We start from the raw sequence: 72,089 nt of genomic DNA, 5'->3' as shown, positions 1-72,089 counted from the left end.
TTTCCCTTTAGAGCCCTTCATGTCTATTTGCCCGCCAGCTGCAAAACTCAAGACTTCTCCATTGCATGCTTCAGAATCACACACTTGTTTTCTCACTGGCTGGTGGATTCTACTTGGCAGCCAGTATCCACCAGTTACAGGGGCTCTCAGGGCATTCAAGCAAACATTTTCTAGTGGTTGCTACTCACCAAGGAAGCCTATTGAACTGTTAGATTGAACAGAAGCCCTCCCCCCCCCCCCCATGGCTGTAGGATTAGGCAGTGAGACATCATATAGACATCATTGGAGAAAGCAATATTGTTAATATTCACAACCGGGATCCAATGGTCTTGTTGTAGGTCTATCCCACACACTACACCAAAACACATTAAGAGTTCTAACACCTGTCCTTTGAAGATGCTGGCCACAGAGACTGATGAAACGTTAGGAAGAAAAACCTCAAGAACACAGCCAAACAGCCTGAAAAACCTACAACCACCACCAATACAGTGGTACCTCGCAAGATGGTTACCCCTCAAAACGACGAATCTGCATGACAATGACATTTTGCAGCAGCCATTTTGCTTCGCAAAACAGTGATTCCTATGGGGGAATTTCGCTGGATGCTGATTTGGTCCGTGCTGCGTGGACCATTTTTTCGCAACACGACGATTTAGAACAGCTGATCAGCGGTTCGCAAAATGGCTTCCCTAGGGGTGATCCTCACAAAATGGGTGTTTTTGGGCCCGTTTTTCGCAAGACGGCGATTAAAAACAGCTGATCGGCAGTTTGCAAAGTGGCTTTCCTATGGCCGATCTTCGCTAGACAACAACAATTCTTCCCCATTGGAACACATTAAACAGGTTTCAATGCATTCCAATGGGGAAATGCTTTTCACTAGATGATGATTTCGCTAAACAGCGATTTCGGTGGAACGGATTATCATCGTCTAGCGAGGCACCACTGTATTGTTCTCTTTAGAATACTGCTAGAGCATCACTAAGATCCAAAGTCCAAAGAAATATGAGGGTTTTATTTTTACATTGCTTACAATAGTTACTCTGATGCCCATCAGGTGCTAAATCAAGGAGAATATCTACATTACACAGTTAAAGCAGTTTGATACTACTGCAATTGCCATCCCAGGTAATCCTGGGATTTGCAGTTTGGTGAAGCCCTTCGTATACTGTATTAGAGAGGTTTAGTGTACACTAGAAATCTATGTATCACATTGAACTACAAATCTTAGGATTCTCTATAGATGGAGCCACAGCAATTGGCATCAAAGTTTTAACTTGTGTAGTGCAGATATGCTCGCAGAATCCCTGGCTATCACTGAGAGTTTCTGCAGCAATGCCATGGACTCATTTAAGTGTGAGTAATATATCAAATCCGTGAGCATTACAGCATTTTTGTTTTTGTTGCTCTGGTTTAACATAATTTGGTCAGTGTGTCTGTCAGCTCCTAAGAGAATGCACAATTGATGATGAGTGCAGACTGAAAAGCAACCATGAGAAGCGACTGGAATTTCTGGGACACACAATCAAGTAGCTGAATCTGGTAGACCTTTCCTTCTTATCCCCATGCTCTTAAATGTTAGTCATCTGATTTCATTATGTGCCTTTTATCATCATACTTAATTCACATTCCTCCATAGTCAACAGCTTGGCTAACTTTCACAAGCCATTTAGAATATCTTCCTGTCCACTTCCAGATCACTTTTCTTTGGGGTGAGGTTGGTTAAATAGGGTCGGAAAGCACCAGTGTACATAGAGGAATCTTTTTTGGGCTTAAGAAAAAACCCCAAACAATAATCTGTTCTTCTGTATCATCAGAAATCTGCTATATATTTATTTTTATGAGCTGTCGTTCACTCTATTCCAATTAAAATGGAAGGAACTTGGAATCTAGATTTAAAATAGAAATAGAAGTGCTTGGGGCTTTCCCCCCAATATGCTGCATTCATAAACTGGTCAGGAAGTGTTATGCAGTGGTTAGAGCACTGGGCTTGGCTGTAATAAGCCTACCTCTGAATCTCTCCTATGAAGCTTCCTGTCTAGCAGGTTTGCTGACTTCTTCCCTCCTGGCTATCCTCCATGGCTATGTGACAAGCAAATATAGAGCATATAATGCTTGCCCCATTGCTACATCTGCATGCTAGGAAAAGGTTTCTGTGCTCTGTGTTGACTTGTTTCCCAGCAAGTGAGGGCATCGATGCTAGCTGTTGGCTTCTCTTGAGCAAACCATTTTAGGTCACCCTAACCTACTGTCACAGAGTTTTTGTAAGCTTAAAACAGTCTTCCCTAATCTAGTGTCTTCCAAACATGCTAGAAGTTTCTGTATAACTTATCTTGAAATCTCCAGGTTGGGGAAGGCTGGGCAAATGTATTGCTCTTAGATCTTTGGGGGAAGTGGAAGGGACCCTATGGATTGTTGAGCCCAGCCCTTGTACATACCAGCTATTGAGACAGGAAAGCCGGAATGCTCTTTATATTATACAATGTATGATTATTTGGGATGCTTTCTCAAAAGAACTACCTAAGACAGGCATTCTGGCTTTCCTATCCATATAAGTGGATATGTACAGCTCTATGCACTGTGCACATTGTGCTATTTAAGAGGGAGCAAACAGACAGCTAGTAATAATGACCACACCAAGGTGAGCCAAATCTGGTCTTTAGATCCCTCAAGATGGACTCTCCCACCCAGGCATCTTCTTTTCTCAGCTGGCCATGCTCTGTTTCCCACGACTACACTTGCTCTCACTAGTACCACTTCAAAGTACTGAGATTATTTATTCCATCCCAAACTACCTGGCTCCTAGCCAGCAGGATATCTGCCTTCTGTTCAGTCAGACCTGAGCCAGTCTAAGCCAGCATTGTCCGCTCTGATTGGCAGCATCGGCTCCCCAGGGTTTCAAGGCAAGGTTATTTTCTTGCATTCCCTGCTCAGGTTCCACAAGTAGATGGGTTCAGGAGTATTTCAGGTGGTAAGGAGAACCAATTTGGGGGGGGGAAGGAGGGAGGAGGATGCTTGGATGCAAATCCTTGCTCCCCCCACCCCATGTGGAGTCACATCAATAAACATGCCCAGTTTGTAGCCGTGTCCATGGCTGGACTGCACACCCTGATAGGTTTCAACGAAAGTAATGCCGAGACTTCATTAGGTTAGCAAATTCCCCACCCTTGAGTTAGCATTAGAGACTTCAAATTTCCATTTAGAAAGAATGCTTAATAGTAATTTGGGGCTAGTCGTTTCCTCTTACCTTAGCCCAGTGGTTCCCAACCTTGGATAATCCAACTCCCAGATCCCCCAGTCAGCACCTCTGCTGCTGAAGGCTTCTAGAAATTGCAGTCTAAGAACAGCTGGGTCACCCAAGGTTGGGACCACTGCCTTAGCCAATCTAGCACAGATATTGTAATGATAAACGAGAAGGAGAGAATATATGTTTGTGCACAAATATATATTCTCTCCTTCTCGTTACACACACATACATATATATACTTACAGGTACACACACACTCTCTCTACTCCGAGCTCCTTGAAGGACAGGTAGGATGAAATTGTAGTTAGTTAGTTAGTTAGTTAGTTAGTTAGTTAGTTAGTTAGTTAGTTAGTTAGTTAGTTAGTTAGTTAGTTAGTTAGTTAGTTAGTTAGTTAGTTAGTTAGTTAGTTAGTTAGTTAGAATAGCTAAGCCACCAATATAACAGATTCTCTGGCCATTATATATAATTTTAAAACAGAACATGGCAAAACCAACAGCATAAAAATATAGAGCAGATGTCGAAGGAAGCCCTCATAATAAAAATACAATACTAAGAGAACTCAATAGGGTTTTTATTTTTATTTTTATTTCTTTAAAAAATGAACAGTTACAAGCAGCTAAGTAGACAAATGAGTTAAAATTCTGGAAGTAGTTAGGTCTCAACACATTAAGAAATCAGGCACTGTTTAGCCAAGCAATATTTGCATTTAATAGCAAGCTTAACTATGTAAAAAATATTTCAACATATTAATTTTGCAAACACTGTACTAAGTAATGAGAACAAAGAACTAAAAAAACACAACACTAGAAAGAATCAAGGATGGTGAATTACTTTTTAAAAAAATCTAAATTTCCAAACTCTGATACACCAAAGTCTGATACTTTAATAATAATTATCATGTGCCATCAAATTGATTCCAACTTAAGGCACCCCTTTTCAGGATTTTCCAGATAAAGAATACAGTACTCAGAGGTGGGAAAACGTGGAAATGGGATAATCCCCTCCTCTTTCCCCCTCCAACCTATGAGATAAAGAAGACTCTCAAGGTTACCAGCCTGCTGCTTTGATCCCCTCAATATTTCCATATGGGCCTGATCCTATCTCTGCCCTGAATGCAGTTTGAGGCCATCTCATACTTCCTAGTCTATGGAAGCCCTTGAGGTCTTGCCAGAAGAAAGGGTGTTCTGACATCAGCAAAGCTGACACAACATCAACAAAGCGCCAAACGTCTGTGGGTGGCGAGGAGTGAGCGCCACATGTTTGTCCTGCACCTGAGGGGGAGGCCAATGCTTTTGTGATTCATTGTTGAGGCACTCTGGCCTTGCCCTGCTGTTGCTGCTGTCCTCTACTGGGTGAAAGCTTCTTCCATAAGGCTGGACAGGAGCCTAAGAGTTGTTTATCCACTTTGGAGCCTGCTTAGCCAGACCTGGATTGGAAACAAGCAAGGGAAATGGGAATGTGGATGATGGTGAAGTCCATTTTTAAGAGTAGAACCACTGAGGCGTGAAGACAGGTGGGAAAATATGACCCCTGGACTGCGATTCTTGCTTCCTTCGGAGCCCTGATATGTAAAGAAGGTTGTTCAGCTACATTGAAACAGCTTAGGCACCTGCCTCTGGAGCCAAAGGTTGGGAGTTCAATTCCTCACTGTGGCTCTTTGACAGGGGCTGGATTTGATTATCCATAGGGTCCCTTCCAGTTCTGCAATTTAAAGATGAGAAGCCTGTGCTGCAGGGTCAGAAGACCAAGCAGTCGTAAGATCGAATCCACGCGACGGAGTGAGCCCGTCGCTTGTCCCAGCTCTTGTCAACCTAGCGGTTCGAAAGCATGCAAATGCAAGTAGATAAATAGGGACCACCTGTCTAAGTCGCACTGGCCACGTGACCACGGAAGATTGTCTTTGGACAAAACGCTGGCTCTATGGCTTGGAAATGGGGATGAGCACCACCCCCTAGAGTCGAACACGACTGGACAAAAATTGTCAAGGGGAACCTTTACCTTTACTATAATGATTATGATTACTATTCAGTATTGAGCAATGAGGGAACAGTGACTCTTACTATAGCCCCAAACACTGTTCTTCATAAGAACATGATCAAAAACTAAGCTTGGGCTCTCAAACAATTGCTGGAGTCAAGGAATATGTTGAAGAATTGAAAGTTGAACTACAGTCTTAAGTGATGCTGCAGCGGGCCACACAGAGGACTGTTTGCAGTGGATTCTTCATAGGTCCTCTCTCTCTCTCTCTCTCTCTCTCTCTCTCTCTCTCTCTCACACACACACACACACACACACACACACACACACACACACACACTTCTCCTAGCAAAGATATATTGTTGTGAGTTGGCCCAGTTGTGGTGTAAACATTTTGCAGTGGATTGGTCTTGAATGAACAATTAAGATCCATTAGCTCTACCAAAGATGCACAAAAGACATGTAATCCATCACATGGATCAACACCGCTGCCTGCCTTTTTAGACTCTCCTTGGTGACATTCTCCAAGCTGAGGTTGCCTCTTTATTTATCTGAGCTGTGACTCCCCTACCCACCTCCATGCAATCATTATTTTATAAATCACCTTTTTGTTCCCATTCCAGCAGGAAGGGAAAGTCTTGGATGACTAAAGAGTTAACCCTACCAACTATATATCCTTGCAGACACACACCCTGAGGTTCTGCAAGGCATTCTCCTTTTAGGGCTGCGTGCAAAGAGGATCCTTGTGCCGGCGGGTGGGCAGACAGTGTGGAGACAGCATGTATTTTACTACAGCTGCCAAATAAAAATGAGAAAAAGAGAGAGGGAGGGAGAGAAAAACAGGAAAGAAGAGGAGGGTTGACTGACATGTTTAAAATCATGCTGGAAGTTAATTTAAACTCCCTCCCTCCTTCGTTCCCTCCCTCCTTCTCTCTCTCTCTCTCTCTCTCTCTCTCTCTCTCTCTCTCTCTCTCTCTCTCTCTCACACACACACACACACACACACACACACACACACACACACACACACACACACACACACACACACACACACACACACACACACACATCTCTGGTTGATGTTGTTAAAGATACTTCAAAGAATGACAGTAGCAATGATAGAGCACATACATTTCGGGGAAGGAATTTCAGGTAGGATAATGTGAAATCTCACATTAGGCCTGAGGAGGCCAGGAGATCGCTGTCCAAAACATGGAGAATTACTATCCATAGAATAGGCAATGCTGATCTAGATAGATCAAAGTTCTATATGTTTTGCACACAAATTAAGCAGGCATCCTCTTAGAGACTTTGATAATGAGGAGTCTTAGATTGTAAAAAACAATCCCCCCAAACAATCCTCCCCAAATTTCAAGTTCTGTTTGGATAATACACATTTTTGGCAATGCTATGAGGCTTCCTCAGATTGACATATATTCTATAATATTATATAATATATATATATTCTATATTCTATATTCTACATATATTCTACATATATTTCTCCAGTTTACAATATATATTCTATATATATTCTGTATATATTCTGTATATATTCTATATATATTCTGAACATATACAGTATATATATATGTTCTCCAGTTTACACAATATATATATATATTTACAAAATTCATGTATTTTTTCCAGTTGGCAGAATATATATTTCAGAGAGCTTTTAAACACTATGCCTTATCTATTTATCTATCTATCTATCTATCTATTTATTTATTTATTTATTTATTTATTTATTTATTTATTTATTTATTTATTTATTTATTTATTTGCTGTATCCCAAGGTGTAGTCACATCCCTGTGCAATATGAACAGTAGTGTATTTCCACTTAAATTACAGTAATAATGTCTAAGTGTGCTTATATTTGCACATATTAGTGTAAACTAGCGTATGAAAATATAATGCAAAAATGTCCTTTTTGTGGGAAGTGCGCCTCTTTTTGTCTTTTTAAAGCAGTAGCTGGTTGCATTTAAAAAATACACAATCTCTGGTACTGTGTTTGTACATTTAGAGGCTCATAAGAAAAATAAATGAAGACAATAAGAGCACCTCCCCCCACTACAGACATAATAGAAGAGTATTTGCGAAGGCTTTCACAGTCGGGAACTAATGGGTGTTGTGGGTTTTTCAGGCTCTTTGGCTGGCATCTTCAGAGGACTGCACTCCCAAGCCAACTACACCAGAGCACAAAGTGCTGTCCTCTGAAGATGCCAGCCACAGAGACTGGTGAAACGTTAGGAAGAACAACCTTCACAACACGGCCAAAGAGCCTGAAAAACCCACAACAACCATAATAGAAGAGATTGAGAAAAAAATTATCTTTATAACAAGGGCCAAACATTTTAGTCACCTTGAATTTTAGGACTCTCTGTTACCAATGAATGCCTGCAGTAATCAAATCGGATCTGATTTACTGCATAAGTCATTGATTGTAATGACGCACAATATAACACAAACTGTTGGCTACACATTGTGTGAGCTAGTCACTTACTTAACATCAGAATTCACAGGAGAATATTAGCATAGTCTATGTCTTTTCAAATGGTATCAGGGGCATGAAATGGCTAAAATGGGGAGATGGGCAGAGCTTATGCAATTCGCGAATGGTTCCTTAGAGCTCTGAAAATGTATTTGTGATTGTGCGCATTATGAGACATCAAATCGGAAATTATTTACAGTGACCCTAATAGGGCTTTCAAGATATTTCAGGAGGATTTTTACCAGTTCTATCCCCTCCCCCATGAGTTTCCATGGCCAAATGGGGATTCAAACTTAGGGCTCTCAGTCCATCACTCTGTCCACTGCTGTACCACACTGGGGTCCATCTTTGTGGATCACAACTTCCCAAATCCTCCAGTCTCTAACAGTCAGCTTGCTGAGAGATACTGTCCCTAGCACAGAATTTATAGTGCTGTGATGTATGCATAGTTGATGCAAGGCTCTGCTGAAGCTGCAAAAAGCAAAGCCACTTTATGAGTTTCCATTGAAGTTATTTTTAGCAAAGTTACTTTCTTTTGGAAGATAATATATGCACCAGATGTCTAGCAAATAGAATAGCAGTGAGTACAGTAGCTTAAGAAATATTGTAAAGATACAACCATGGGAACACACAGTGTGGTTCAGTAGCTAGAATGATGGACTAGGACTTCAGAGACCTGAGTTCAAATCCCCACTCAGCCATGGAAACTCATGAGGGAGCTGGTGGAACTGGTAAAACTGCTCCTTAAATATCTTGAAAGCCCTGTCACCATAAATTCCTTCCAAATTGATGGCACATGAAACGCACACACACACACAACCATGGCATGTTGAAAGCTTTCCAGATTGTAATTTGGTAGACTAGGATTTAGGAGACCTGGATTCAGAGTCTCCACTTAGCCAAGAAGCTTGTACTGTGACCTTGGACCCACCAAACTCTCTCTGCCTGACCTACCTCAGAGGGTTATTGTGAGGATACAGTGGGGGGGGGGGAAGAAAACAGCCAGTTGATGAACATAAATATAAGTCATCTGCAAAGCAACAGATCTCTACAACGCAAGCATTACCGAGGCAAGAACGGTGGATGATGCAGAACGAACGAGAAACAGAGGCCCTTTGGTCTTGGGAGGTAACTTCTCCCACACAGGCCTGCCCAGCTGCTAATCCTTCTTGCCTTTCCCTCCTCCTCTTCATTCCCACTGACTCCCCACAACGTCCTGCTATGACAGGAAGCTGTTATGACAGAGGAAGGGAGGCATTCTGCCCGGGGGTGGGGGGTGGGGTGGGGGGGACAGCCCAAGCTCACCTCACCCGCACAAGAGCCACGTGCCAAAATAGAAGTTGCTCGGCTTGTTTTGCTGACGAGGCCGAACAGTGACTTCTGACTAAACCGGTGGGGCAGAGTGGGTGGTGGCTACAGCTCAAGGAGACAACCCAGGGTGCGGTGAGCAGCACCGTTTGGGACATTCCCTCACCAGTTGTCCCTGCTTTTTGGGTGTGTGGCTTGCCGACATGGAAGAGACGGGTTTCCCTGTAACACTCACCTGTACGCATTTCATAGGTATAGTCATCAGGACCAGGGGGGGTCGCTATAATACCTTGAAGGAGGTTTGAAAATGGATTAAGTTGTACCTGCTGAAGACAGCTTCCCATCATCGGCAGGGGACAGGTTATAGTTGTACATCTAAAGAAGTGGATAGTAATCCTCTAAACTTTATACTGAAATAAACATGTTAGACTATAACTAATATAATTAGAAAATTCAATAGCTAAGGATAGAGATAGGAAAATTTACATATTTTGGAGTGTAACTCCCAGTCAAGTCCAGCTGGCCACACATTTTCTATGAGACTCTGGGAGTGTCAGACTGCTAAAGTTCCCCATCTCTAGCTGAAGTGTAGCGTCCAAAATATGGCTCTCAGTATGCAGATGTTTATTTAGAGACTTGCTCCACATTCCATGTTAAATGCAAATTATACAGGAGAATCCCAACACTGGGCATTTGCATACAGAGATGCTTCAGGAGTAGGCTTGCTATATATATAAGAAGGAAGAAGCAGTAGGTTAAGGTGGAAAATCTCTGACTGGCCAGGAGATCTGCATCCCACCTCCCTTACTTAAAATTTCTCCAATCAGTGACTGGAGAGAAGGCCTTTTCCCTTCCTGCTTTAAAAGACACTGGTGCCAATGAGCACTATTTAAAAAGGCTGGTTGCCGTGAGGAAGGGTGTGAGTGCAGGTGTGTTAACATGAGCAAGCCTCTGTCCTGTCCGAGTGATGCACTTCCTCTTGCTTGGTGATGATTTAGACCAAGGTGTCCTTTAACAAAATTGATGTCCAGTCTAAATCTCATTTACCAATAAACAAACACGAAGAGGCAGATCAGGGACCCTGAAGTTAGGATTTATATATGGAATATTTATTACACATTACATGCAAATTATACAGGAGAATCCAAATGCAGTTCAGATGCCCAGCTGACAGAGATGCCATCATATGTAATACACACACACATATATAATACACACACTCACACACCCTTCCTTGCTGCAACCAGCCTTTCTAAACACAGCATCCATTGGCACCAATGGCAACTTCCACACAGATATCCTGACTTCAAAGTCTCAAAGTTATATGGCTATAGTGGCGATAGGACTGAAAAATAAATTGTTATATCTTACAGTGCCTGTAATATACTCCAACAAGAGGAAGTTGAAAAGTGCTTCCCTGTGTTATCACTTCATGCCCTCTCCCGACAGGAACATGGCCTCTGTCAGGGGGAAAACACATTCAGGCATTTTAAGATGGTCTAGCACAAATTAACTGCACGTTCCTATTTAGCTCCTGCCTTTTTTCCTCCCCCTTCCTCTTTATAGCTGGCTGGATAACTCAGTAGATTACGTATCTGGCTGTGGAGACAAAGGTTGGCAGTTTGATTCCCCACAGTGCCTTCTGCGAGTAAAGCCAACCTGTGTGGCCCTGGGCAAGCTGCACAGTCCCAGGATGCCCCCAGAAGAAAGGAATGGTAAACTACTTCTGAGTACTCTCTGTCTAGAAAACCCTGAAAAGAGTTGCAATAAGTCAGAATTGACTTGACGCTGCATGATTATTATTCCTCTTTATGTTCTGGGCTGAGCTATAGAATATCTCAGGACCTGCCTGTTTTGACACTTCAAAAGAAACACTCTGTATAGCTATACCTATTCAACAGCTGCAGCTGCTAGCTAATTATTTGCAAATGTAACACCTGATATGCTCATTAAAATTTGCATTTGCTGTTATATTCAGTTGCTTAATCAGATTTTTTTCTTCCTTTTTTAAAAAAATCATCTTGTGTCGGAGATAGAATACATCAAGAATACATGGCTAAACACAGATCTCTATCTCGGGTAAACAATCAGTCCAACAAAAAGACAAATTGATTTTATTCCAAATTACGGGGGGGGGGGGGGAGAGAGAGAGAGAGAGAGAGAGAGTTTTAAATGTTGCAAGCCTATGTCATTTAACAAACAACAGAGTTAAATAAAGATTATTTTAGTCCTATCAAAATGACACCTACCTTGTGGGAGATTGTGTCTGAATACACAACCACTGCCTGCCTTGTGTTTTAGTTAACGTTATGCCACCATAACAGCACAATGGCAGAAAATCCAGATCTGGTTTAACATTTAAAAACAGAGGAACAAAACTCTGGGCACAATCCAGGGTGGATCTTGGAAGAGTTGCTTTCTCTGGACTGTGATTTCCAGAATCACATGGCTACTAAACACATTATAGCCCCAGGCAGCCACTTCCCCCAGGATTTGTTGGGGGATGGAATTTTATAGAGAAGCAATGAAGGAAAAGCTGTATTTTGAAGCATTCCTGCTTTGGAACAAGGTGTGCAGAGAGTGTCCACCTAGTTTTAAAACAGATTTGCACTTCTCAGAGTTTTGAAATAGATGTACATCAAAGCATAGGCTTTTCTGCCATCGCTGCTGTACTACAGCATTCAGCAATGGCAAGAAGTGGGATGAAGAGAGGAGAAAAATAAGCAGGGTTGCCTCTGACCTTAGTGATTTTAGAAGAGAACAGAATACCTGTTTAAAGAACACTCATTGAAAGAAATGGGACTTTAGAGTAATTGACGTTGGTTGGAAATGTACTTTATCATTATAGAAAAATAGGCCAGACTTCCAAGTAAGGGTGAAAAAGAGGTCAAGGGGTAAAAAATATGATGGTACGTAATAGCAATATAACACTCCGTGTTTTGTTATATGCCATCAAGCCAGAACCAACTTATAATGACCATTGCAGGACTGACTGGATAGCTCAGTGAGTTAGGTATTTGGCTACAGAGCTAGAAGTTGAGCATTTGATTCCTCACTGTGCATTCCCATAGAAGAGCCAGCCTTTGTAGCCTTGGGCAAGCTACACAGCCCAGAGCACCCCCAGAAGAAAGGAATGTTAAGCAACATCTAATTACTCCACATACAGAAAACACTGGAAAGGGTAGTCGTAACTCAAAATTGATTTGCCACACCTAAATATTATTATTATTATTATTAACAGGGCTTCCAAGGTAAATGATACATTTAAAGAGTGGTTTTACAAATTCCCACCCTCCCCCATGAGTTTCATCAGCAAGCAGAGGTTTGAACCCAGGTCTCCTGAATCTTAGTCTGTCACACTATCCCCATTACTGTGAGTATTACATTACATAATCTAGGCTCTGCCATATTTAAGACTCCAGTCCTATGGCTGCTTACCTGGAAGACAGGACTACAAAATTTAGTACAACTTGATTTTGAGTAGACATGCATGAGCTCGTGATATAAAGCTGTGCTATCTCTGTGGATCAGTGGTGGTAGAGAAAAAGAGGAATACAGTAGTTAATCGGTATGAACAGAGTTCATTGCTAGACAAATTAAGTTAATTCATAAAGTTTACCATGTAGCAGAATTTTTAAAAGTTACTTTTTGGTTCTGCAATTGTCAATGACTGGCAGAGGATTTTAGGACTGGAAATCCAAAAAGTAGGTTTTCCCATCTCTGCAACATAGCTACTAAGTCATCCAAACTATGAGCAATGAAATGTAAGCTACCTACTATGATGTCTTCAAACAATGGTATAAATATAGTATCCTTACCAAGTGTCGTGCAAATCTAGAGAGAAGAGATGCATAAGAAGAATTCAATCACATCAAATTTAGGGGAATGTCTGTGACAGTGCTGTCTCGGTATCCAATTAGATCAACATTAGTGTTGTAGCTTTGAGTAGTGCTGTCCGAGAATGATGAGGTGCCACCATGGCCAAAGCAGTCATGGAGGCGAGGGCATTACAGGCAGGTAGGTACTTTTTCTGGTCCGGTTCAATGTTTGGAAGTACTGTATTGTTTGGGCACTCGATTTACTGACCTTGGAAGAATGGAAGGCTGAGTCAACCTTGAGCCAGCTACGTGAGCCTGTTGGAATCAAACTCAGATCATGAGCAGAGTTTTGACTGCAGTACTGCAGTTTAAGCACTGCTCTACAAGATTTCTCTCATCCAGACAGATTAAGAATAAAATAAAATCTTGCATTGAGTGGTTTATATTATTTTTCCTAAATCAGGGGCATTCCAGTGTCATGAGAGTTCACACAAGGGTGAGGGTTAAGAGGTTTTGTATTTCCTGAACCCCTTCAGAATTCCAGTGTCTACCCAAAATAAAGTTAACTTAAAGAGTATTAATTTGCTATCTCCCCAGAGATAGTGTCCATGCTTCAAAGAGGGTGTCTCTCCACTGTCTCCTTCAACATGTAGAAAGTTACAGATCTACATGTGAAACTGTTCTTGCTGACATGTAGGCCTTACATGCTAGCAAGAAGCCCAGAAAATAGGTTCTTCCTTGTGTGTTCAGTTTATATACTGTACAAGCATGAATGTCTCAAGTTGGTTCCCACAGGTAGAAAGTGAGGAGGAACAAGGAAGGGCCTAGGTACTCCCCTCCAAGTGTGGAGACTATATCCAAGGACATAGTGCCTGAGGTCCTGTTGCTTTGTTACACATGCAGAAGGCAAAAAGAATAATATTTAACCTTTCCTACCAGGAATTAACAAGTCACCACTGGGACTCTCGAGAGCATATGCACTCCTGGCTTGGTGTGTGCTCGAGAATCCCAGTGGAGACCTATTAATTGCCAGCTGGGAACGACCGAATGTTATGCTCTTTGTTTTCCTTGTGCCTAACAAAGCTACAGCATTTCGACCAAAGAGTGAATACCCCTCTATTGACAACCACAATATGCTGCATAATGCCAGGGGATTCTAGGAGCTATAACTTTTCCAGGCTTTGGATGTGCTATTGCATGTAAGCTGCTCAGTGTTTACCTATTTCATTGTACAACCCAAAGGCTCAAAATAAATCGCACAGCGATTTCATTACTTGATTTCATTACCTATTTGCTTTTATTCTGTATTTTTAAAGTTGGCTCAGACATGTTGGACATTGATTTAAATTTGTATTATGTATTGCTATGAGCAGCACAAATATAAAGCATGTTAGATGAAGTAGCTATTTTGTGTCTGATGGCTGTCCAGAATGGAGTTAAGAGTTACAAAATCAGTTTTCTTCATGTTTAACTTTCAAAAGAGGCCCAGGACAGAATTGAAGTCATCTGATGCCAGCTAGCCATTTACCTCCTCCTCCCCCTTTGCCCTGAACATTACGGGATGCTAAAGTAGATTGTATTTTGTTGTGGGAATAGTAGACATAATTGTAGACATTCCACCGCTTAACCAGACACCATTTATTCTTAACTGCCTGGAAATTCCAGGGAAAACTTAAACTGGTGCAGTAGATCAACAAAACATTTTACCTTAGCAGATCTTTTTGGCCTAGCCCACTCCTGACCTCACAGAGAAAGCTGTGTAGCAATGCAACTGATGCCTGAAAGCAGTTGTGAAGATGGTTTGAAAGTCCTGCCAAACTGTGTAAAGCCAGGGTAAAATTCAGTATCTGACACAGATGAAGAGCCTAGAGCAGTATTAGTGTTAGAAAATGCATTAAGATATAGTAACATGAAGAGCAGATAACAATCTGAAAAATGTAAGGTTTATGAAGTTGGTGAAACATGGTGAACAACAAATCAGGAATTCACTGAAGTCTCATTCTGAGCCTCCAATGTACAGCATAACCTTACAAGACTGTTGTAAGATGGAGGGGCAGAAAAGCTAGGAACATTCCAGCACTTTACAACTACTGAGTTTTATTCCTGAGGGCCAGTGTGGATACAGTGTTAGACTGGGCGTTGGGAGACCTGAGTTCAAATCCTGGTATGGTCCTATAAACACCCCAGGGTGTGGCAATGGTGAACCATTTGGATATTGCACATACCTTGAAAACCCTCTTGAACTCCCTATAAGTTGGAAGCAACATGTTGGTACATTACAACACAACCTTTTATTATTAAATAAATGCTAAAATGAAATATGTAAAAGAATTTTTTTAAGAATTCTGAAGATGAAGAAAGAAAGATGACCAAACCCACATTTCTACTTCGCAGCCCTTCCAAACACTTTTTCAGGATTCACCAAAAGCACTTCAGTCTTTGAACTAGCAGGTTATATAAGCTGAACACAATGCCCAGGTGCCTCCAATCAGCCTGTCTACCAACCATGCTTTTGGCTGAGGAATTGTGGGTGTTGCAATTTTAAAAAATAACTTCTCCAAGGTCAGTTTTCTGAAGCAAGTTTATATTTTCTCGAGCATAAAATGTATTATTTGTTTGTTTTCTACTTCGTTGGTTAATTTGGGACCAAGCGGGATGATTTATTTGATACAGTACTCTACTTCCTAAATTTCATAACTATCCTCTTTTAATTTGAAGCAATTTTGATGCTAGGTGACAATCATATGATAGAAAAAGTCCTAGAACTTGAACTTGGGGGAGATATGAATCACAAGAAAAGTATGGTCATTTTCATTTTCACTTGCTTTATACATTCCAACTTATGTGTCTTCATGGTTCCCATTTGGATCATTCAAAAAGCTTTTACATATATTTAACTGATGAGGGAGCCAGCGTGGCGGACTATGTTCTGGGGTCACGCTCTGTGATCCTCTACATGCAGTCTTTAGTAACTGATGACAGCCCTGAGTGATCTCAAAATTTCAGTAAAGACAATCTAGAGTTTTAACAGATCGTTAACTGCCAGGTCACATACAAGGAGAGACATGGCTTAAATGCTCTCTCAAAACTGACATCAATATAAGAGCTATGACAGCATGCTCTTAATAAGACTCAGAATATTTGTGAGACGGATCTGAATGGTTGTTTTTAGAGATGGCATGGCTGGGTTGTTGATAAACACCTCAATGAGCTATTAGAGCAATCTCTTTTTAAATTGAATTTAAAAAAAAAATTCTAGGAGGTATATTATACTGTAACCTTGCCTATTGGAGCTTTCCCCCTCCCTCTGTTTATGCACCTGCCCTGTTTTCACTGACTTTATTGTATTTAATATTCTTAATATTTTATCATCTGTAATTTTTACTAATTATTTTATCTTTTGTTATTACCGTTAACTTTCATGTTTACCGATCATGTGGGTGTTATTGGGGTTGTTTGTACTGTGTTATTATAATTTGTTTGCTGTTAGGGGTATCTGCTATTAGTTGGTGAGATTAAAATATAAATAAATGAAAAAAATTAAATAATACAGTAAATAATTATAAACTTGCTTATAAACAATAAAGTTATCATTGTTACTGTTATTGTAAACATTGCTCTTGCAACTCAAATATATATGATTAGTCATCCCATTAAGTAGGAGAAAAAATACTTTTTTAGAACCTGAAGCTTTCTTGTAGAACTTGAATCTTCAATAATTATAATTGGCACATAATTAATGATATTCCTTAAAAAGTTACAGTTGCAGAGGGAGAGGACTGAAAAGTGATGATGAAGAAAACCCTGACAGCTTCTTACAAACCTGATAAAGATACTTTTGTCAGATTTTTATTTGTTTGTCTGCTTTAACAATATTAATATCATAATTTAGAGCCAGTAAGTTTTGACTTATGGCAAGCCCTTTCAGATTTTTTTTTTCTAGACAGAAAGTACTCTGAAGTGGTTTTTCAATTCCCTTTTTTCTGGGGGTGCCCTGGGAGTATTCAGTTCGCCCAAGGCCACATGGGGTGGCTCTTCTCTTCCTAACTACCTAACTGACTGAGCTAGCTTTGAAAATACTACTAATTCTCAGAGCAAGCAAGTTGAAAGCAGACAGGCAAGCAGAAAGAAATAAAAAAGATTAAACACAAGTTAACCTTGCTTGTTTATTTAGCCCTCCGGGCACATTGAACACTTCAAATCACTAATAGACCTGTAAGAGTCAATAAGAGTTAATTGGGAATAAAGATTAGGATGCAGGCTTTACACCCCTGAAAAAGAGAGAGGGAAGAAATTCTTCACAAATAATTGATGTCAAGAGGCTTACTAAGAGATAAGATTAGATCTTTAAAAAGAATCATGCTTCCAAAGCAAGCTATAATTTGGCACAGGTATACAATGCCAAAAATGTGAAGACTTTTCCCCTCATGGTAACGCCAGTTTTTTTCCTGCAATCATTAAAAAAAAGTTACAGGTTTATAATAAAACATGAGCACGCCATATAAAGTTCAACCTTATATGTTTAATTTTGCACCCTCCTCTTTTTAAATAACTTTTCCCTCCCTTGTTATAATTAAATTCCACTCCAGGGAGACATTTCTGTTAGCTGTTACCTACTTGCAGCATCTTTTGTCTGCCTTTAAGAGGAAAAAAAAAGTTTAAAAAATCTTCTCTTGAAATTGCTTTGACATATGGGGGAAAGGAATACATGTTAGGAATTAAACTTTTTCCCTCCTTAGTGGCACAAATAAAGCCCAGATATGTGCTTGTGGTGCTGGGGATTTTTAAACTCTGGTTCATTTTGCTCTGCAAAAATGAAACTCTGGTTCATTTTAGGGTGAAATCCAAAGGTTAGTCCTAACTAAAGAGTCCAGGGCTTCTTTCAAAGAAGAAACAGGTTGATGAAATCCAAGCTGTTTCCCTAAACCCAGAGATGTCATGGAGCCAAAGATAATAACACCAGTAAGGCATACAGATCATTACCTGGTTTGCTTTGGTACAATAACCAAGAAGTTAGTATTGTTTTTTCTGTTGATTTTTGTGGGTTTTCTGGGCTCTCTGGCGTGTTCTGAAGGTTGTTCTTCCTGACGTTTCACCAGTCTCTATGGCCAGCATCTTCAGAGGACTGGAGTAAGAAGAGTCCTCTGAAGATGCCGGCCGCAGAGACTGGCGAAATGTCAGGAACAACAACCTTCAGAACACAGCGAAAGAGCCCAAAAAACCCACAACAACCATCAGATCCCGGCCATGAAAACCTTTGAGAATACATTGTTTTTTCTGTTGGAAACTGAGATTTGTTTTTGTTGGCCATGGAGAGATGTTATGTGTCTGTGATGCTGATTTCGTGCATTTCTGAAAAGGTTGGTTTATTAGGAAAAGTGGTATAAGTTTTACATAAAGTAAGCAACGGATAGTGTCTGTTTCTTGAGTATCTTTCCAATGACTCAGTGTGTCTTTTCATGTTTGATGAGCAAATGTGCAAAACTACTAGTTTTGCATATTTGCATTTTGCACAAAAATGTAGAAAATGTGGCAGGAAAAAAAAACCTTGTTGTCTTCCTCTTACACTGGAGTTTAGGACTCTGATAGAGGTTAGAAACCCCTCAGTACTTTATCTCCCATGTCAAGGTTGCCAATACAAGACATTGTTGAGGAAAACTCAAGACATTGTTGAGATTTCCTCTCATCCATAGGACCAATCTTACCATGACGCCTGGATAAAAGGAGACCATTTTGTCTTTTGCCTCAGGCAGAAAAATGTATTGAGTTAAGGCTGGTCATCATACTTGCTGACCTGAGATTCCAGAAATGTGGAAAGAGGACGTGTGACTCATTTTCCCCATTGTTTGTAATCACATCTGACACCACCCTTGGTCATGAGGCAAAGCTGTTTTTTGTATGTTCTTCTGAAGTCTGTGCTTGCAGTCTGTAGGGATGAATTGCGGGGCCAAGGCATAAAAGCAGGCCTGTAGGGATCTGTAGTTAAAGCCATGTGATTATGCTGAAGAGACAGATGTGGTAGCAGGTCATCCAGTTGATGATTTTTAATGAAGAATAGAAAGTACAAGTATTTAGATCAACACTGTAGCCCATTTTCACGAGTTGTGTTAATCTGTTCAGAGCATAGTCTGTTGCAGGGTCTTATGGGCATTCCTAACATTAAGCAGGATAAGTCTATCACCCCAAGCAGCAAATTTTGTGTGTCATGAAAGCTAAATAATAAACGTAAAGAATTAGTTATTTAGGTTGATGTTGTATATATAGTACAGTACTTCTTTTTAGGGAAGGGAAGAGGTACTTGGTTGATTTTCTGCCCAAGCTGCCTAAATAACTCAACCAGAAGTGATATAGCTCAGTGGATTGGACCACTTGGCTGCAGAGCCCGGGGCCAGGAATTCAAATCCCCATTGTGCCCCGCCCCAGAGGGAGGCCAGCTTAGATAATTCGGAGCAAGTGGGGCTATGTGTCCTGCCACCTTTGAGGGCTCGGGCAAACTGCATGGTTTTACAGCACCAGCATAAGGAAGAGCTGGCCCGCCAATTCTGAGCACTTTATAACTAGAAACTTTTAGGAAGATAAGCTTAGGATAGAATTGATTAGACGGCACATAAATATTAAATAGCTTTGGGTACTACGCCTCTCGTTTCAGAAGGATGCGGGTTGTTAAATATCTCAAGGGGAGAACTTCAAGGGAAGTGAGGGAAACCCAACCCACAGGACAGAAGCTATGAGAGGGGGGCTCTAAAGAGGGGCTTCTCAAATCTGGACCGAGCCCAGCTCTTGCATCTAAAACAGTAGAGAATGCTAAGCACCTGAGAGTGTCACAAGACACTTTATGACTCTAGCAGTTCTAAGGGCTTCTGTGCTCAAGTCTCAGTTTTATTCTCTTTTTTCTTAAACGGATTTCTTAAAATGTTCACTGCTGCACTCCACCATTTCTTACATGAAGAATGTGGGACCATCCAAAAGTAACTGAAGTACAATTACAGACATCCCTTATATTGTCCATATTAGCTGAGGACGATGAGAGAAGGAGCCCAGGGGCATTTGGGGGAATAAAACGTTCCCCCCCTCATGTTGTATGTGAACTCAGTATGCAGAAATTCAGGTGAAGAACTATTAATTATGTCTCAATTTTAACTGCTCAGATTTAGATATTACAAGAGGTATAAAGAAGGGGATTAACAACATTCATTTGTACAAAAAAATTTATAGTTCAAACATTCTGTTTAGAAAGAGAAAACAATACAATATACCAAAAAATTTATTTAATAAATTAAAAAATGTCATTATGCTTGGCAAAGTGTGGGGAGGAAAAATGTTAAATTAGTTTTTAATTTGTTTAATTAAATGGACTCATGAGATTTGGGCAGGGGGACTTCATGTATATTCTGAAACAAATATGAACAATATGTTTAAAAACAGGAAGAAAGGGGGACATGGGGCTTACATTCCACAAACTTTTTCATTAATTGTAAACATAATCCAGAATTTAACACATTTTTAAAAATATATGTTAGTGACATAGATGAAAGCAAATTTAGCTTTGTATAATAAAGCATTTGATTTTTTTAAAAAAATTATTTAGTTGCATTCACAATTTGGAGCTTCAAGTGGAAGTCACCTATTTTTCATAGATGGTAATTCATTGAACTCATTTAGATGAGTTAAAAAAAAGTTCTTGACAGTTTTAATCCCATGAGAAGGGATTGTATTGTCTCCAAACTAAGATATATTCTGGTCTCTAAATCATGAGGTTGCATCAATACACAAAGGTGGAGTATCTGGTGGTCTCCAAGCTCTCCTCATCCTTCACCATCAACCATAGTGATGCGTTTATGGAATTCCAGTCCAACAACAGATGAAGACCTATAGATTTCCCAATCCTGGTGTACATTATCTTTCTTTTACATCTATCCAGTTCAGCATTTGTTCCCTGCCCTGTATCTGTCTGATGCAGAGCTCTGTGTAGCTCCAGTAGCTTGCTGCACTCAATAGGGTTGCCACAGGGGGAAAAAAGACAGCAATACTTCTGTTTCTTTAACAGCATTGTGAAAGGCAGGTATATCAAACACAACGCTTTCCTATCACTGTTTGAACCTCCATGTTAGGAAAAAAAATAGCCTGTTTAGTTCCTGTCTAGCTTCAAAACTCTTAAAGACACAGCAACTGACCCCAGATACATGGCAACTAAGATCTTATCAACACAGCCAGAACAGACACAAGGCCATGTTATTAATGAACCCTATATTTTGGAGGGCTGGGGGAAGCCAAGCCCTGCTCTTGTAAAATCTTGATGAAGAGAAGCTACTATAAATGAGCTATTGATGTATGATCAAGTTGCATTGGGGTGGAGGAGGGAGTGCCTTGGCGTAAGCCGCCTTCCCACATTCTGCCACAGTGGCTAGTATTGGTCCTTGAGCAGGTCGGGAAGTCCACCTATGTCTTTGCAGTCATCTCCTGCCAGAGAACTTCCCATGAAGAGAAAAATGCTGGTGATCCCTTTGAAGAAGCCACTTCTTCCAGTCACATGACCTATTTCCCTGCTCCTGTAGTCCCAGACCAGAGCTTCCAAAGAAGAGGCGCAGCAGATGGGTTGGCCCTGCCTTTTGTCACATCACTGGAGGCCTCCCCATGGAGTCTTGGTGGTGTTGAGGTTGGTGGTACCAAGGTCCAAAACTGTTGATATAGCTGTTGGGGGGCAAGGGGGCTCCTTTACATGCCATGGGAATGTCCCAGAGTGGGGGGAGGTTGGGGGAACAGGGAGACAAAGAGGAGGAGCTGTGGAGATGATCTTCTTGGATGCTGGAGCCCTGCTTCATAATCTTTTTGAACTTAGACCGTTTGTTCTGAAACCAGATCTTGACCTGCAAAAGTGGTAGCCAGAGAGATATTAAAGAGCTGAAACAAATTTCAGAGGTATATGTGCAACTATGTTAAAAGCAAATTCTTAAAAATTGTATTTTCCTGCAAACATTATATTTTTTGGCTAAAAGGGTGGGGGGAAAAATCTAGAGATTGGATTCCATATGCTGGATGTCCTGCAGGTGCTTAGACTTCTGTCTATTTAACCATCGTACCGTACTAGTAGAAAAAGAAAAGATAAGAGATAGTACATAGCAATAATAAAAAGAGCATATGTGTCCATATATCATTATTACTATCTTAGAACTGCAGAGCTAGAAGCGACCCTGTGGATCATCAGGTCCAGCCTCTGTCAAGGAGGCACAGTGGAGAATCAAACTCCCAACATCTGGCTCCACCACCAGATACCTAAACCACTGAGTTGTTTCTATTAGGATTGCCACAGATGGAGACACAATTTGGGGTAGGCAGAACTGTAACCACCAAATCACAGGTGTGTTTTACAGCGCCTATGACATAGCCCCTATGTATTGTGCTCATGCTCAAATGAGTGAGTCTACAGTCCATAGTTTGGCTCACTTGCTAGAAACATCAGGAGCTATTTAGTGTGCATCGTCCTATTTCCAGTGATCTTGCCCCTTTCTTTTGGTTTAGATTTTAAGATCAACCTAGAAGAAGGCATCTAGGAGCACTCCGAGGATCAGTAAAAAGATACAGTATCTTTCCCCCCCCACACTTCATAATATTTCCCATAATTTCTTATTCTTTAAGTCTGGAACAATAGCATTGCATCTCCCAGACTACTGCAATAATGAAGGATGGGAATGGTTGTGGAGCGCTGGTGACTTGCTTTCAGGTGATCTGGCAACACACACTGGCAACCTGTCCTCACTTGCCTTTCTAATGGACTCTGTGGCTGCCTGACCCTAGCTAGCTCTTTCAGGAGGCTTGCCTTCTCTATCGCCTCTCCCTTCTCTCAAAAAGCTGATTGAGCAATGGCATTTGTAGAAAGATCAGAGCGGGCAAAGTGTAAACATTGGTCTCCAGGGCATTTCAAGGAGGTGGAAAACTACAAGAGAGAAAGAGAGGAGGAGGAGGAGGAGGAGGAAACAAAATCTGTGATTTACCCCTCCACCTTAGATAGTCTGCCCTTATAACCTCTAAGTTGTATCTTCTCCATCTGAACATCTCACAAATTTCAAGTCAAGGGAATGTTTCATGTATTACACAGTTCACATTGCAAGGGGGAGAAAAGCAGAGGTTGAAATGTCTAGACTCGAGAACACAAGACTGAGGATCGTTCAGTCCAAAACAAACAAGCAAACAAAGGGACAGGTGGACAGACAGACAGAACCACAAGGAAACTCCAGAATGTGCTGGTCATGAATCAGAGAACTTGGAATAGTTGCTATTGTGGACGACAATTCCCACAATCTTCCTGCCAGCATATAACTTTTCCAGGCTCTGCAAATCACCCAAGCAAAGGGTTCCTTGTAACCAAATGGAGAAGAACTCTGATGCTATTAATATCTCTCTGCTGCCTCCTCACCTTTGACTTTCATTGCTCCTTGGCAGTCTCCCTGTTGCCTTGTGCACCTCCCCTTTGTCTTTCCTCTCCTTCTGCCCTATTCCATTGCATCTCTTGTTTGCTTACTTATTTGAGAAACAAGAAGCATCAGGTCTGGTTCAAAAAACCAAACCAAAAAGCGGGGAAGGGGCTAAGGGTAGGAGGGGTCAAATATAGTCTGCACGTGGTCAGAGGCAGTTGTTTTGATTAATCCTTTACACTTTCAAAGTGGTAAGCATTTTAAAAAGTTTGTCTTTAAATGGCCAGCTAGCTTCTTCCACAGTCTTCTTTTTCATGGAGCCCCTCGTTTGAAGGTTTGTATCCAGGCAAGGATGAACAGGTGGGAGCTTTGAAACTGGGCTTCAACAGTGAGCATCTGAACAGGTGGACTGAGCAGACACACAGGTCACTGAGTCATAGGTCTTCCCTACTAAAGGTAGGTCCAAGTTTGCATTTAAGCCTATACACATCAGCATAAAGCAACATTTATGAAGTCCTTGGTTAATTTTTTTGGGAGTAGGGTAATGCACTATATCTCATTCCAGAGGCAAAGCAGTAGTTATTAATCCATGAAGGTTCCATGAAAAAGACCCCAGGTTTAACACCTGGCATATCCAGGTAAAAGGATGTCACAAGAGGATGTGAAAGGCCCTTTGATCTGAAGGGTCCTTGGATCACTGCTGCCAAATCAAAGTAGACAGTAGTGTCATAATGCAGAGTAACTAAAGCTACTTTTCAAGACTGTAATTTCCAGAATTCCCCAGCCTAGAAACAATCTGGGAACTCTACCCTGAAAATCCAACTTTTCTATCTTTTTGTCTACAATGAATTTTCCTTTAGGTCATCTTTACTATCTTCAGACTTTTGTAGATTTATAAGTTTCTGGGAAAAACAAGTGGGACCTGCAATGCAGTGTTGCAGTTTGGAGCACTGTTGTTAAGAATCCCAGCAACTGCATTCTACCCACCCCAACGTCACATACACCATCTTGATTTTATGTCACTTCCCTCTTCCAAGAGCCAGGCAGCAGTGAGGATCACCAATCATGCTCAGTCTTCCTTGGACTACATTATGGGTCCCCCCCCTCTTTTAATTTCGACAAACTAGGGTGTTCCCAAATGTACTGTCATGCCTCTCTCATGCACATGGATGATGTCATTCTGGCTAACCTAAGCAACATCATCCACAGCCTGACAATTGTAAATAGATGGTATGATTTCATTATTTATTGCATTATTTAAGCACTTGCACTCCAACCAGCTCCTTCCTTCTCTAATGCTCTCACATGCTCAAAAGATGGATTGCTACTCTGTGTGTGAACACTCATCTCACTTTCATCATTGGAAAACAGGCTTTGCAGGTCTTGGCACGGTTTCAGAAACCTATAAAACCTGTTTGTCAAGAAGGAAGGCTGGGACAAAAAAAAGTGTGTATGCATTAGGAGGAGCTAAGCTTCTCTGAAAGCACCTCCAGCTTTCTTTTTAAAAACACTGTGTATTGTTGTTTGTCATGGACCTTCCTTGAACAAATGTACAGTATTTAGACCACAAGACACAAATCTGAAAGCAGTTGAATTGCTTTTGTGTTGACAAACACTGTATTCATGCAAAATACACATATATGGAGTGGGGGTAATGTGAAGCTTGCCTAGAACATCAACATACAATTGGAAGTTTCCAAAGAATTTTCATTTATGTCACAAATTGCTGGTGCTCCACAGACTCTTTCAAGGTTTACAGTTAATATAACTGCTCCTGAGGGGAAAAAATAAAATGAGGGAAAAGCTGGTGATGCTTACACTGGTGCACCTAAGGGGGTTTTGTATTTCGTTTTCTTTCATTTTATTTTATGTGTATACCAATGTTCAGGGCAAAAGGCAAGAAAGCAAGAAAAAAAGGAGACAGAGAAAAGGATGAAAGACAAAAAGAAGACCAAGGTCACGTAAAACTATTTTTAAAACTCAACTCTGTTCCTGCGCAGATTCTACTTGTTTCAATGTGCCTCAAGCTGGGGAATGTCTTCCTGGATTATGACCAGAATTTGAAAAGATGTGGGAATTTTAGGGGAATCGGTACTGGCAAAAGTGGGTTCCTCCCACCTGGCAGCCTCTTTTACAGCTGGTTGAACAGCTTAAACAGATCACTACAGACAGACAGATGTCAGGGGTGAGTCCACAGCCAGGGGCGTAAAAAAGATTTATATATTTTTTAGACAGAGAAGAAGTAAGTCAAGTAAAAACCTGCCAAATCTGTACACTCTAGATCGGGGAGTGGAGGCATTCTAAGACTGTGAAGGGTTATAGAATCTGGTGGGGTTTTTTGTTTATTTGTTTATTTGTTTTGGGGTTTGTTTTCTTTTGGGGGGGGTTGAGGGGGAACTGCACCGAGTCAGGTTAAGATATAAACCAGAAAGGGGGCCTGTTGTTAATCTCATTTATTCTAATCAGCTGTCATCCATACACAGTCATCACAAAAATGTACGATTTGGGTCCAGGCTGTCTAACGGACCATATTTTTCTGTAACAACCTTCCTGGGCTTTGAGACCTTTGGGACACCCCTTTCCCTCAGTCCTCAGAGGCCACATTTAGCAATGATGCACAAGAGTATAACTGAACCTTCCAAAGACAGAGTTATGGTCTTATTTTTATTTTTCCTTTCTGCTATGGGGTCCATACGGACGGGATTTGGGTGTTTTCTGAACTACAGATACCCTACTTTTCCATTCTGGAAGTTCTACCTACCCTGCAGGGACCATTGAAACACCTCAGTGTGATGCACCAGGGAAAAAGGCTGAAATTACAAGGCTTTGAGGCTTAGCTAAGCCAAGCTCTGCCTAAATTTCCTTTTTGTGCCCCAGTGCTAGCTGGGAGGTTTCTTTCCAAGAAAGAAGCTTCGCTAGAGATTGAACTAACTAAGCCTCAAAGCCTTCTGATCTACGCCTTTCTCTCAGGTGCCTTATGTTGAAGTGTTTCAATGGTCTCTCCAAGGTAGGTGCAGAACTTCCAAAATGGAACATTTAACTATAGTCCAGAAAATCCAAAAAACTCATTCCTAATGTTCTGTAAAATATTATTTATTATTTAGTTTATTTAAAATATCTTTACCCCACCTTTCTACTTAAAAACGACCCAAAGCAGCTTACATCATTAAAAACACATTAAAAACTAAAATCAGTAAATTAGTCAAATATTTAAAAAGAAAAAATAACATTACATTTAAAATGTTAGATAAAGGCATTACTAAAAACGAATTTAAAAACAACAAAATATAAACCATCTCATTTATTGTCTCCTTCAGTCAAACACTAAGGAAAAGTCTGTCTGAAGAGAAAGGTCTTGGCATTCACCCCAAGAACACTTGAAACATTCTTGAACGCTAAACTGCACGAGTGTTTCTACTAGATTTAAATTGGCCGTTTCCTCTTCTTCCTCCATTAATACCAGCAGGTATACCTAACTCTGTTGGTGTTAGAATTTAGAAACCCTTAAGTTCCCATCTCACACTGATGGTCGTTCCCTTCCTTCTCCTCTTTTGCTTCCACTCTTCTTGTCTTTCCCACTCGTCTTTCTCTCCTTCCACCTGCTGCTCTTTCATCTTTCCCCCTGCTTATCTCCCCCACTCCTCCCCACTTACCAGGCAGCAGAACATCCCCCTCCTTTTTTAACTATTTGAATACTTTGGGGCTCCTGCAAAGGAAAACATCTCCTGGAACTGAGTAGAGGTTCTCTGAAAAAATCAATATTCAGGCATGATCACAGTTTCCTCTCTAGGGAAGGTTACAAAAGTTTCACACTTAATGGCTGAAGATAGTACTACATCACAGATTAACTATAATTAATCCATTAAAAAAAACAATAGCCTTTGGGCTATTTAGGCTTCATGGTCTTGGAACTATGATGAAGACAGACAGTTGAACATCTGCATAGCTTAGTGTTTTAGGTGAGCTGGGAGTTCGATTCCCCACTGTACCTCCTTGATAGGTGCAAGAGTCAAGATCCACAGGGTTCCTTCTGCAGTTCTAAGATGAGGGTGATGATATATGGATACACATGCTCTTGTATTTATTGTTATAAATTATTTCTCCATCTTATCTTTTCTTTCTCTACTAGTAAGGCACAATGTCTAAGTAGAAGTCTAACCACTTGTAGGACGTGGTGGTTAAAGGTATCCTATAGGGAAAGCTCACATTCAAATTCCCATGTGGTCACAAATCTTGTTGGAGAGCCGAAATCCGCAGCCTGGGTAGTACTAAATAATGACCTGCCTTAAAGGGCTCTAGATAAAGTGTGTGATGGATTTTAAATATTCTAGTGCACAGTGTAAACAATACAGGTACCCTCTCCTGATCTCCATAATGAAGCAGCCAGCTGGCATGGAAGAACGGTGAGGAAAGCCTAAGTCTGAACACCAGCCATATTCCTTCCACACCAGGCCTACCAGTTTTATCTTGGCTTTTACCCTGGGAGGCATGACTGGAGACCACACACCTGCCCAGGGCAGGCAGATTTGAACAGCACATTTTTGCACCCTGTAAACATTGTTGTGCTGGGTCAAAGCCCCTGTCGTTACCACTCTGGCCAAAGTTGCCCATCCTTGTTTTAAACCTTGAATTGCTGCTTCCTGGTTGCTTTTGGACCAATTGGCTCAAAGCAGGTTGCAAGTACAAACTGAAGGCAAGAAACTGACAGACAGGAAAAAAGATAAGATCACTCCTACACAGACAACCTATTCTAGATTCCCATTGGAGGTTGAAAGCTGAGCTGGTAGAGCAAGGATTGACACATGTGATGTAGCATCCTGTACACTCTGAGTAACCATGGTGCTCTCCGGGTCGCTTACTCAACTTGACTTACCTCACAAGAATGTTGCAAAGATAAACAGGATTATGGTTATGGATGCTCCTGGGAAGCAGGGGACAGGAAGATGTGGAAGAGCAATGGTTGGTTAACGCAGTAAATAAATTGCTGCTCACCTGTGTTTGGGTCAAGCCCAGTTGTGCTGCTAACTCTGCCCGCTCGGGTAACGCCAGGTACTGGGTTTGTTGGAAGCGCTGGTTGAGGGCCTGAAGCTGGAGGCTTGAGTAGATGGTGCGTGGCTTACGGATCTTCTTCCCTTTCCCATTGATGCGGATTTCTCCATTTTCAATTATGGTAGATTTCTCAAGCTCTTCAAAATGAAACCATTAAAAAAGAGAGATAAAAGAAAGAAAAAAGGGGGGGAAAGAGTGGGAAGTAAAAGTAAATATGGTATCACCCACATAATTGCAGTCAATTATCTCTTTGACTTTGGGGGACACAGACATCGCCTCCCCAAAGAATGTGATGGCTATGAATACATTTCGGTGTCCTTTGCCAATGGCAGCACTGTGTCAGCTGACCCCCCTGCTCAGAAAGCATCACTGGATTGATTTGAACATAAATGAAGAAGAAGACCTCTTTCATTGTTAATATGAAGCCAGACAGGGGCTGAAATCCTGTTGCACATCACCGCCTGCAGAGCAGGGAAGATTAAAAGCTTCCTTTTGTGATTTCAGAGTACATATGGCTCATGCAGAATGCCATGAAGCCACGTGCATCCGAAAATTGTAAAAGGAAGCCTTTCATCAGTAGCAGTCTGCTGCTGCCAATGACATCATCCCCACTTCACAGGCAGATTCCCCCAGCAGGATTGCGACCAATGTTGGGTTTTAAAGAACCTTTCAAAACTGCAGTTAGCAATTTTGGTGTGCAGGGCTTTGCTTCTTTATTGGCTAAGCTTGGGTCCTGTGAAATTGGTAATAGGTGGGGAGAGGATAGTGAAACACATGAATCTCAATATGAGGTGCCCATAATGACTCTGTGCTAAGCCTACCTGCTTTGTGTTCTGCCTGGGGAGGAGGTGCTGGAGGTGGTAAGCACTCAAGCTGGGGATGTTCATGCCCTTCTAACAGGCAGTCTTTGCAACCCCTGTGACAGAAATGTTTGCCTCTGGAAATTTCTGAGCAATATATACTACTTTTCTGCCCCTCCTTGAAATCTGTGTTCATTTCTTCTTTTCCTCCCTTAATTTAAATGTGGGGAAACAATGGCTTAAAATAGAGTTATAAAATAGAGAATCTAACTATAGGTTGGTGATATTCTTGCTTAAGGCACTTGTTATGTGACTGACACCCCACTGCAATTATGCAGTGAATTGAAGAAATCCCCCTGAACATATTCAGAAGTAATCTACATTCTCTCAGTCTGCAGATGAAACAACTAAAGGCTACTGCTCTTCTCTCGAATAGTGCTCAGTCCCTAAATGGGGGAGATGTCGATCATAACTTCCATCCTGGAAGCCAGTCCCTGAGATAGCAAACATGCCAGTTTTGACACTCAATTTTTTTAAACCTCGGGTTCTTTCCATCCCAGATTATAAAAACATTTGTGGATATTAGTAATTTCTTTAAAAACAAAAGCAAAGCAAAGTGTGCTACTTATATACCACCGCATAGCATTTAAAGCATTCTCTGGGAAGTTTACAATTTAATTATGCAGGCTACACTGCATGCTGGGTACTCAATTTGCCAACGTTGGAGGGATAAAAGGTTGAGTCAATCTTGAGCCAGCTACCTGAACCCATCGTGATTGAAATTAGATTGTGATCAGAATCTTGAGTGTAATACTGCAGTTTTAATCACTTCACCATGAGGCTCCTACACCCCTTGCCTAAATTGTAGAAGTCAAATTCAATAATTATTTTTTTAAAAAAAAACAACCCAGAAACAATGCCCTCTTGCCTAAATTGTAGACATCAATAGGAACAGTTAGTTTCCAATGTGATGTACCTGCTTCAGATCTTTAAATGAGGAGGCCACCAGGAAGCATGAGGAGGCACCTCAAAGCTGGGGGTCAAATTCAGAACTCTTAGAAGTAAAATATTCAAACTTCTAGGCTTTGACAGGTTAATCCATCAGTTTTAGTTTCTCCTGAGTCCATTTTTAGGTTTTGTTCCTTTTTAAAAATCAAGCTTTTTCTATTCTGGATATGGACCATTAGTGAATATTGGCAATGTTTCAATTAAATCAAGCAACATATTCACCGATTCCTAATCTCAGGCATGAGCGAGAGCCAGATACACCAGATATGTACTTGATGCATGCTCCTAGCTACCCCACTGAAGGGCCCATCTCTAGCCATACACACAGGTTTCAGAATACGTCCATGTTTGAGCACAGCTCCTAGCTTGTAGTCAGAAGTAAAACTGGATGTTCAGCAAGCTTACAGATCGCCTGGTAATCCTTCCAAGTGATCATGTGAACCAACTGTTCCACAAGAGACTAAGAGAGGGCCAGTTCAGACATGTCTTGGTTACTTGCAACAGACTGGGAGCACTACCTCCCTAACAAACTGTGAACATTATCTCAAATGGCTTCTTCAAGCCTGCAAATTATCACTGCACAAGTTAAGGCATGGGGAGCAAAGTGTTAACAACACAGAGCACATATACACATGGCGCCATGTTGATTTATAGAGGATGCATTACAGCTCAAACCAACGATGGCTTCGCATATCAAGGAACCCTGGGAATTTGAACAACTGCATGAAGAAATGTTAATAGGAACCAGTACGAAGAGAAAGGCACAGACAGGACCACAGGTGGGCAGTTTCAAAAGGTTTCAGTCCCAGATCTGTAGGATGTGAACCTGCAGAAAATTGGCAAACACTAATATAGAACTGGGGAAGTTTGAGGGCCCATTTCTCTCAGCTCTAGGAACCTCTGCGGCCACACCAGCCACCCCCTCCCCTCAAAGGAAATCAGAAATGACCAGAAGGCCACCTCTAGTTTTGGAAAAACCACTTATGGTTAGGTGCACAGGGAGGTTAAAGTTTGTTTCAGAGGAAATTTTTGCCCTTTGGAGCTGTGATTTCTGATACATTTTTTTGAAATCAGATTTTTAAAAATCAGTTTTTTTCAGGAAGTCCAAGAAGTGTGGAGGAGATCCAGAGGCTACAGAAATATACCTGGAGCTCACATATGAGTCCCCCCCCCGGAACCCTCCCATATGCATGTAGATCAAGGGTCATCAGAATTAAATGTGGGGCTACGTCCCCTTAGGTGGGGTGCTAGCTATTGAAAAACAGAGCCTCAAGTGTATACCTGCATGAGGTGTCCCTCCACCTGCTACTAGCTTCGAATGGTTATGGGTCAAGGAAAGCTTTGAGAACATTCCTTGTGCCCTCTGCCCAAGCTATACTTGTGGGACCTTTGACTCTTAGCCTACTTTAACTTTACAGTGCAGATATAGGCATCCAGTAGAATATAATGGCTCTTGGATAATATCTAGAACTACTTAATGGAGTGCACCATTTGAGTACTGTACTGGGATACTTAGCCCCAAACAAACCCCAATTTGGTAACATGAATGAATGTCTGATGGAGGGATGGGGGTGGATGGGGAATGAATGGTATGTGTTCCATAAACAAAGAAATCGGGTAAGGCCTAAAAAAGATTGGAAATATTTGCACCAAAGGGGAGGAAAGCATTGTCTCATTTAAGTTTTGTGAAACCACAAGTTGGCCAAAACTCCACAACTGAGCCCAATCAAACTGCAAAGATGCTTTAGCAAGTGCAGGTGAACAAAGGCCATAAATACTCAGCAGCTTAGAGTGAAGACGAGAAGCACAGCCATTGTTCTGAACAGACTTTTCAAGTCACAGAGCCAGATCTGATTGGTTATGTGACAGTTTGTGGCATTGTGACATAGCCATGATGCTAATTAAGCTATCCTTGATTTACTGGAATTACACCACCAGCAAGAAATAGGATCAAACAACATGAGAGTTGTTTGACCCTATGAACACCAGTTGTTTGACCCTGTGTGAACAACAGAAAACATATCAGTGTTGGGAGAACTGAGATGTTTAACTCCGTTGCAGTGTTTTTGAACTTTGGTTAAACTCCTCTAGCGGCACAGCAGAAGTGCAGGGATTCTGCGCACCTCCAAAAGGCATCATCTGAGAATGCAAAAAGTCCAGTGAGCTCTCTCCCTCCCAACACCCTAACATTTTTACACTCAAAATGCTTGTAAAGAATTGGTGAAGACTCAATGAAGGGAATGTTCTTCTTAAAGGAAGTTAAGTGTCTGTTTAAAGCCAACTCTAATGGCAAATTCAGCCCCCCACACTTCAATATCTGATGTCTTTCTCAATCGGTTCTTTTAAAAATCCTTTTTCGTGGGGAAGGAGTGGGTAGAATGAGACATAACCTCTGCCAAGATAAAAAGTTAAAGGCATTAATGAGTGTGCGATCTATACCACAGTTGTTTGCTTTCTATTTGCAATTTTAAGCCCTATACTTTTCTAATGGGTTAATCTGACTTCTTAAAAATCTGCCCGGCATATTCAATGTTTTCCAACTCTGTGGTTTTTATTAAAATAACAGTCTTAGTGCATTATAGTCATCTTAGAACAGCAGAGCTGGAAACAACCCGATGGATCATTGAATCCAGCCCTTGTCAAGGAGGCCCAGTGGGGAATTGAACTCCCAACCTCTTACTCTGCAGCCAGATATCTAAACCACTGAGCTATTATACAAAGAATTCTTCATTATAATTTGTTACACACACATGGACGCACACGCACACATACTGTTTCCCTAAGGAGACCGTAACTGAGTTTAAGAAAGCAAGCCTGCAAATTGCAAACAATTTTAGAAAAAAAAGAGCTGGTGTCCAATCAGGGCCTTGTTTTCTCTCGACTTGACTTGAAACTGTGTCAAGGGAAGGAAAGTGGGGGGTGAAAGTCCCTTTGCAGTGCTGGTCTTAATTCTCACTGGGATTCATTTTAATTAAGAAGCTCAACTGATGTGCAAAGCAAAAGACAAGCTGTTAGGCTTAACGAAGAAAACTCCCTAGATGCCTCAATAAAAACCACATCCATGTGCTACTGTAGAAGCCACCCCTAAGGAAGATAACACAGGAGAGAAATGTTTGAGAAGTTAAATAACACAGGAGGAGGAAGGGGTGATTGCAAGGCTGGCTGCTCTCTTGAAAGATTTTAAGGAACAAAACTAAACAGATGGCTGTTTTGGAAAAGTGAAGCTTTTGCTAGGGATGGAGGAAAGTTGCATTTCAGTTTGCTTATAAACATTTTGTAACATTCGCACATTTCTCTTAGAATGGAAAGAACTTGAGAGTAAAATATGTATCTCCCTCCCCCCTACCCACACCTCAAATTTAGGCGCAACTGAACCCAATAAATTTGTCTGCCCAGGACAAGAACTTCGAGTGACTGACTTTTAAAAGTCTGTTTTTTCAATCCGCACATATGGAACCACATTAATGCTGTGCTAGAGTTGCCACTTCTTTTTTTTTCCCTGTAAGGCCCCTCATCTTTAACAGCTAGGTGGCAGGTAGATGCAACATCATCATCATCATTTAGAACTGCAGAACTAGAAGGGATCATCAAATCGAGCCCCTGTTAAAGAGGCACAGTGGGGAATTGAACTCCCAACCATTGAGCTATCCAACAGTTCATCTCTGGGACAGGAATAGCTGTACCTATGGAATTTTTGCAGAATGGGACGGAATTTTGTTTCATCTGCTTTAGAAGAAGTAGCCACAATTTGCAGTTCATAAATCTAGGACGAAAGGAACATGATGGAGAAGGAAGGGAAACTGATATATTTTCCCATTCTTAGCTAACTTTTAAAAGTGTACCTGTCTGTTAAAAGTTTGAAAGGAAGATGATTTGTTCCCTAAAAATTATAAGATTTCTCAGGAAATACTGGCTTCAGCAGAAATATGTGCATTGAAAAAATAGATAGAAGTTTGTGTGTGTTGTGCTTTAAGATTAATGTTAAACTTGAAATCAACATGTGTAAATTGGGTTGGAGTGTCCCCATGTATTACTGATGCACCACACATGGGCAACTAGAGTGCAAGCTTTTGAATCTACAGTACGTTGTAAAATCTCTCTTCATGTAATGCTACTGCTGAACCAGCAAAAAAGATGAACAGATACATGTAAGCTTTCAAGATCTCTGGGTATCTTCATTAGGAATGGAGTTACAAAAATCTGGCCTATCAAATTTTCTTATACTGTACAGATTTTGGATCCCACTTCTCAACAGGACCAGTTTATCAATCTTTTCAGGACTACTGGACATCAACAATGTTTTGGCTTCAATTAAAAGACATAGAACTTCCAGTGAGAACCTGATATATTTGGAAGTTTAAAATATTGAGCCCGTAGGTTTGTTTTGAGCTTAGAATGGAATGGAACTCACTGTCCTTCAGCAGCCCTGCTTACCATACACGTGTCTTCATTTCAGAACTATCATTTAAGGCAGTGGAGAATGACTTTATTGTTGCTATTGTTAAAGAGTTATGGGTCAGATAAAGTATTTACTGCACATCCCCCCGAGATGTATTATTGCATTCAGATTGATCTTCTGTGTACCTGAGCTATAGAGCATCTCCTGCAACAGTGCAAAGATCTTTGGGCACATCATGAGAACAGCACTCATTTTTTAAAAAATGCCAGCAACTGACTGTGTTGTCCTTCATATGCAACCAGCACCCCATCTGAGGAACAACCCCCCACCCCCACCCACCCCCACCCAGTCAGTCCTCTGTGATCCTGTAGACTTTTCATTCAATGATCTATATCTACATAGAGACCACATTTGCTGGGTGAAGCTATTTAACGAAGAAAACCTAATTTATATAAAGTCCTCAACAAAGATGTAGTAGTATTTGGGTTGCAAGTCTCATGCATTCAATAGGATCTACTGTAATTTGGAGGGAACAACTAGATATTATACTTAATGATGAAGTATCTGTTTCCAAACAGTAACCATTTACCTTTTTAAAATTCAAAGTAAACATTGTGGACATTTTACAATGTTCCCAGTTTCAGACTTTCAGAAAATCACTGTGTGCCACAATGGATGCTTAGAAAAGCTGCTTTTTGAATAGACAACATCTTCCAAGATCCATCAGCTAGCTTGGCCACTTATTCTGCATTCATAGGCAGACTTGCTGGGAATTAAGTCCATCTGAACTCAGCAGACTTTTTAAAAAAGTAAACACACAAGTGACTGGGTTGAACAACTGCCACAGTTGCTGGTTAGACCCCGAGATTTTGGCACCTGCCTTTTTTAAAAAAACAAAGCAAAATAAATATTTATAGTTAAAAGAAATAGTTCTGCAAAAAGATTACAAATCTCTCGGCAAATGATGTTTTATATCTTAGCAGGAGATCCACGAAACCTAGATATTAGCTAACGGTAAGAGGCTCCACACCTTCCATTGTGTGCAATGGAGAAGGCAGAAGGAGGTGTAGTTTTGAGGAACCAAAAATCTACTAGGCAAATAGCTTACAAAAATAAAATCAAACCGAAGCCAGAATGAAATTTCGAGCTCTAACCTAATTTCTACTATATATGCATTAGGAACCCCTTCAAAAGACACCTGTGAGGTGCAGATGACAGAGCAAAAGACTCAAGAGACCTGGGTTCAAATCCCCACTTAGCCATGGAAGCTCACTGGTGGAATGGTACTGGTAAAACCACTCCTTAGATGTCGTACTTACTTGGAAAGCCCTATAAGGGTTGCTGTAAATTGGTTTGGATTTGATGGCACATAACACTCTTACAGAGCAATCTTAAAATGTTTTAATGTAGAAATCACCCACTGGCTCTTTAGTAAATATGCATAACATCACCATCTTATACAAATGATTATACTCTGTCCTCCTTCGCTGTTTGCAACAGAGAGTAATAATGTTGCCATTTCTTGTGTGACTGATATACTGAGCAAAAAACATTATTAACCCTTGTATTATTATGCAAAGCATTATGATTACCATGATTATTATCAGTGTGTCTCTGTGTGCGAGAGAGACAAAACATGGGGGATAATTATAGGAGTATTAATAGTATGAGTTAATAATACATCTTGCATTGGATCAGATTCCTATAACATCAGATTGCCAACTAACAGAATCTTTACCTTTGCATATATAGCTACAGTACAGCTCACCTAATTTCATCATTGTGGTTTTTTTAAGGAGATGAAATAATAACACAAGTGAGGACATTTTAATCCTTTGGGATGTGTATCTTGATGAACTCCTAAACTGGTACCTTATAGTTCCAATGGCTCTCTGGGCTGAGAATGATGGGAGTTGTAATCTAATTCATTTGGAGAATATAGAATTGCTAAACACTCCAGACTGTTTGATTTAAGGGTTAGGGTTTTCTTTATATCCCAGGGAGGGAGAGAGCAAGAATCTTCAACCCCAGATTTCCCAGGTTCGTCACCTGTCGAACCTGGGAAATCCAGGTTCTCAGAATTGCCTGGGCCATGGCATTTTAGGGAATGACTGTGGGCCTGTCAGCCTGACCTACCTCGCAAGGCTGTTGTTATGTGGATCAAGCGGGGTGGGGGTGAGCGAGGAATCGTGCAGGCTGCCTTGAGCTCCTTGTACAAAAGATGGGCTATAAATATGCTTAAGAAAAAAGTAACCCCTGCAGGGAGAAAAAAAAATTGACAGCTGTAAACAAGCATCTACTTAATCTGTAACATGTATTCCATTATTTCGTATCTTCTCAGCCCAACGGGTTTCTTGGAGTTTGGCCAGATGGTGCAGGAGGTCCTAAATCAGGGTTTGGAAATTTATTCTCCACAAAGTGGGGGGCCCCGATGCTTTGCAGCTTTAACCTGCGCGTGGCGGCGGACTTCCCTGAGGGAAAGTGAGGGGCCCGATCCTTTGCAGCTTTGAAGAAAAAGCGTAATTGAAAAAAAAAAAAAACCCACTGCTGTCTCGCTCGCTTTTGCAATCCCTCCTCCTCACCAGCAACAACAGTGGCGTGGAATTCGCCCCGTGCACATTCCGAGGACAACAAAGGCTCCCGGGTTGCAAGGAACAGGAACGCCCCCAGCATTTACCTGAAAACAGCCGCGCAGGATCCGAGAAAAGAAAGAAAGACTTTCCTCCAAACAACCAGGAGCCTTTGGGCTGGAGGAGCAGGAAAAAGGAAGATTTGCTTCTTTTAGCAGCAACTGAGGCTCCTTCTAAAAGGAAAGCTGCAACCCTACACTTACCCGAGAGAAAAAGTCCCACTAGAGTTAAGAGGGTTCCCTTCTGAATAAAGCACATTAGGATCTCAAGATCCCAGGAAGTCCATATTATTGCCGAATAAACCTGGCTAGGCGCACTCTGCGAATCAAAGCCCTTTAATGTTCCGAGTCAACATTCTCATAAGATCGAGTTCTAAAACCACGATCTTCTATAGTCATACCGGGAAGGGGGGGCCCCCGAGATAAATGGCCCCGGGCAATTTGTTTTCCAGGGGCATTCCAAGCCGTTGATCTCGACGAGGCTTGTTTCGGAGTAAACTGCGTGGCTGCCAGCCTACCTATGTATATGCTATATACTGGCGACACATGAAACACGCACACACGAGCCAACTCTCCAGTAAAAGACATCAGGGTTGTGGGTGCTGACTATCCTGCCAGTTTAAAAGGAACCACTCCGGGGCGAAACTGCACGTCTAAATGATGAAGCGATTTATTCCGGTTCAACAGCTGCGTTGAATCGAGCTGAAGGCGTTTAATGTCTCCAGTTTTTTCCGTCGCGTTCCCACCTCATCTTGCCTCCTCTTCCAAGGAAAATAGAGCAATTGTGAGGGCAGGCTAAGTCCCCCCCCCAACTTCTCGCGATTTCACTCAACAATTTAAACGCTTCACAATAGTGTTTCTCCTCCGGATTTTGGAAATTTCCAGTGCGCCAGTGAATATGGTCCCCTAGGAATCCGGATCAATCTGCTACTCAAGTTACTTTGGAAATAGTGAAATTCCAACCGCTTTAACCCCTGGTCTAAAAACGGACTGTTGAAAATGTGAAGGATGGAAAATCTCTACAAGGCCATTACCGTCTAGTTTCAGGTATGGTTGAAAGCACTGGCCCGCACGACCTACCGACTGCTACGGCAAGGGTTTTATGAGCCGTTCCTATTTCCTCGCGCGGATTGCTTACATAATTATTCTGCAACCTAGTCCACACTTGCCTGGGGATAAATCCCATTGAACTCAACGGGGTCTTAGGTCCCAGGAACACAGAGTTTTTCAAACAACGTCCGGCTAATTTCGGCTCGGTTTCAAACCGACTTAAGTGAAAAGCCCTTCAAAGCAGGTTATAGGGCGATCCTATACAAGGCTACCCGCAAGCAAACCCCCCTTGATTTGGGACTTATTTAGCAGTCAACACGCAAAGGATTTTTGCTTGCTCTTCGGTTTAAAATTGAAAGGCACAAAGCAGAGGGAAGTTTATCTACAAGCCCTACGGAAATTCAAAATCTCTCTCCTCACTGCCCCTCCTTCCCTTATTTTTCTTCACTGTATAAATAGGTTGGAAGTACGGATTGTTCGAGACAACGAGGAGACTTTAATGAGTGCCTAGTCCCAGGTATCAGCGAGTTTAAAAAGATTAAAGCACTAAGCCCTTAAGGAATAATTTAATTTTAAAACACACACACACACACACAAGACGCCCGACCCAAGTCTGCAGCTCAAAAGAAGGAAAGAAAAACAACCACACACCACAACTGGTTTAATAATAACAACAATAAGAAGAAAAGAGAACACCGCACCCAAATCCAGTCCTCTAGGAAAAGGAAAGTCGTAAAGATTTCTGCAGGAGTTAAACAAATAATAGGGTTACAGCCCGGCTTTAAACTAGCTTCCCACTGAAATCAACGGGGCTTATTTTAAACTGTAGCTGAGGTGGCCTGCAGATTCCAACGAGGTCTCCGATTTCACTTCACCCCATTGGGATCGAACCAATTATATTTGCATGGGGGGGGGAGAAATGATCTATAGGTTTGCCTAGGTCGTGGCCTTTTATTGCCACCGCAAGATTTACACTACTTTGTGTCCTTTGGGGGTTACTCCGTAGGGGGAGAAGACAGGGGGGAGAGGGGGTGGAATACCCACCTTCTCCCCCGATCGACATTAAATTGGGATCCCAGCATGTATGAACACAGAATCATAGAATAACTGAGTTGGAAGGGGCCTATAAGGTCATCAAGTCCAACCCCCCCTGCTCAGTGCAGGAATCCTAATCAAAGTAGATCTGACAGATGGTTGCCTAGTTTTCTCAGTGCTGGAGCGCTGACCACCTCCCGAGAATAACCGGTTCCATTGTCGTACTGCTCTAACACATATGCACGCCGGAGCACTTCGACTCGAACCCTTCCCTAACATTTAGCGGCACCTTGAAGCATAAGAAACGTCTGAAGCACTTTAAAGACGACAATACGTATGTTGGCTCAAACCCAGCAGGGAGTCGCAACCAGAGCAAGGAATCTAGATACAGTACGTGTTGAGTCACCAAACCCCCACTGATTCAATGGGCTTACTCTCCTTGCGCGCCTTACTGCTGGGTTTCAGCCAACATAGCACAAACTTTTGCGGCGTACCGCCCAGTTCTTCAAATCTATGAGGGAGGGGGTTACCCAGAATGGTTGGGTGGGTGGCACTGCCGCGGGGAGGGCCGGGGGGGGGGAATGACATGCAGAAAAGTATTATTGGTGGCGTCGACTAGAATTCACGGAAACTCGTGCCGCCATAAATTAAATGGGTTCGTTTTTATGGTGCCACGAGACCCTGCTTGGCTGTGTTGCAACAGTCTGCAAATGAGGGATTATATTATGCAAACCATATCTTCAACTCTTCTTGTACCTGGAATAATTATATTTTTACACGTGCACAGACACAGATATATGAAAACACTCTCTTTTTTGCTTTCGGAATCTGAACATACAGGTTTGTCATAGAAAATTTGCCGGATTTCACTGAAGAAAGGTAAACTCCAAAGAGTAACTCCTGCTTATTAGTAAACCAACGTCCAAAGAATAATCATTACAAACTAATATTCATTCTGACAGATGGTTTTACGCTTGGATTCTGCCAGCTCATCTTGAATTACAGGCGTGTCTAAAAATTAAGGGGTTGCCAGGCAAAATGTGTTTGAAGAGTGGTATGAAATCCACTTCTCGATTCCCTTGCTAAATGAAAAACAGTTTATCTCTGGAAATGAAGGGTTAAATCGGAATGTAATCATATTTTGCGTAGAGCCATGTAAATGAGCGGGACTTAAGTTTGACTAACTGTAGGTTTAACTCGAAGCTGATTTAAAAGAAATCAAAACGAGATCCAATTCTCAACTAAAGACCACACAAAATCGTCAGAACTGTAAGCCTGCGGCCACATCTAATCACCTGTGTGTTCGCCACTTTCCAAACGAGATTTTAATTGATAAGATTTTCAAAAGAGCGGGAAGGGAACTAGCATCGAAACTGACCAGAGAAATCAACCTGGCTTTAACACCTGCGCTTAGCCAAGGAAGGGGGGGGGGGAAATCAGAAAAGAGTCGGAAAAACAACAAAAATACAGCGAGTGAAATGAACTTGATACTTTACGCAGTGTGACTTCAGCCGATCAGACAGAAAAAAACGAACACTGCAAAACCACCAGACTATTGCTTCCCTTTGAATGAAAAAGCCCAACCAAGTTACTGCTTCAAAAGAATAGATGGTCGTCAATAAAAACAAAAATAATAATGATCATGATAACAACGACGACAACAACAAGGACAGCAGCAATAGTAATAATAATAATAGTTCCGTCAGCTGCTATTTACAGTAGCCTTTGTTCTTTCTAGTCGCTGGCTGTCCATGAAACGATTCAGCCTCTCTTTCTTAGACCATTTTTCCAGCAAGGAAAAATAAAACCGACAATCACACAGTGTTTTATTGGGGAGGTCTCTGAGACAGAGAAAGTGGGAGGGAGGGACCGTCGGAATCATTCACTATAAATGCTTTTTTTTTACTGAGGGTACACGTGCGCGATTCACCTCAAACAACCTCACATGCTTGGTTTGGGAGGGAGGACAAGACTTGTGGCTTCGGATTCGTTTGTTTCAGGGAGATCCTCGTAATTCCGGCCTCCCTGCCGGATTTCTCCTGGGTCACTCGGCATTCGCTTGCGGAAGAAGCGTGACAAAGCCGTCGAGAGAAACGCGAAAGGGCTTCCCCTTCTTGCGCTTGGTTTTAAATCCAATTCGTTTCGCATTTCCATCCACAGACTCATTTACTTGGAAGGCTCCCAAACTGGCTTCCAATGTTAAGCTCTGGAAGAGTAGCTTCCCCCGCAGCATTTTCTTCCTTTAGGAAAGAAGGAAGAAAAGACGCGAAGAAAAAGACCCGATCATTCTGAAAAGCAGTCCAGGCCTTTAGAGGTCTCGCATTTCGGGCAGGCATCAACTGAATTACATCTACAAGTCGTCGTCCTCGCCGTCATCATCATCATCATCATCATCATCATCATCATCATCATCATCATCATCATCATCATCATCATCATCAAACTTTTCTCGGCTGCCTTTCTGGCCGGGACAACACTCCTAATTCGTTTTACCTCTAGAGAAACACATATATCCACACTTTTAAAAATTCGCATGGTGCAATCGGTTCTTATTGCATATCGAGTGCGGAGTTTAATTGGGCACAGGCCGGATTAAATAGGAGCAGGATCGCAACGTGCTATAACTGTTTACTTGGCGCTCAGGCGAGCTAACAAGCTGCGCAGGATGCCCCCAGATGAAGGGAATGGTAAACCAATTAAAACTCTGGAAAGGTTCGCCCCAAGTTAGAATTGACTTGACGGCAGGCCATTATTAGTGTTAAGCTTGTTAAAGAGTGGTCCGCGACATTCTTGCTCATGAGAAGTTGGTTCAGGTGAGCGGGGCTCACTTCCAGGTACTAACGTGGGAATGAACACTGTTGGGCGCAGTCGGGCTTACTTCTGAGCAGACATACACTGGAAGTCTTCCTGTAAATAAAGCCTCTTGGGAAGAGTTATATTCTCCCCATCGACGTCCCCTGAAAGTCCTGGCGTTGGATTCGGTGGAAAATATGTGTTGTAAACTGCCCCGAGGACACTACGGATAGTCTAAATGTACATACATACATACATACATACATACATACAGACAGACAGACAGACAGACAGACAGACAGACAGACAGACAGACAGTACAATTTTATTACATATATATGTAATTATAAATTCACATAAACAATATTGCACGGATGAAAAGTGTTAAATATTTCAAAGAAATCAAGTCGTATACCAGATGGCTTGAGTCACTTCTCTTTCCCTATAAAATTTAAGAATTATTCACTTCCCCCTTCTGCCTGATGAAGAACTCTGTGTAGTTACAAAGCGGTTACTTTTTTTTTTTTTTGTCCACAGAAACTGACCCAAAACCTTACTAGTGAACGACCGAGTCCTAGAGAAGTTTACTCTGAAGTAAGACCTCTTGATTGCAGCCTCGCTCATTGCTTAGGCTCGCTATCCAAACAGACTGCTCCACTCGCCCATACGTTGCTGGTTCTAAAGGGCGACGGGGCGCCTGCCCGAACCCGGGTTTTTTTTTTTAACAGATGGGTCCTAACGTTGTTATTTAGGGGTCGAGATTAAGCTCTTTTAATCTCAAGAGAGCTTGAATTCCGAATAAACATGGACAGACCAAGCTGGAAACGATTCAGGCAGAACCTTGCTCGTTTCTGCTTTTTTCCCTCCGGTGTGAAGAAGAATTCTGTCTAACACCGAAGGCTGCGCAATACGGAGATGGTTTAGAGGGGGGGGAACCAGCCCAGCATGGCAGTCCTCTGTGTCAGTTGCCAGAAGTCCTGTCGATTGCGGGATCTTTGTTACATGATTAAAAGTTTTTGGCAGCGGGATACCGTTGTTGCACGTAACAATTATCACCCTCCCGAATGAGAGCACCAGCGACGTGTTCCAATACTAATGAGCCGCGGTGCGAGACGCGCGCGAGGTAATAAATAAATGTTGTTTCTTTCAGCCAAGGGACCCAGCTACGGAGCAATCTGTAGGATTGGATTCCGGCGGCTGCCACAGTTTGCTCCAAAGATCATTAAGCCATCTTCTATCTCCCTTGCCGATCTTGTCAGGTGCCAATTAAAAAGAAAGAAGGCTGAGAAGCAACGATATAAACAGATACTGCGAGGAAGCCATAGGTGATCATTCAGAACTTCCTCTCTTTGGAAAGGAGGAGCGCCGAGGGGAGGGAGATGTCCTGAAGCCATGCCTCTAAACTGCAAGACAGCTTCCCCCCCCCTCTCCCATGGGGGCACGGAGGCAGCCCTGTGATTGTCCATCACCCTAGGGGAGAAGCACTTTGTACATGGCCCGAGGCACCATGTACAACACAGGGCAGATCTATACATTGAGAAATGCCAGCTCTGATCCCGTCCATATCCCATCCTTCTTTTCTGAGAGACTCTGACCTCAAAACGCTTATTAAAAATTGGCCACGTTTTACAAGGGCACAAAACATGGATAGGGGCAGGTGGAGATGAGGTGCAAGATTCTGTTGGGGCTACATAATTCCATATAAAATTGGGATTTATCATAAATCAGCCAAATTGAACCAAACTCACTTGGATTTCTCCCTCAAGTTTAGTGAGGCTGGGGCCATTTCTGTAAAATAAAATTCAGTTTATTTTTCGTGGATCTCTCGGGAGCCCAAGCAACTTATTTTAAATGGGTGATAAAGTTAATCTGAAGACCTTGCTTAATATGGGTCGACAAATTCCCCTTTCTAAGGCATTTTAAGGCAGTGACTGGGGTAAATATTCTGTTATGGCAATCCCAAATATGTGCAGTGGGCAGACATTTTATTACTATGTTCTAAAGCACTGTCTGAAGCATTAGAATAGAACAGTTGTGTTAGAGGGGACATGGAGAGCCAGAAGCTGGTTAAAATAAAATCCCAAATTTCTCATACACTTATATATTGTCTGCATACATCATATCTTTGCAAATCTGAAATGGAGATGCTTAGTTTAATGTTAATTTTTTGGAAAGTTTCCATCTATTTATAATTACATGTCATCAAGTCAATTCTGATTTATGGCAACACCTTTCAGGGTTTTCTGGGTAAATGGTACTCTAAATTTTATTATTCCCTTATTCTGGGGACGTCCTGGGACTATGTAGTTTGCCCAAGACTACATGGGCTGGTTCTTCTGGGGTGCAAAGTGGGGAATATATATTCAGAAAAGTAATTTCAGATTCTTTTTTTTTTAAAAAAAAATACTGAAACAAAAGAAAATGTTCTGAATTACAATGCTCATGTTTTCCATTTGAGAACCACTGAGTGACTTTAAAAGCTTGGCTCTATTTCTTAAAGATCAATTGCATCTCCTCATTCCAATAATAATTTTTCAAAACGCAGCAGGCCCCAAAACAAACAACGCACACAGATTAGACTTTGCAATTCAATGTCTCAGGAGACAGCTACATAAAAAAAAAAAAATCAAATCTTTTTGCTGGGATCTCAGTTTGAAGCCAGCTTGGTTTGAGGACAGCATGCAAGAGAAACCTCAGAATCCTCAATTTGCAATGCAAAGCAAGCAAGAGAAATATTAATATTTTTGCACGCACTTTTAAAAATAAACAAAGTCAAGCCGTTTTCCATTAAAGCATTCCACAGTGTTTGCCCCAATGTTTGAGAAAACATCTGGATTTTGTCAAAATTATTTTAAATGCTACCCTTTGGAAAGAGGGGTGGGTGGGGATTAAGTATTTAGCAATATGGTCCAATACATTGGAATATGTTCCAATAATGGCCCTTGACAGTGTGTCAGAAAGAGAAGGGAAAAATAAAAAGGGTTGTTGACCATCATATGTGCTGGGAAGGAGTAAAAAAAAGGAAACAAGGGAAGTGATCTCCTTTTAAAACCAAAAATGCAAAAAAAAAAAAAGTCTGCTTTAAGAAACGGTTCTTGATAGAAAATATTTCTCCCTGAAATTGGACCTAGAAACTGGGAAACACCTCAAAAGGAAGAGATGAAAATGAATCTATAGAAATGAGTACAGATATGCTAATCAGCATGGCATGATTGGATTCAGGCCTGGGACAATAACTCCTTTCCTGTCCTTCCTCAGTTACAAAGCTCCCTGGATGTCCTTGGCCAGCACCAAATCAGTCCTACAAACCTAACAGGGTTGCTGTGCTAGGGGAGAAACATTGCTTTTTGGACTACATCTCCCACAATCCCTTGCCAGCATAGCCACTGGCACCAGGGTGGGGTGGGGATTATGGAGGCTTAGTCCAAAAAAGCAACTTTTCCAAGCTCCAGAGAGACTGGACTAACCCAAGCTTTTTGATTAAAACAATGATTGTCAAAACGTTGTAAAATAATTTCTAGAACCAAGTCCCGATCTCAACACAGGTATCCAGCAGAGCATCTGGATAGTGGGGGCATTGTGCCCATGGCCAAAGGATAAACCAAAATAAGAGAAGAGTCATTCCCAAGACATCACTCTAAGACCTGTTGTGACATTTGCTGGGTGGCCTAACCAACCTCATCTGCTTCTGGGATGTTATTTATATTGCACCAGCAACTTATACGATGATTCCACAAGCCAATGCAAGCAAGAAAAGCAACAGGATTTTGCCTAGAGGCACTTTCTTTTTTAAATGACAACAGCGGGTTTTGGGTGGTGGCAGTGGAAATGGGGAGGGGAAATTTGGAAGGAGTGCTTATTAACAAATGCAGAAATTGACACTTCATTTCAGACGCAGAGGGTGGCTAAGAAGTAAAAACAAAGGGAAGGGAAAGAACTGTGGCACTTTACAGTATATATTAATTAATGCATTGATAATAATGTATGAGGTGCCACTAGTCTTATTGATGGTTTTGTTGTATCGGGCAAACACAGCTTTCTCACTGGAGACTATGAGGGTAGCTAACAGGGATAAGAATTACACACATATGGCATCACACCTCCATATCACTCATAACTTACTTTGTGTTGCTGTTCTTAACAAATGTGAACAAGCTCTCTAAAGCTGTCTTATTTCTTTCTAGACTAATTTACAGATAGAAAGGCAGATGATGAAAAAAAAAGCAAATCAAACCAAACCAGGACATATTCTTAGCAATCCAAGTCTCCAAACTCTAATGGCATTCTGAAACTAAAATGAGGGAAAGGCTCAATTTGTCCAATTTTCTCCCCCCCATCCCAAACAACCCTGTCCTGAAGCCACATTGGTTAAAGGATTTGATAATAAAATGCACATTTAGAATGCATTCGGGAAAGGCCACATGGTTTAGAATTACACCAACAAGAGTAAGGAGAGACCTTTATTGAACCATTAAAAAATCCCACCCACATACATACAAATTGCAGACTACTTTCATGGGTAAAACCTGGTTTCCTCAGTTTCAAAAATGCAATAAGCTGTATTGGACACCTTCATCATTAAGAATACTACCTCCCTTCTCCAACCTGCTGTCAGAAGTAATGGCCCAAAACTCCCATCATCCCCAACTAATTTGAATAAGGTGTTCTAATTTTAAAAGTAATGGGACAGATGCCCAGTAGCAGACAGACCTTTGTTTATTGGCCCTAGAGAAAGACAATAGACATCCCCCAAGGTGAAATCAAATGTCTTGAGCTGATTCTTTAAAAAGCTAAAGCAACCATTTCAGCAAGATTGGCTGGCCTGAACATCTGACCAAGGTAATTGGGGGGGGCGGGCTTGATGAATTTCTCTTCCTTCCCCCACCCCTCAGCTCTGCATTGCCCACACGAAGGAAGAGTCTGACAGGACTGGGAAACTAGTCTGTGCCTGTTTTTCAAATGTTAGCATTCTAAGAGCCAACACGGCATAGCAGAAAGAGCGCTGGGCTGGGAGTTCGAAACCTTCTTTAGCCACGGAAGCTCTCTTGAAGGGGCAACAGTAAAACCATTCCTTAAATACTTCCTGTATCTTGAAACCTCTACTCCTGATGGCACGTAACAGAGTGAAGCATTCACTCCTCCTTGTTTGGGGATTTTTGAATAAAGACCGAGCAGCTTTTTGTTTCCTTTTGTTTATACATGTGATCAAAAAGAAGAACAGCCCTCCGTGGCTGTTGGGACCCCCCCCCCTCGTTGTGCTTCCGCGACTGTTAACTTCACTGTCCTGGAGGGAAACACCCCCCCCCCATTTTTGTCCAGAGGGATTAGGCCGCACCCACCTGCCCTTGCGCATCCTAGTGATGTCTTGATATCTCTCAGATAGACTGCCCCGAGAGGTGAGGGTTCTAGTAGCCATCTCTGGGAGACCCTTTCCAGGAGGAAGAGATGCTTCCCCTGCGGGGGGGGGGGCGGCGGCGAAGGAGAACCAAAGATTGCAAGAAGATACCACTCTCAGCAAGTTTTGCACTCTAGTTACCTATTTATTGCACACGTCAATTATTTACACCATACCCCAAAGGCACGCGATCTGCCCTTTATTGCATATTCTTGACAGCAGATTTGAATGTATTAGGCTTCTAATTGCTTTTGTAGAATCGTAGCAGCTTCTAGAGCTCCTAAGAAGCGATTCGTGGATTCTTCCTTTCTTTCTCTCCGCCACCGAGGCTTGCAGGTTTCACAAGCCGTGCCTCACACTTTTGCCTGGCGCAGGAAAGAGAGCGCGCGAGAAAGAACCGATGCAAACTGAGACCGCAGTCCTAGGCAAACGTACCAGGCCGTAAGTGACATTTAACGCAGTGGGGCTTCCTTTTGAGTAGAGGTGACGAGGATTCCACTAGAAACGTGCATCGGGCCTATGCTTGGCTTAACAGCAGGTAAATGCAAATAAACAATGTCACCGACATTTGTTTGCAACGTCTTCAAGTCTTTAATAAGCATGTCCAGGTTTCTCCGGTCTCTCTCACCAGATCTGGGGCAAGATTTATATTTTATTTAAGAGGGGCGGCGGCGGTTCATAACAAATATCTTACCAAACGCTGCATTAAGCGTCCCTCAGAAACTGGAGCTTCCCCCACATTTTGTCCCCTCTCCCCGCAAAATTAAGCGCACTCCTTACCTCTGCATCTGCTTTTCTGCTGGAACGTACCGCCTCAGAAGATGGCAAGTCACTAATTTGATTTGCACATTCGATGCAGTTATTTCATAGGTATATTCAATACCCCTAATTACTTGGCCCGGTTAATGCGGAACAGCCAAACGCTGTGTTTCTTTCGCATACCTGGGCGGATCATTAGAAAAATCTTCATGCCAGTTCTTAACAGAGCACCGTCCTAAATCCACGTACTGTGTAGCGTGAAATAACTTATTAGGAAAGTTGTTTAAGGAGAATCGAGTCAAAACCCAGGGAATTAATTAGTTAACTGACCGTGAGAACCGAACGGGACTATAAACTTGAGAAGTGTGTTTTGGGAGGTGGGCTGAAGCTTAGATCTTGGGAAGGGGAGGCACTTCATGGAACCTCGAGGGGAGTACGAGGTGTCTCCCCCCCTCCAAAATGTCTGGACTGGAATTCGCGGCTCCCCACCTCCCCCCCCCCCCCGCCTTACCGGACTCTTCCAGCCTCGTCCCGTGGTGGCCCAGGGCGCTGGAGGTCTGCTGGTAAGGCGAGTAGGAGGCCCCATGGTGGTGGTGGTGGTGGTAGAAGGCGTGGGGGGTGCCGCCGCCGCCCGCCGCTCCGGAGTAAGGGGGATAAGCCAAGGGTCTGCCGTAGGAGGCGGCGGCGGCGGCAGGGAAAGCGCAGCTGCCGTCAAGTGGTGGTTGCGGCGGCAGAGGGTGCAAGGGCTGGAGAGTGTATTGCTGCTGCTGCGGCGGCGGCGGCGGCGGCGGCTGGGGCTGAGGAGACGGCGGGGGGCCCAGCCCGAAGTCCAAAAAGGCCGCCTTGGACGGCTCCGGCGGCGGCCCCAGCAAGCTCTCGGCTAGAGAGTTCATGGTCATCATCCAGCCTGCGCGGCAGCCGGAGGAGGAGGAGGAGGAGCAGAGCGCCCAGGCGCGGCCGCATCCAGGGGGCCGAGGGACTTGGGGAGCCCGGCTTGGGTGGGTGGGTGGCTGAGGGGGACTACCGGGCTCCGAGACACCGCCAGAGGCGGGCCGGGCTGCCCCTGCGGCGAGAGCGCTTCATGCTTAAGACGCCGTTCCTTCCTCCTTGCCGGAATCAAGCCAAAGGAAAGCCGCCGCCGCCGCCGCGTCCGCCTCCTTCGCGGCCCCGCGATCCCTTTCTCTCCAAACGCGGCTCTCCAAGCGCCTCTTTTTCTTCACGCCGGTGCGCGCCAAAGGGCGGGGGGGGGAGGAAGAGAGAGAGAGAGAGAAGCGCCCGAGGGGAGTTCCTCACCCCCCACCCTCTTCATCTCCCCAATCCCGCCCCTCTCCTCCTCCGATTGGCCCCGGCCCCCAGTGACATCACGGAGCCCCTGGGGACATCCCTCATTAAGAGAAGCCCTCGGGAGCCCGGGCTCAGAGGCAGCTGTTTTCACTCTCCAAGCCCCGCCCGCCCACCTCCCCACCCAAGCCCTCCCCTCTGCTACTGGTCCCCCCGCCCGCCCGCCTTTGGTGAGACTTGAAAGGGTGGGAGCCGGAAAAGTTAGGTACCAGCCAGCAGGTTCAGGCATGTCTATTTTTCTCACCTATATTAGAAGGAGAGGGCAGGAAGTCGAGGTCGAACTGTTTTGCCAGTCCTGGGAGTGGGCTTGGCAGGGGAGTAGAGCATCTGAAAATCGGATCAGAAAGACACAGTAAATAATGAGTACCGATGGGGTTAAGATGGGGAGGGGGCGGAGGGAACAGGAAACTTCTTGATCAACAGGTCTGGACAAGTCCAGCTCCCCTTCCCCCACTTCCGAAACGGCTCCAGATATGTTTGTCAACACACTTAAGATGAGGTGAAGCTTTCTCTAAGACTTGTATTTGGAGATGAGAAATAAAAGCATTTCAAGAAGACAGAAATTTAAGTTCTGTTTTTCTGGAAAAGTAAAAAGGTGTAATAGAATGGAAAAAGATGTCGCATCGGTGTTCCGTGTTCAGGATAGCCCAAGATATTTTGCCGCCTGAGGCAAAGGACAGGCTCCACTTACAGAAAAAACTTAAGAGGGGGCTTAATCTCTCTTTAATACTGCAAGGGATCAAATCCACCACCATCCCTGAGAGAGAGAAGAGCCGCAGAGGGGACCAAGACAAGCTCTGTGGCACATGCCCAGCTTTGGCCCTTCAAAGGTGCAAAGTGGCCCTGGCAGACTCAGGGGTAATAAAGAGGCTGCTTCCAAATATCTGGCATTCCCAAGTACGTATCTGCTGCACGAGAGGCCACAGGGCCATGTCACTCAGTAGCCAAAGCAAGTTAAGATAATGTGCCTGTCCATCAAAAATTGAGCTACTTGAAATGAATTCAAAGCATTTGGGACTAGACAAATTATATTTTAGAGGAATCTTCAGGTGTCATCTCAGAATTTTTGAGAATTCTTGGCAAGCAGGTAAAGTGACAAGAGTCTGAAGAAATGTTTTGCCCATCTTTAAAAGCGATGGGAGGAGAGGAATCATGTATGGAGAATTAGTGCAGGGAAATTGCCCCAGAGGGAGACCATAGCTGCGATGCAAGGAGATCCGCAAACAGGATCTGAAGGCCTTAGGAATGGACCTCAACAGATGGGAAACCCTGACATCTGAGCGTTCAGCCTGGTGGCAGGCGGTGCATCATGGCCTCTCCCAATTTGAAGAGACACTTGTTCAGCAGGCTGAGGCAAAGAGGCAGTCCCCAAACCAGCAAAATCAGGGAGCTGGACAGGGGACAGATTGTATTTGTCTTCAGTGTGGGAGGGGTTGTCACTCTCAAATTGGCCTTCTCAGCCACACTAGATGCTGTTCCAAGTTCTCTATTCAGAGCACTACCATAGTCTCTTGAGACCAAAGGATGCCTAATCCTAATCCTAAAAAGTGCAAGGGGCAGTTAACAAACAAGCATTAAAATCAAACAGAAATGTTAGTAAATCAAATAATGAACATGATAAAATAAAATAAAATAAAACAAATCACATCTGCTGAAAGATCACTACTTCACCCATGGTGAGTGGCAGTGCATGAAAAGCCTTCCACAGTGTGGATCAGATGCTCCTCCTCCTCATTTTTGCATCCTGGATCTCTTCACTGCCCGCCCTGGGGCTCCATCCATTCATAAAGGTCTTTACACCCACTCCCCAGGCCATGAACAGTGGGATGTGTAAGACACCACCAAATTATTCTGACTGATGTGTGTCAATGCAATAATTGCTATAGGCTATGAAAAATATTCCATCAATTTTAAAATGTGGATTTTTGACTCTTACTTTATATGGTTACAAGTCTGTACATTTTCAGACTGTAGTTTACTTGTAGATAGAAGAAAGACTAAATAAGAGCACATTACTGCAACTTCATATAGCAAGTTGCAATTACAGTAGGTACTTTTGAACCAATGGAATTTATTGAGGAATTAACTCATCAAATCCCCATTGATTCAATGGGCCTATTCTAGTGTGATTTACTACTCTAAGCAATAGAACTTTGACCTATATATACAAATGTTTCATCCAAGTCCATGTTTATCTGTGCCCACTAACTTGCATCTTTATTGGCTCTGCTTACCCTGGTCCCTTTCCATAAGCTGTTCTTGTTTCACAACTTTGCTTCTCTTCATATGCCTTCCACACAACCTGATTGACTTGTCAGCTTGATGCTAATACTTAGAAAGGTTTTAGTACCTTTCTAAAGTACCTAGAGGGGGGAAAAGTGCAATGATTGCAAAAATCCAGCACAGGTTTCTTGAGAACATGTTTTGCCAATGTAATCTTCTTTTTAAAAATATAAGCCAGAATCCTATTGTAACTAGGAACTTTCAGGTAACAAGAGCATAACAGCAATCACATCAATACCTCTCCACTCTGGCAAACCTTCTGTTGCACAGCTGATCATGCAACAGCTTGCACAACCAATCTCACAAGCAGTGCAAGACCAGATGAGCAAAAAAGGAGCCTGCTGGAGCGGTTGGGGGGGGGGACATGTGTAGTTGTCATTCTGTGAATGTGCAACATAACTGAATACTGGCCATGGAGTTACTAACCTAGTAGATCAAGGGAATGCGATCAACATAGCATATCTTGATTTCAGCAAAACTTCTGACAAGGTTTCCATCTCCCCTAATATTATTGTTGGCACGATAGTAAAATCTGGGCAAGATGGTGCTATACTTAGATGGATTCTAGTTGGCTGAAGCACTGAGACAAGCGTGTGTTCACCAGCAGCTCTCTTCAACCTGGAGAGTAGCAATTTCCCCTGGAGTCAGTATTGTAGTCTTTTTTAGACTGCTGCACTGCACTGCCAACTCATCTTTATCTTGTAGTGTTCTTGGACTACAACTCCCAGAAGCCTTCACAACCACTTCTGCTGGCCAGGCTTTCTGGGAGTTGAAGTTCAAGAACATCTGGAGGCCCAAGATTGGGGACCACTGTTGTAGTCTAGATACTTTTCATTTGTGCTGTGATTTATACACTACAGGAATTTGCTAATTACTATACTTTTCAGCAGTCAGGTTGCTGCTATGTCACATCAGTCCTGCATGTAATTTGTTGCTTGCTGTCACCACCACTGCAAATACCCAAATACTGTATATCTACTGGTTCACTCTAGTGGCCAATTTTGAAAGTACCCCTTGGAAGAATTTAAAAAAAAAACCAAGTATGAAACAAAATATTTTTGTTGCTACTCAAGACTGTCAAAAAACCCCAAACAATCAGGAAAGCATAGCTTGATGGGAACCTGCCAGTTTTTTTTCTTCATTGGGAATGAAAGTTGAACCGGTTTAATTCTGCAGCATGGACACTTTTATAAAACACAATGTTCTTATTTATTGATCTTCCTCTTTTGTCTTTGATCAGTAGCCTGGCATATAAAAATGCAGCAAGGGAATCCCCTGCTCTGCCCATGGGTGTGGAGGGAAAGTTAAGGGAAAGCCACTACCTGCTAGACTCGAAGGAAAAGAAGCAGAAAACAGTGACAACCATAAATCTGATATGTGAGGACTGCTCTATCATTTATTTAAAAAAAAAAAAAACATTGGCCTTTGGATAGAGCCATGCCGTAGAAGTGCCTTGGACCTCCTTTCATGGAGAGATCAGGATAAGGGAGAAAGTGGTCACAATGAAATGCTGTGTTCCAGGTTTCCAGGTTCTTGAAAATTTGTGATACAGTGGTCAATTTTTAGGTGCAGGAACTACTGTATGTCCATCTCTATAGTCATGTTCTCAAGAAAAGCCCAGAAGCTATCCAGAGATATCAGCAGCTATCCTGATATACCCCAACAAACCAGGTATATGAGTTTTCTTCTCTATCAGGGGTGTGTCTTTTCTAAAACTAATGACCATTACTTTCCAATCAAAACCAATTCACCCCTAAAGACTTTGAATTATAATGGAAACAGCTCATAGCATTACTGTATATTATAGTAGAGGACCTTTGTTTTGCCAATCCTGCAGCTAGTGCAAGATTTGCAGCTAAGCTCAGAGGGAACAGGGAAACCTAAAGGGTTGGGTCAAAGAAAATGTCATTGTCCCGCTAATGAAGAAATCTTGGCATTCTGACTTGGTGAGCCCTGGTTCCACTACACCACTGACTTTGGCACTTGAGTACTTATGCATCTGAATGCCTCTTCCCAAAAATCATTTTAGCAATACCCATCTCCCTGCAGTAGCAATAGGCAGCAACCACAACTGGAGATACATCTCTCTAGTCACCTGGCAAGGCTGTGCTGTCAGTCACACAATCATTCTGAAGCAGGATTTATCTCCTCTGAAAAAGGCACTTTTCTTCATGTCGGAAACTGACAGCCGGAGATCTAGAGCGATAAATGACAAAGACAATAAAAAGATCATGCAAAGACAGCAGCACAAAGCCTGCCTGCTATCGCTCACACCACTGACTCGGGAACAAAATCAACACTGGGATAGCAGGAGATTATAATTGTCACCACTGTTACAAGTGCACTCCAAAAGATAAGTTGATGCTGTTTATTTAGTCCTAATAAACTTCAACTTTCTCACTTTGTCCTTAAATATAGTATTTGCTTTGGCCAGTCTTCTAGTCCTCATGCTTATGGGCCTCAATTTCCTAAAAAGTTAGGTAATATAATGAAGATGTGCATGGATTTAATATGGCTAAGAAGCCTTCCTCCTGAAACCCAGATATTTAGGGTTTAATATCCCAGACAGTGTGCCTAGATTTTGAAACAATGTGCCTCAGATATTTTTTTTTTTGATTCTGTATTGGTTAAGATGAAACCCAGATTCCACCAGCCTGGTCCTCTGCTGATGAGCTAAATCCTCTCCGCTAGATTTGGAATTGATTCAGAATGGCTTATGTCAGTGCCTGGGACTGTCCAGGCTTTACTATTGGCCATGATGGCTGATGCTTCTGGGAACTGAAGTTCAAAACATCCACAGGGCTGAATGTTCCCTGTTCCCACTTGTGTGCTATCTTAAAACATATTGAGAAAGGACTGTCTGTCTTCTACAAGTTGGTTGTTATTTTATTTGTTTCTTTTAATCAATCAATCAATCAATCAATCAATCAATCAATCAATCAATCAATCAATCAATCAATCAATCAATCAATCAATCAACCAATCAATCAATCAATCAACCAACCAACCAACCAACCAACCAACCAACCAACCAACCAACCAACCAACCAACCAACCTACCTACCTACCTACCTACCTACCTACCTACCTACCTACCTACCTACCTACCTACCTACCTACCTACCTACCTACCTACCTACCTACCTACCTACCTACCTATCTATCTATCTATCTATCTATCTATCTATCTATCTATCTATCTATCTATCTATCTATCTATCTATCTATCTATCTATCTATCTATCTATCTATCTATCTATCTATCTATCTATCATTATTGGAAAACCCCTCCTTGAGTCCCACTGGGAGAGGTTCCCCAGAATTTTGTGGTTCGATATCACTAGTATGCTGAGGACACCCAGCTGTATCTCTCTTTTCCACTGAATTAAAAGGATGCTGTTTCAGTTCTAAACTCGTGCCTGGTGTCAGTAATGGGCTGGATGAGGGCAAACAAATTGAAACTTAATTCAGACAAGACAGAGGTGCTTCTGATCAATTGGAAGACAGATAAGGGAACAGCGATGCAACCTGTACTGGGGTTACGCTCCCCCTAAAAACCCAGGTTCTTAGCTTTGGTGTACTTCTAGGTTCATCCCTGAGCCTGGATGCCCAGGCAGTTAAAACTGGTATCACTAGCTGTGCCCATTCCTTGAGCTCTCTGATTTGGCCACATGCCTTAGTTACATCCCACTTGGATTACTGCAACACACTCTACGTGGGGCCACCATTGAACATGGTTCAGAAACTTCAGCTGGTTCAAAATGCAGCTATCAGATTGCTGACTGGACCTAATTATAGGGAGCATATAACACCCCATAGCACTAAAAGTTGGAGGATTATTGAACTTCCAGCCCCCAAAAGGAACTTTTTGAAGTTCAGACAATATGCATCTTAATGCATTTCCTACTTTGGCAGGGGACCTTTCTGACTCTATAGCTAGAATCCTATGAACTACACCCACCAGCATAATTCCATCCGTGTAAATCTCAGTGGCAAATTGGAATACTGTACGTTAAAAAAGTCAGAGGAGGCATTTGTTGTTTCATGCTGAGTCACACAATTCAGTGTGCAACAACAACTGCCTATACTGACTTCATAGCTTCTGACAATTTGGCACTGAGATTTATGCTGCCTGAGTTCCATCAGAGTAAATACATAGCAGAATTCCAGCGAATGAGTCTATGATTCTGTAGTCTTCTAGAATCATTGTGTGGAAAGTCAAATATTGCAAAGAAAGTTAAGTTAGGACAACCTTAGGTCCCCAGATGTTCTTAGACTGCAACTGAAATCCTGCAACAGAAATCCTGGCCAGCAGAGCTAATGGTGAAGGCTTCTGAGAGTTTCAGTCCAGGAACAATTGAATTAAAATATTCTCTACTTACCTTAAAAACATTTAATCTCTATCTCTGAAGGAAACGGCACCACCAATTCTGGTTTAGTTTCATTTGGTTCTGCAGTTATGGTTTCTATTCTTTTTTCTGTAAGTAAGATGATTGTATGTCACTCATGGGAGATACTTATGGTATTTTCAGGGTCTGGAGATTGGGGCGCTATCAAGAAGAGTTGTCAATAAAAACAACACCCATCTTATGAGAATATCACCAGAAGCCGATGTATGTGGCAAAGCTTCAATATCTCTTTATCTACATGTGCAAGGAAAGTACATTGCTGATTTATATTGGCTCCTCTTTCCATTTTATTCTAAAAACAACCCTGTAAGGTAGGTTTAATTAAGATATCAAGTAATATCAAGGATATTAAGTAAGTCTTGTTACAAACCAGGGACTTGAACTTAGGTTTTCTTTTTCCAAATTCCAAGGCTAAGCAGTTCTAACCATTACACAATAATGGCTCTCTCAGGTTGGCAGTTACTATGTCACTTGTGTGAAGGCTGATACATACTGGTAGAAAAGCAAAGAAACACTTAATGTACTTAATTTGCATAATTTGGGGGAAATGGGTTTTAACGTGCATATTATGTACATTTACACATTATGCAAACGAAACCATCTGATTTGCCTGATTTGCAACTTTGAGTGCTTGGATGTGTCAACTGTGTACAAGGGCAAGCCACGCTTTCCATGAAAAGGTAGGAACAGCCGAAGTCTGCCCATGTCTGTCATTGCCAGAGCAATTAAATCTTGCACAGTGTTGAGTTTCTCCAGGGACTGCAGGCATTGCTTTCAACAAGGCCGAGCAGGGCGGCGGCATCAAGATATGACACAATAATTGCCCTGAAAAGCAGCCAAGAAAGGAAAATCCAAGCTCTCTGGCCCCTTTCCCTGGGAGAGCAACCAGCCACCACCTGGCCCTATGGCAACCTGTCAACATGGAAGACCTCTGGTAGCCAGAACCACCATTCTTTCCCCTGCTGGCTGAACTTGCAGAGCTTCATCACTGAGAAACAGGAAGACCACATTGTTATACGCGATACCCTTCCAGAGGGGAAGCCTTTCAGAGCAGCAGAGAGCGAACACATCTTCTGGGCTCAGAGCTTGGAAGAAGTTCCTTTTGAACGGCAACTCTCCAAATCCCTCAGCCAACATGGGGAGTTTCAGGGGAAGATTCTGGGAGTTGTAGTCCAAAGTAACATTTTCAACCTCTGATATGGCTGCAGTTTTCCAGGCCATGGAGCCTGCATAGGTATCCACTAGAAAAAAGCACAGTGCTGTGTGTGAGGCGAAGAGTCACCTCAACCAGGATAAGGAGAGTGTGCCATCCAACTCTCAAACAAAGACAGAAAAGCAAGAAATGGGAGTTATAGAAAGGAAATTAAGTAAATTAGAAATAAAGAAAGAGACTGAAGGGGACACACATCAGACGGGAAAAGAGGAAGATAAAAAGGGGAAAGGAGGATGGGGTGAGGTAGAAGCATGCTGAGGAAGAGAGGAGAAAGTAGAGGAAAAAGAAGAGCTTGTAGAGTTGCTCCAAGAAGAAGCCCTGGACAGGAGAGTGGGTGGAATTCAGAGTGCCCCATGACTACGTTGAAAGGGAATGGAGACAAAGATGTATAGAAAGCCACCTTATTGGGGGGACAGAGGAGAGAAAGCAAAAGAAAGAGTACAAAGCTTGGGTAAAAAGGGAAGAACAGAGAAGAGAAAGGCAGAGATGTTATAGTGAGTCCAGAGACATCCCGTGGGCCCAACCCCTTCAGACCCTGACGGAGAACAGTTCATGGATTCATAAAGGGGGAATGCCAAGAAGGTTCAATGTTCAATCTACAAAATTGAAGTGGGCAGAGAACACGTCAGAATTGATGAGTGCCAAATGCAAGTGGTGTCACAGTGTTACTAGTTATTCCTCGTTGTCATACCATGAAGAGACGCCCCATTTTAATAACGTCAAGACTTATGATTTATTGTTGAATTTGGATGATGAGAAACAAGATTCAAAAATTGATGAAGATATGTTAAATAATATACCAGTTTTATTAGAAGAATTGAGTGTGATGACTGCTTCTTTGGACAAAGTTTTACAGGCGGCAAGATCACACTGTGTTTCCTGATTTTTTTTGCCCGAGAGAACTTAGATGTTCTTCCCATGTAAGTGTAACACAGGCGTTGCTGAGTTTTGCATTTATTAGTTATATTCCTCTAGCTGCACAGCAGAAGTTCAGGGATTCACAGGGCGGAATACCTTAAAGTTCCCCAGAGTAGTCTAACCCTTTTCTCATTAACTGGCACTTACAGTCTCAATAACTCCCTTTAAGTCATCAGTAGGATAAACAATAAAAGCCTTCATTACAATTGAAGAGATCAAATAGCAAAGTGACAAACAGACTAATTCAACAGACTAAAGAGAGGGGGAAAGCACTGAGCAGAGACAGGCTGAATAAGCCAGCCCAGAAAGATCCCTCCCAGTCGCACCTTCTCCAGACAGCATGCAAGGTTACAAAAACTGGAACAATAGGAGCCTTCTGTTGGGTGCTTCACACATTAACACATACAGCCTCCAGTGTGAGATTAGACAGTAGGGTTGCCAGGTCAGCAGCACCCTGCTCCCTGAGATGTCAGGGTTAAATTCTGAGACGTTGGGGCAGGACTCCAGGGTACAGGTGGCAGACCTTTGTGACGCCTTGAGGTTAGACCCTGCCAACAAGTGGGAAATGTTGTGTGTCTGACAGATGGACAATGCAGACACAGCGTGATGCATTGGAAGCCATTGTGTGAACAGCAGCAGCTGCAGCTGTAGAGCATCCAAGAAAATGGAAAAAACAAAGCACATCTGAGTGGCGCGTCCTGAACTGATCGTAATGAATCCCAAAATCGGGGATGCCAGGTTCACAGCACCCTTCCCCTGAGATTTCCAGTCCAAAGACTGAGATCCAGAGAACAGACCCCAAACCTGAGTTTCGGGGCCAAAACTGAAGACTCTGGACACAGCCCAAACCCAGGTCTGCTACTTCATTGGTAACATAATTGGGATTTAATGGGAGCTCTAGGTGTAAGTGGGTTCTGGCTATACAAAGAAATTCCTGATGGGTCCTCTCCACCATCTCTCAATAAGTGTGGCAGCCTTACTTAAATATTGTGGGGAGTAACGATAGCAATACTCCATGTGAGGTGGCTGGGTCTTACCACAATGCCCCTAGAGAAACACCATACCAAAGCATTGTGGGGAATTTAAATGAACACTAGTTTAGTGCCTAGAAAAAAACTTATTATGAGGCAATGTACCAGCCAGGATTCCCCAGCTGGCATGACCAAGGGGGTTATGGGGATTTTAATCCCCAAAGACAATATTTTCAAGCTCTCAGTTAGACCTACGTAGCTTTCAGTCCTGCTTGAAATAGGGAGCCGGTTTAAAAGAGGAGAGGTGACAGGGACCTCCTCACTGCTCTCAAAGTATTTCAGGTGTGGATGCCAGTTCTGCTCAAGTTGTGCAAAGGCAAATTGCAGCTCCTGCATGTTTGGGGAGAGAACTCTTCAGATGCTTTGGAATGCTCCTTTCAAATTTAAAAATTACTGTAAATTACAAAGAAATACAGTGCACAGTGAGCTATGTTCATGCTCAGTCTTCTACCCAAGAGTTTATTGTAAATGGGTTACTTCTTCTTCTTCTTCTTCTTCTTCTTCTTCTTCTTCTTCTTCTTCTTCTTCTTCTTCTTCTTCTTCTTCTTCTTCTTCTTCTTCTTCTTCTTCTTCTTCTTCTTTTCTCTCTCTCCCCCCCTCTCTCTTTTGGGTAATTGCCTTTAAATTGCATTTGGACTGTACAGCAGAGACTGCTTTTAAACAAAGGGAAGCCCACTGCAAAGAAGGACACGCGGCCACCTTATTTAGGAAGAGAGTGTGGAAAAATCTTTTTGGGGATTACAATTCCCAGCATCCCACAGGCAGCACAGCCATTGGAGGAAAAAAAATCCTTTTTTAAAAAACAACAACCTTTAACACCTGGAATCTCTTGACCATGCTGACTGGAGAGTGCTGGGAGATGTAGTCTGCCAAAGAAACTTCTAAGCTGTGTCCAAGACTAGATTGTAGTATTGAAAGAAACCAGCGCAATCTTCTGCTCAACTCTGGCTGAGATTAAGTGGCCCTAGCCAGAGTCTCTTCCACCTTTCTGCTTCCCTGCTCACCCTGTTTCAGCTCTTGCAGTTTTGTTTGCTTATGAGGGGGAGACCCTGTCATCACGAGAAGGACATTTTGCAGAAGACGTCTGGAAGGATGCAGCACCTCCTGATGAGACCATCTTGTAACCCTGTTTCCATTTAACGTCATGTGGAAATAACTCAGTCACACACTAATGTGGAACCAGCAGCACACATAGATAAAAAATAGTCCTAAAAATGCAGCCCACAGAGAATAGACTCCACCACGAAGTTTAAACTCCATACAGTCTTGGATTTGCCTTTCTGCCACTGTTGTTTGACAGCAGTTCTTCCAAAATCCACAGAACTCTTTTGGAAAATGCTGTTCTTATTTTCCTTCCAGTCTTTCCCAGCTTGTTCTTCACAAGTGATTCAAGAAAAGGTTTCCAAAATCCCCAATTAGGTTTCGACTAGCATCCTTAACCTCCACTGCCAGTTTTTTCCCCCTTTCTCAGAGTTGTCCGGCTTCCCAGAAGAGACATTACGACTCAGTGCAAACACTGTATTTCACTCAGCAAGCTGACACCTCTAGGCCTGCAACACTCACCCCTTTTGATCCAATGAAAGCAGAAGGCAAGTGAACATGCATGCCTGGATTTTATGGGGTGGTGGTTATGGAGCTGAAGTCACCCAGGAAAAATAATGAAGAAGGAACCAGGCCGATCCTCCAGCACGTCATCTGCAGTTGAATGCAAGAGTTCAGTAAAGCAGCCTGTGAAGTAGTGTGGATGGGGAAGAGGAGAGAGACAAAGACTCCATGAGCATGTACAGAATGCATTTCTGTCACTTTTGAGTGATGCACAGCCAGATGGTTTTAAAGAGAAAGATGCACAAGAAGCTGAGGGCTGCAGGAGTGGGGGCTCTCTCTAGTCCAAGGGCTGGTTTAAATTTTAGAAAAGTTGTGAGAACCACAACAGCCAAGATGAGCAAAGCCAACATCTAAGACCAGTGGAAAAAGCAGGGGAAAGGAGCTATTAAGGGAAATTGTGTTGTGCGTTGAGGAGATAACTAACATGTTTTGGTGTATGGGCTTGTGCCTATGCATGCACTGGTATTCTAGTCCACAAGGGAACTAGCTCAACATCAACTGTAAGAAACTTGATTGGAGCAGAGAGGGGAAATGGCTGTATGGTATAGCAGTTAGAATTTTCTACTAGGGCCAAGGTAGCAGACCTCTTTCAACCGAAGAACCAAATTCTATTTCAGTGAGTCTTGGGAACAGTGGTAGTATGTGTTTTTTGATCAGGACTAAAGGAAAGGGGCTTGGGATAAAAATACCATCATATTCTAGCCCAGGGGTGGGCAATTAATTTCTATAGGGGGGGCACATGAAAAATCTGAACTGTGTTTGGGGGCCGAACCAAATTTACTTAAAAATAAAATGAAACAGTGATGTTATGATTCTTTTTATTTTAAATTTGTTAATCTTCACAAATACGAAAGAGATTTTTGCAGTATGTTAAAGATAAACAACTGATCAACTTTAGACAAAAAGCTATAAATGGTTTTGATGTTCAAAACTGTCCGCAGGCCGGACAGGAATGGCTCGCGGGCCATATGTGGCCCTCGGGCTGCACTTTGCCCAGGTCTGTTCTAGCCCATAGTTTTTACTGCCAGCAGCTAAGATCATTAGAGGCATTTTGGTCTTTCAGAACTGGTGGTAATGGGTCCACAATGCCATCACTGTCCACAACATCATCACTAGGAGAGGCCCCAATGTTGGTGTTGTGAACAGAGGCATGTGGTCATTTAAAGAAACCCAGAAAGTCAGATTAGGATGCCAGAAAGTCTTTGGCCCTAAGGCGGGTGTCGTTGCTCACACTGCTTAGAGGGAGAAATTTCTGGGCTGTCTTGAGCCCCTGCACCTCCCTTTTTTTAGAAACGAGTTTAATCTAATACCCATTTTGTTCTGTAATTACCCAATGTTAAGAATACTTTCATTCAGAAACCCACCCAGAAAGTGAAGCTGCATCTGGATTGCAGGACACATGCAGTGGCATTTTGGAGTACCTAAGAGGCATCTGAGCTTTTTCGTGCCGAAAGACCTAACCCTACCTTTCTTCCCTTGACCTCGCATGCTGAATCCATGTCACTCAGCACATCTGACTGCTGACGTTAGGCCTGGTCGGGACCAGTCTTGAATTTGCCCTCCCACAGCAGTCTTGTCGTATCCCAGATTTTCATCATCTGTTCCCCCAGGGAAGGAAAGAACACATTTTTGAAGAAAGGTTAGCCAGAGAAAAACCAAGAGGAAACAAGACAAGGCTGGGAAAAGCATAGGTGAAAAGAAGCCAAGAAAAGGAAGACAATGTATTCTCGAAGGCTTTCACGGCTGGGATCCGATAGTTATAGATTTTTCGGGCTGTCTGGCTGTGTTCTTGAGGTTTTTCTTCCTAACGTTTTGGCCAGTCTCTGTGGCCGGCATCTTCAAAGGACAGGAATCAGAACTCTCTCTGTCCTCTGGAAGACACCTCGAGAAAGCAAACACACAATTTGATGTGAGTTTATTTTTACATAAGAATTCACCAATATTTGCATATTTCTTTATACAGTAGTCATATACATAGGAAGTATGTGAGGGTGGGTTTTCCCCCCTCCAAAAACTGAATGTGGGAGAATCCCAAATTGAGAGATCTGCTGACGCCCTGTGAGATTAACTGTTAGTTCTGGATTTGAATGCCTATATATTCAGCAAGGACTAGTAATAGATGGTGCAATTGTTATGAGGGCTGTTGAGATTCTGACAAGACAGAAAGATGTCAAATCAAAGCAGAATGTCCAAGCCTGCAGAGCTGGGCATGCTGTTTTATTTTAATTTTTCTCCGGTTTTTTTGCCAGCCACCATGAGAAAGCCCTGATTTTACTAATAAGCAAAGTAGTGGCTGCTAAGGCAGTCTCAGAGAAGGGAGTGTGTCAAGGTCATCAAAAGGGTAACAGCCACAGTCCTATTTGATTTGTTCTTAAAAGGGCAATGCAAAGAGCTTCTTCTTCTTTAAACGTCCAGCCTTTTCACTCTCTGGTCTTTCTATTCTCTGGATCTGAAATTAATTTAGCTGTGTCTGCAGTATAGACTTTGTTTATTTAACCAGTGACTTTGCAGCAGGAAAGACAACAAAAGTTAATTTCTAATGTTAAGAGCATTCTCTCCTTATTTTTTGCCAACTCAACATCTTCCTTAATTTGTTTTCTCTTTCCTGGCTTCTAACCACAAGGTATGAATATCAGAGTTAATTGCAACGATCCATAGGGGGTGCTGCTCCACCCTGTTCATGCCTGGAGGCTCTTTGCTCTACCCTATAGTTGTTCTAGAGAGGCACACAAATATTCCAGTTCAGTGCATGTTTACACAATTGTCTGAAGATGGTGTACACCCCTAGTAAGAACCATAGAGACAAGAGGGATATAAGGATGAGGATGTGGAAAACAAATAAAAGATTAACACCTGTGCAAATCCCATTGATTTCACTGAATCTGCTCTAACTAGAAGGCTGTTGGCTTAATCTATAAAACAAAACTTTGCATCTAGCTAAGCAAGTTTTTAAAAGTCTCTGTCATACACTGCAACAGATTACAAAATTTACAACAGTTACAACAGTTGTTACAACAGTTACAAAACTGTTACAACAGCTCTAGGAGTGAGACAGAATTTTTCCAACTTTTCCTCAATTCACATAAAAAATCCACATGTTTTGTAAGGAGGAGGAGGAGGAAGAAGAACAGATCCAAGGTAAAAAACCTGCACAGACTTTATGTAAGAAGAAGCAGCCATGATTATGTATTAGTATAAAATGAGAGGAAGGCAGAAAGAAAGAAAGAAAGAAAGAAAGAAAGAAAGAAAGAAAGAAAGAAAGAAAGAAAGAAAGAAAGAAAGAAAGAAAGAAAGAAAGAAAGAAAGAAAGAAAGAAAGAAAGAAAGAAAGAAAGAAAGAAAGAAAGAAAGAAAGAAAGAAGAGGGAATGAATGAAAAACCACAATAATAATAGCAAAGGCCTGAAGCCAAGTACAGAAGCTCCAGTTTAATGGAAGCCCAAGGAGAAGTTAATAACAAGACAAGGGAATGCTCCACAGACAGGCTGGCGTCAGGCCTCCCACACACCCGGCTGAAGCCGTATTCACCCAACAGCAGCAACAGAAACAGCCACAGCACCCATAGTGGCAGTAGCAGCCCGTGAATAATAAGTACAATAAATTATATTCGAAGGAGGAAACTTTTTGGCGGGAACAGAAGAGAGGCTAAGCGAGATTGCCACTTATGTATCACCAAGGAGGACAAAAGAGAACACTGATTTGTGTCAGTTTGCATGTGCTTATTGATATGTGCAGATGAAAAATCCGAAATGATTTTTGTAAGTTGGAAAAAAATGACGATGCACCTCCAAGCAGAGATGCCCGGGACTAGATGAGCTGTGTGCCTCCTGAGTCAGCGTGCAGATTGGCAAAGGCCAAAGGACCCCAGTCTCTCCCCCTCGTGGTTCTTTATCTTTAAATTCATCTTGGGTTGGGCACCCTTTCAAAGGGAGAACACTCTAGCAACACTTCTCCTTCAGAGGAAAAGCATGCTTCCCCCCGCCCCGCCTCAACTCTACTGTGTGTGTTGATTTTTCCACGGTAAAAGTGGAGGGGTGCACAACTGTTGTGCCTCAGCTCAGATGCCTTTTAGCCCACATCTTCTGTAAACTATATTGGTTTGTTAAGTTGGGCAGGACTACTAGATAGTCAGGGATCTTTTTTTTACATAGGACATGTCTCCATTTGAAGGACTGACAAAGAGTCATCTTCTGCTAGGAAGAATACTCAGTTTCAGGAGTGGGCTGAATACTTGTGGCTCACCAAAAGCAACTGGACCACTGTTTCCATCATCATTCACCTTTGGCTACGCTAGCCAGAGCTGATAGGAGCTGCAGTACAACAATACCCAGAGGGCCACATGTTGTTGTTGTTGTTGTTGTTGACACAGGCTGTTTTGGAAGAGCTGTCGTATCCACCTCAAGTTTAAAGATCAGGAAACACTGCAAAGAGACCAAGGGCCTCAAAGTTGCCTGTCAGCAACTGGCTTTAACAGGAAGGTGGATAGACAGGTCATCTGGTCACAATCTTCGCCACTACAGATTTCTATCCAAATTATAATCATGGTGTTGGCTTACCCAACCTGTAAAATGTGCAGCTATATATACAAATAAGCATATGATGGCATACAGTTATACACATGCATCAGTATAAGAAAAATTTCTAGAAATGTATATCTCTCTCTTTTTTTTAATGACACATTTCCTCTTGTTTCTGTAAGTAGCCACTCTACGTGTGTCTCTGGACATTTTATTTGCCTGTGAAAGAACTTTTCAGCTTCTTTTAGGATAGTTTGATGGCTAAGGTGTGCATACGTTGAACCTGTCAGGAAACAGTGTTCTCAAAACACAGAATGCACCTGCACCGTAAAACGATAACAGTTTAACAGCCATGATTTCATCACTCACAATTCTGCAATTTGTAATATGATGAGGTCCTTAGAACTCTCTGCTAGTGAGCTCTGATGCACTCCTCCAAATAACTACCTCACAACACTACAACTCCCAGGGATCCTTGAAAACTAGAGTGGCATCAAACTGCTCTAAATGTGTAGTACTCCGTCAGCACAGTTGGGTTGTTTCCATGAACCATCTCAAGCAGCTAGCTGGGTGCAAGCAAGATATATGAATGGAGTAGATGTTATTTCACAAGAATGAACAGGACTTGGGAAAGCTGCCTGAGAGATCAAGGAACTGTAGTCTGGAAAATCTTGGTCAGAAGCAAGAAAACAGGTGTGATATTGTAATTTCAACTGTATCACTATTCAGACATTTCTTCTGATGCATCCTTTTTTCAACTTGTCTCTCCTTTGCTCCCCATTCTAGTGTTTCTTTCGCAGCGCCTGGCAATAATTGGGAAAAGTAATTTTCTGCCAGATGTTTTTTCTTTTCTTTTTTTGGTCCTCTTGTTATTCTCCTTTTGGCCTGATGTGTTCAGCCTATTTGGATGAGTTGGGGGGGAGGAAAGACATAATTATGACTCACATCTGGAACCTTTTTGAAGAAGGTGTGGATGTGTCAACAAGATATGTAGCATATTTAATCAATTATTCCAATAATTAACTCCAACCTTCGTGCCTAGAAAAACACAAAAGAGTGGCTCAAAAGGGATCTTTCAATTATCATTTGGCCATGGTCACCATTAATTGTGAGGGCCAAGAAGGAAAGAATAAGGCGCAAGCTGAACATGGCTTGTGTTGTGTTGCTTCCATCTACCACAAACTGTGCACTAATGAGCAGTATCAGGAAAACCTTCACAATATTTAGGGCCCTGTCGAAATTTATTATCAAATGTTTATAACACTTGCGTTTTGCTGGACCTTTCAAATGTTCAGAGCAGCAATCATCACAATAAGGTAAGACTCTGCAAATGTGGTTAGACTATAAAAAGGTAAAGGTAAAAGTTCCCTTTGACATTTAGTCCAGTTGTGTCCGACTCCAGGGAACGGTGCTCATCCCCGTTTCCAAGCCGTAGAGCCAGCGTTTGTTCGTAGACAGTTTCCATGGTCACGTGACCAGTGTGACTAGACACGGAATGCAGTTACCGGCCCACCATGGTGGTACCTGTTTATCTACTTGCATTTACATGCTTTCGAACGGCTAGGTTGGCAGGAGCAGGGACAAGCGACGGGAGCTCACTCTGTCACGTGGATTCGATCTTACAACTGTTGGTCTTCTGACCTTGCAGCACAGAGGCTTCTGCAGTTTAACCCGCAGCGCCACCACGTCTATAGTTAGATTATAACTTCCATCAACTCAAAGCATTGTCCACACTCCAGTGTAATTCCTCACCATTGCTGTGATTAAGCCAGGATTATTATTCCCATTTTGCAGATGGGGAGACCGAGGCTAAAATATATTACTGTTTCTAAGGCTCCTTGTTGTTGCTATTATGGTGACCATAGTAAGGTTTCTGTGATATGTGACATGTTCAAGAGGTGGCTTATTACTTTCACCTCTTAGTGAGTTTCCATGACCAAACAGGGATGCAAGCCCAGGTCTCATGACTCCTCATCTGAGCATCTACCCATTACACCACACTAGCTCTCCTAGAGTTACTCAATGAATAATAAAGAGGCAAGATTTAAGCCAGAGACTTGATTCATTGCTCAGCCTCCAGCTCTCTAAGATTTTCCATTTGAATGCCTTTCTTAGCATCCATTCAGATGCCTCTACTTTTCTTCTCACTTTTAGATTTGGCAACCTATCCCCAAGAATCCAGAGTCTATGGTGTCTGGAGAGTGCATCTTCCCCTCTTGTGAGATAGCAGATATTTGCCCCTATTAATGGAGCAGAAAAATTAATGAACCAAGGAACCACTAAGTATTTAGCTGTTTTGTTTTATAAGTGCTTTGGGAATTTAACACAATGATTACAGTGGTGCCTCACTAGACAGTTACCCTGCATGACAGTTTTTTCGCTAGACATTGACTTTTTGCGATCGCTATAGCGATTCGCAAAACAGTGATTCCTATGGGGGAATTTTGTTGGACAATGTTTGGTCCCTGCTTCGCAAACCAATATTCGCTAGACAACGATTTTGATAGCTCCCTCCGTGCTCACAAAACGGGTGTTTTTGGGACCCAAGCTTCGTAAGACAGCTATTTAAACAGCTGATCAGTGGTTCGCAAAGCAGCTTTCCTATGGCTGATCTTCACTAGACAACGACGATTCTTCCCCATTGGAACGCATTGAACAGGTTTCAATGCATTCCAATGGGGAAATGCTTTTCTCTAGACGATGATTTCACTAAACAGCGATTTCAGTGGAACAGATTATCATCGTTTAGCAAGGCACCACTGAAATTTAAAATGAGAGTCATGTGGATATGGTGGTAGATGAAGACAGCAGTTAGTATACAGGACTGAGGTGCACTTCAGGATATCAGATATTGCACTTGGAAATGTTGGTTTTTGAATTACAGCTCCCAGAATCCTCAAGTAGAATTCTCAGAGTTATTATCTAAAAAGTTAATGTTTCCAATCTCTCATCAAAATATTGATCCTATTTCTGCCTGAGCAGAGTATTAAGATACTAATTTGTATGGGTAAACAAGAGACCTGTAACATCAGCACAGTTCTCTGGAAGATTTTTGAAATATCTATATATCTGAGAAGGGAAGTGGCTTAGTCAGCAAGAAAAAACTTCCAGTTCTGCCACAATGACCAGCCAAATGAACATGGGCCAAGTCTGATGGTACCACCTGCAAGGGATTGACTCTCAACTACCACCGTCATTTAATGTTTCAAGGTGTATATAAATAAGAGCTTTTTATTAATTATTTACATTTCCATTGTGCCTTTTCTCCCACAGTCTCAAAACTCGCCTTCTCTTTGTTTTACCTTTCACTACAACCTTGTAAGGTAGATAGTGCAGAGAGAATAACTGTACCAAGGTCACCAGTGAGTTTCATAGTTGAGTGAAGACTTGAATCTGGATCTCCCAGTTCTCAGTGCAACAGCCTAAGTACACAGAGTGAGTATGAATATTCTCAGCCAGGTGGAAGAAAAAGACTACCATTCCAAAACTCTGCAACCAACACTCTCTGGTACGTAGCTCACTGTGGGTTCCCTAAATTAGTAAGATATATTATAGGCCCTTCCTCCATAGCCAGTGTTGAAGCAAGACAGATCCCAAGTTGGCTTCTGCACTTGGAAGGCATACCATATCTTGAAAACTGATTACTGCAGCATTCTCTATGTAGGGCTGCCCCTGAAGACACTACAGAAGCTTCAACAGATCCAAAACGAGGTGGCCAAGCTGATTTCCACGACAGCTAAAATGCAGTCATATTTCCCTGCTCGCATTGACTTCCTGTTAGCTTCCATGCTAAAATCAAGGTATCGGTTTTGACACACAAAGCCCTAAGCAGTTTGGGACCTCGATACCTGTCAGAGCAGCTCTCCCAAAGAACAGCTACCCAGTTTGACCAGTTCTCCCACACCTAGCTCCTCAGGGTGATCATGCTGACAGTAGTCAAAAGATGTCAACTAGAAATTGGGCCTTCTCGGTGGTGGCCCAATCACTATGGAATGCTCTTCCACCGGAGGTGTGCTAAGCCCCCTCCTCTTTTGTATTTCTAGAAAACTTGTGAAGGGAGAACTTTATAAAAACCTTTAAAAATATACTACCCTCAAGAGAATAATTTTAGGACTTATATCTGGATGTAGTCATATGAGTTCTTCCTGTTTATTGTGTTCTTAAGTTATATTGTTGTATATGAGAATAATTGTTTGGGGTTTCCTGTGTTCACCTCCAAGAGTAGCAGGGTGCAACTAAGAAGGGTGGGATATAAATTCCATCAATAAGTAGGTAGGTAGCTATTGTTTTCTTTTCTCAGGCAGCCAAGTATCTTGGTCAGCCCCATGTGTGACTGATGAGATTCAGTGGATAATCTATCTATCTATCTATCTATCTATCTATCTATCTATCTATCTATCTATCTATCTATCTATCTATCTATCTATCTATCTATCTATCTATCTATCTATCTATCTATCTATCTATCTATCTATCTATCTATCTATCTATCTATCTATCTATCTATTTATTGCAAAAAGCATTTATTTCTGCTCTTCTGCCAAAAATGGCTTCTGGTGCAGCTTATGACTACCAGTAGTAAGACACTTTGCTGGTCACAGGTCTACAGACACAAATATATGACCAGAACATGGAATGAATGAGGTATAACAAGTAATACAGCTATCTGTAATTACCTACTTTTTAGGACAACAGAGATATAACATACTTTGATCCTACTAGTTATTTTTGAAATGTAGGTTGCCTTATTGCTATAACAAATAATATTTTCTAGTTATTTATAAAGAGCATTTTAAGGCATTACAGAAATTTTACGAATTATGCCATTACCTTCTGAAGCCTAGTGATAATGGAACATAACTAAAAGGTAATAAACAGCATGAATAACTTAATGAGTTACTTTTAAAATATGGTAGTGAATAGCAACAATGGGTTTCTGTTGGAAACCCTATAATGAGTAATGAATTACTTTTAAACAGTGACTTGCCAAGCTCCAGATGTGACATGCAAGGAAAAAAAGGAATGGGAATGAGGAGAGGGGAAAGAAAGTTCCATTTCTCAAAGTAACTTATCCCAGCTGGGACGGGTGGCACAGGGTGGTCAGACAGACATGGCTTGCAACTGGGCTAGAGACATGGAGATCTAGTCTTCAAGCAGGAATGATGGAATAATAGCCCCATTTCTCTTCTCTCCCTTTGCTCTGCTGTCTGAGACAAATGGAGAAATCATCACTGTATAAACTGAGATCAGAAAGTTCCTCCTTTGGCCAGCAGCTCCTAGAAAAGGCCACATGTCAGTGGCCATGATGACTGGTGGAGTCCTGAGAGCTGTAGTTGAAAAAAAGTAGAAGTTTCTCATCACTGCATTAAAAGAAAGAGAAAGCAAAGAAGTCTGCAAACCAGGTGACCTCTGTGCCTGCTCAGTCTGAAGCCCAGGTACCCAGTTGCTGGCGGGCAGTGTCAAGACCCTTGCTCTCCTTCATATGGTTCTTTCATCTTTAAGGTGGATCTGGACCACTCTTTAAATGAAGGACTGTCTGCTGGTAGTCCTTTGAGCAGACAGTGCTCCTCTGTAAAAGATTATACAGGGTATGGTGGCCACATGCAAAAGAAGGCAGGATTTCTGCATCTCTCATAGTTGGCTAGAAAAGGGCAAAGAAAGTGTACCTCATCATAGGGAGGAAGAATGTAACTAGCACCCACTTGCTTAATCTGCTCGTCCAGGCCCCTGCTGACCCTTAGGGTTCCTTTGCTTTAAACAGGATCTGGCATAAATTGCCCTTGAGACAGAGAAAGAATGCCTTAAAATATAGCAGGGGTGGGTGGCTGGTGGTCCTCCAGAACTACTGCTCCCATTGGCCTTAATCAAAATATTCAATGAAAAGGAGTGTTGGGGTGTAGTCTAACAACATCTGGATATACCCATAGCATCCTCATCCCTAAAACAGGAGAACCAGCCTGCTCAAATAGAAAGTCATGGAGAACATTTATGCCTCCAGATGTTCACCTACAACCAGAGGTGTACTGGGGCTGGGGCTTGCAGGGTTGCAGTCCCTGGACTTTTTAAATAGCATGGGCCATGAATATATTTCCCACTCTTGGGTTTAGATGCAATCCTACCAATCTCTTGGAGATAAACTGATTTTCCCAGGAACAATATATTGTTGAAAACCATCCCTATTTTCATGGCTTTAACTAGGATGAACAACTGGGGCTTAGCCCCAGAGTAGCAAAATGCAGAGAGCACCAATGTTTAGCGGTGAATCTACTGCTGAGTGTTAGGAAAATAAACAGCAACATCTGCTAGCCTTCCTTTTTTTCCTTTTTGTGAACATATAAATATTCTGTCTCTTCTTTGTGTGTTCGTGCATATGGGGAGAGTCATACAACATTCTCCTCCACTTTTTCATGGAGGACATGTTGCGGAGTTTTGAATTTTGGATAAATTTCTTTTCTTTTCTTTTCTTTTTTCTTTCTTTCTTTCTTTTTTCTTTTTTTCTTTCGTTTTTTCTTTCTTTTTGCTATGCAGTATAAATACAGAGAATAGCTACAACTTCCCCAGATTTTACACCTTTCTCATTAATTGGCTCAAGAATTCACTCT

At 42.3% G+C, this 72,089-nt stretch overlaps 1 protein-coding gene across 1 annotated transcript; it reads right to left on the bottom strand.

Annotated features, from left to right (window-relative positions):
* Window positions 1-19,940: 19,940 nt before the first annotated feature.
* DLX4 (distal-less homeobox 4) lies at window positions 19,941-49,379 on the bottom strand. Its single transcript, XM_073004375.2, has 3 exons — window positions 48,684-49,379; window positions 28,248-28,441; window positions 19,941-21,710 (listed from the first exon to the last, which is right to left on the bottom strand). The coding sequence occupies exons 1-3, from the start codon at window positions 49,072-49,074 to the stop codon at window positions 21,456-21,458; spliced, it is 840 nt and encodes a 279-aa protein (XP_072860476.2). The 5' UTR covers window positions 49,075-49,379; the 3' UTR covers window positions 19,941-21,455.
* Window positions 49,380-72,089: the final 22,710 nt, after the last annotated feature.

Source organism: Pogona vitticeps, chromosome 6, assembly GCF_051106095.1.
Source record: "Pogona vitticeps strain Pit_001003342236 chromosome 6, PviZW2.1, whole genome shotgun sequence".
NCBI lineage: Eukaryota > Metazoa > Chordata > Lepidosauria > Squamata > Agamidae > Pogona > Pogona vitticeps.
Note: the sequence above shows the minus strand (reverse complement) of the source record. Positions and strands in the feature narration are given on the sequence as shown.

Coding starts and splice junctions, on each gene's coding strand:
- DLX4 (XM_073004375.2), bottom strand. CDS start 49,074: ATGATGACCATGAACTCTCTAGCCGAGAGCTTGCTGGGGCCGCCGCCG. Junction 28,442..48,683: donor GACGAGGCTGGAAGAGTCCG/GTAAGGCGGGGG, acceptor TTCATTTTGAAG/AGCTTGAGAAATCTACCATA. Junction 21,711..28,247: donor TGGGCTTGACCCAAACACAG/GTGAGCAGCAAT, acceptor CCACTTTTGCAG/GTCAAGATCTGGTTTCAGAA.